The sequence below is a fragment of the Semicossyphus pulcher genome, unplaced genomic scaffold, assembly GCF_022749685.1.
Source record: "Semicossyphus pulcher isolate SPU_LCO1_2020_fin unplaced genomic scaffold, fSemPul1.0.p SCAF_2, whole genome shotgun sequence".
NCBI lineage: Eukaryota > Metazoa > Chordata > Actinopteri > Labriformes > Labridae > Semicossyphus > Semicossyphus pulcher.
In genome coordinates, this window is record NW_027211693.1 from 17,779,309 (window position 1) to 17,840,256 (window position 60,948).

At 41.8% G+C, this 60,948-nt stretch overlaps 6 protein-coding genes across 7 annotated transcripts; 4 read left to right on the plus strand and 2 right to left on the minus strand.

Moving 5' to 3' along the window:
- The first annotated feature begins 11,897 nt into the window (after positions 1-11,897).
- On the plus strand, positions 11,898-20,373 carry scyl1 (SCY1-like, kinase-like 1). Its single transcript, XM_069669869.1, has 18 exons — positions 11,898-12,040; positions 12,708-12,848; positions 13,699-13,821; positions 13,916-14,142; positions 14,335-14,425; positions 14,813-14,968; positions 15,149-15,307; positions 15,498-15,605; positions 15,750-15,863; positions 15,948-16,103; positions 16,188-16,376; positions 16,798-16,873; positions 17,103-17,300; positions 17,538-17,686; positions 17,812-17,901; positions 18,235-18,555; positions 18,690-18,768; positions 18,944-20,373. Exons 1-18 carry the CDS (start codon positions 11,933-11,935, stop codon positions 19,066-19,068), a joined length of 2,610 nt encoding a protein of 869 aa, XP_069525970.1. The 5' UTR covers positions 11,898-11,932; the 3' UTR covers positions 19,069-20,373.
- Positions 20,374-22,105: 1,732 nt separating this feature from the next.
- On the minus strand, positions 22,106-25,842 carry LOC138598147 (phospholipase A and acyltransferase 3-like). Its single transcript, XM_069669852.1, has 5 exons — positions 25,766-25,842; positions 25,100-25,176; positions 24,857-24,965; positions 24,367-24,635; positions 22,106-22,939 (listed from the first exon to the last, which is right to left on the minus strand). Exons 2-5 carry the CDS (start codon positions 25,112-25,114, stop codon positions 22,817-22,819), a joined length of 516 nt encoding a protein of 171 aa, XP_069525953.1. The 5' UTR covers positions 25,115-25,176; positions 25,766-25,842; the 3' UTR covers positions 22,106-22,816.
- A 1,250-nt stretch (positions 25,843-27,092) lies between these two features.
- On the plus strand, positions 27,093-32,099 carry ints5 (integrator complex subunit 5). The gene is made up of 4 exons (XM_069670230.1): positions 27,093-27,275; positions 28,148-28,400; positions 28,815-30,785; positions 30,997-32,099. Exons 1-4 carry the CDS (start codon positions 27,199-27,201, stop codon positions 31,714-31,716), a joined length of 3,021 nt encoding a protein of 1,006 aa, XP_069526331.1. The 5' UTR covers positions 27,093-27,198; the 3' UTR covers positions 31,717-32,099.
- A 2,398-nt stretch (positions 32,100-34,497) lies between these two features.
- ganabb (glucosidase II alpha subunit b) lies at positions 34,498-49,486 on the plus strand. Of its 2 annotated transcripts, XM_069669796.1 has the most exons (24): positions 34,498-34,598; positions 34,906-35,014; positions 35,130-35,257; positions 35,564-35,743; positions 35,908-35,973; positions 38,795-38,852; positions 38,979-39,060; positions 39,216-39,312; positions 39,413-39,593; positions 39,676-39,829; positions 40,054-40,289; positions 41,145-41,271; positions 41,423-41,502; positions 42,304-42,444; positions 42,719-42,815; positions 43,698-43,799; positions 44,549-44,792; positions 44,977-45,041; positions 45,363-45,439; positions 45,591-45,665; positions 45,757-45,870; positions 45,998-46,107; positions 46,385-46,485; positions 47,360-49,486. In XM_069669796.1, the coding sequence occupies exons 1-24, from the start codon at positions 34,498-34,500 to the stop codon at positions 47,467-47,469; spliced, it is 2,835 nt and encodes a 944-aa protein (XP_069525897.1). In that variant the 3' UTR covers positions 47,470-49,486. The 2 variants fall into 2 exon arrangements, with proteins under 2 accessions (XP_069525897.1, XP_069525898.1); XM_069669797.1 differs by lacking the exon at positions 35,908-35,973 and having other exon boundaries at positions 34,507-34,598.
- A 307-nt stretch (positions 49,487-49,793) lies between these two features.
- LOC138598318 (pre-mRNA-processing factor 39) lies at positions 49,794-56,276 on the plus strand. The gene is made up of 15 exons (XM_069670084.1): positions 49,794-49,884; positions 51,057-51,307; positions 51,481-51,606; positions 51,735-51,853; positions 52,014-52,181; positions 52,429-52,609; positions 52,715-52,819; positions 52,936-53,053; positions 53,147-53,301; positions 53,430-53,556; positions 53,695-53,966; positions 54,171-54,355; positions 54,445-54,519; positions 55,432-55,600; positions 55,749-56,276. The coding sequence occupies exons 1-15, from the start codon at positions 49,827-49,829 to the stop codon at positions 55,818-55,820; spliced, it is 2,181 nt and encodes a 726-aa protein (XP_069526185.1). The 5' UTR covers positions 49,794-49,826; the 3' UTR covers positions 55,821-56,276.
- Positions 56,277-56,506: 230 nt separating this feature from the next.
- Positions 56,507-60,292, minus strand: ubxn1 (UBX domain protein 1). Its single transcript, XM_069670085.1, has 10 exons — positions 60,255-60,292; positions 59,614-59,678; positions 59,441-59,494; positions 59,214-59,341; positions 58,685-58,772; positions 58,255-58,446; positions 57,776-57,827; positions 57,562-57,684; positions 57,213-57,396; positions 56,507-57,125 (listed from the first exon to the last, which is right to left on the minus strand). Exons 2-10 carry the CDS (start codon positions 59,670-59,672, stop codon positions 57,085-57,087), a joined length of 921 nt encoding a protein of 306 aa, XP_069526186.1. The 5' UTR covers positions 59,673-59,678; positions 60,255-60,292; the 3' UTR covers positions 56,507-57,084.
- Between the last annotated feature and the right edge of the window lie 656 nt (positions 60,293-60,948).

Here is a 60,948-nt window from a genome sequence, read left to right on the forward strand (position 1 = left end):
CTTCCCTGAAGCCTCTTCGCACGTCTGCGATGTTGGAGCAGGACAGGGAATGCTGTGGCTGCTCAGCGTGACGAAGAGAGAAGGGATCATTCGCACTCTCCTCGGTGTACCAGGAGGAAAAAGAGGAGGAAGAGTTGGAGGAGGAAAGGGAGGAGGAAGAGGCCCTGGAGATAGATACAGGGGTTTCTGAGTTGTAAAGTATCTCATCCTCTTCACTTTGGTGAAATTGCTGTGTGTGATGACGATGACGGCCATCATGATGAGGGCCATCGTGGAAATAGTGGCCATGCTGATGGCGACGGTATTGCCCTTGGCTGTCATCTGTATTTCTGTCTGTGTCATCAAACGTGTACCTTTAACACAGTGACACAGGAATATGACCAACTTCAGATACAACTTCATTTATACCAGAAGGGCAATTCAGTTTCACAGCCTCCAAGTCACAACAAATAAATCAAAAAATTAAACAAAACAAAAAACAGTATATAGTTATTATTCACGCTGTTGAAACTATGGATATACTCAGACGTTGACTGAAAAGAAACATCCTACCTGTGAGACTGAGGGTCTTGGTTATGGTGAAGATGATGATTGTGGTGGTGGTGCTTGCGCGGCTTGATTTCTCCCGGCCCAGAGGGGCCCTGGACAGGCTTGAAAAAATTCTCCATCACCTGTCTCTTCCCCTGTGGTAGACTGGAGGCTGTCCCGGTAGAGACAACTGAACAAGGGGCGCTGCTGGTGATCCTTGTTGGTACCCAGCTGTTCTCTATAAAACTACAACTCTTCTGTCTATGTCACCTGCAGAAATAATCTGTTCAGGTCGGACAGCAATCTACAGGAAAAAAAAGGCAGCAAAAATCAAATATATTCTAAACTAGCTAACAAGGATTTCAGTCTTCAAAAGGTTCGCAAAGTCCCTAGTGTGTTTCAGCAAAATATCCATGTGTTGTTGATAGTTAATAAGAATGAGATTGTCTCCCTCAGTGGCTGGCTGTGGAATAATGAAATCACCACTCGTGAGCAGCAAAGTTAAATTCCTCGATTGTGCGTTTGCATCCCGCCTGATGTAAAAGCTGGGCGCTCATTGAACCAGCTGAAAGTGCAAGACCTTTGTCCTAATACAGGAGACAATCGAACCCAGCCCTGGGGGATATAATAAGGTTCATTTAACCCACTGATATAACTCGCAAAAGCAGTTTGCCCACGTGTTTGTGCCGCCTCACACTTCGACCTCATATGCTGTAATCACATGTGACCTTTTTTGTCCAATTTTTGTTTCACTAATGTTATTAAAAAAACCAAAAAGGAGTAACGGGTATCAACTGAAGTTATTGAACTGTCCTCAGCTGCCTAATTGATTTTGTGAGGTTTCCTGTACCAATCTAGTTAAGGCAAACATAATTACATTTACTCTATGGGTTGAAAGAATTTCTGTCAGACAATAGACATGTAGGCTTATCATTTTTGACAGTTTTTTTTCTTTCTTTTTTTTTTTACTGTATTTACTTGTATTAAATAATTCTGGAGATTTTTTTCTATCTATGCAAGTCATTTATTGATAAAGTTTCTCAACTAATATTTTGGTTTCTTACACAAGTCACTCAATGCAAATTGAGACCTCTTTGAGTTCTTGATGAGACTAAAGCATGAAAGTCCCTGGTGTGGCATGGTCATCACATTAAAGGGAATACCTTTTGTAATGTGTGTGGCACTAACTTCATCCTGCCAATCAACCATGAAAGGATCAATTCATTTAGGATGGGAGGGGCTGAAACTCATTCAGAGGGCTGATCAATGTCATAGAGTTATAATTTGAAAAGTTACGCAAGGTAGGTTGCCCAGGCTTGTCCAGGGTGCTGTGATCAATGATGGAAACCAGTTCAGCAAATGGAAACCGAGGAAAATTTACAGTTCTCACTGCGCCCTCTGCTGGTGAGCAAAGGGACTTGCGTTTTGGCCTTTCAGTACTTGTAATTTTCCACCCTGTCACAGCGACAAATTTCCTCGCACTGGGTGTTTCTGGATATTTCTAGTTTTATCACGTACACTTTAAGCAAGCAAACACAAACTACCCAGTAATGTAGCTTGTGACTTGAGTTAGGTTGAATTGGACACGAAGGCCTGACTAACATAACGCAGGCCTGTACAACATGTCTATAACTACGTGACACCACATTATATATGTGATGAAATTACAGCAGGCATCAGCAGCTTCTGCGGCAACGAATGGGCAATCTAGCAATAAGAAAAACACGTTATTGGACATAGGCCATCCGATCCGAGTTAAAGGAGATGAGTTGGCTGTTTTCTATTGTTCGTTTACTTTAAACAGCATATCATTGCGGTAAAGGGGAAGTAGATCCGGTAATACAACCGTATTCCAGTTTGATCCGGTTTGTCGGGCCGTGTCACACACAAGAAAGGATTAATCCGCGTAGTCGTTCTGTGACGTCAGCTGTTTTGACCGACACCAATGTGCAATGTTAGAAGCCTGGCTTTTTAATTACAATTTACTCTCTGTTTTGTGTTTCACATGATTCCACAAAGTGAGTTCAACTGACGATACAAACACAATTACAGTATATCCATGCATCTTCCCACAGAGCTAGTAGGGAGAGGAGGACCACTATATCTGTAAGTAAAGAGTACTTAAGTGCCCTATTTGTAAATATTGTATTTTCCCACTTTAATTAATTCATTACATTTCAGTTTGAACTCAACGCTTAAGACCCTGTGAAGATTTGTAAGCATTTTTAGTGCAAAAGTGGGACTACGTTTTTATCGGAAGAACACCTTCTCTGGCTGTGGTCGAATCACCCACATAGTATAAATACAGCTAGTGACGCCATTTCAAATCACACTGCACTGATACGATTCCACCACGGCTCGGGGCGCGCAGGTTATGCCGATTTTGATTTTCTACCTTTTAATACTTTGAGATTCGATCATTCGAGCTGAATATATGTAGACTTCGTGTACATCGCTTTTAACTTTTATTTATTTTTTATTTAATGTGTTTTGATCGGGCAGTATGAGCGCAAGGCCTTCGCCTGCAAAGCAAATAGCTTCGACATCAAGATACGCAGTGCAACGTACCATTTAGTGTCTTAAGACTTAAAGCCGTTTTTTATCAAGCCTTTTTTATTGAATAACTCAAGTGTCATCGGGCAAATGTCCGTTAAAACTAGTCTACGAACCGTTTTTGTCAACTGTTGCGTACGTTTGTTAGCTATCGAGCTAAAGGCAGGGGCGAGCCAAATATAGACTTGCATTAATGCCAACGTTTTTGGAACGTTGTACGTTATTCTTTTGAGCCTGACGAGAGTCAAAATAACTAACTAGTAAGCTAGTAGCAACAAAACTGGTTTACGCGCTGTATCTTAAAATGAATCAAGTAGAAGTCGTTACTTTCCATTTTCTGGACAGTTGTTGGCCCAAGATGGGATCCGTGACGTAGCACTCTGAAAACGTCTGCCATTGGCTGGTTTGAAAAACGCATGACGTAGAAAGAGACGCAAGGGAGCGGCCATATCGGCCAAGCTCAGCTGAGCGACTGCGTGTACCTTATCTAGTTAATTTTTTTTAACTATTATTAATGGAAAGCTTCAATCAAAACGGGTACTTTAGCAAGCAGTATAATTTTTTAATATACAAGGCAGTCAAATGATACAATGAAAAGCTTAATGCGTGAGTCGATTCAAAGTAGCTCTAAAATAAGAAAGCAGAAAAGTAAAGAGCAGAAGTAAAGCTTACTATTATAGTCAACATGCTGAGATTCTTCCAGAGTGAAGTTAAGATATGACAAACAAGAGCGACAATATGAGGCACAAAAAGGCTGTATCATGTCTAATCAGTTTATAACCTCAATAGATCACCAGTCTGAGATCAAATGTAGCCCAAGAGGTAATTTATTTAAAAAAAAAAAAAAAAATGTAGTCAGATAGACGCACTAAATACGATCAGGATGACCTTTTCAAGAAAGGAGTTCAGTTTGTGTTGTTGAACCAAAGAAGCAACCAAGACAATCAATTTATTTTACTTTTTTGTTTAAAGCTGAGGCTTTGACTTCAATCTGTCCACTCTGCCATCGTTTGGCGAGCAGCTTGAAATGCAATGCACAGCTTTTTTTCGTTTTTTTCAAATGATGGTATTTGATTTGACCACAGAGGAAGATTTATAGCAGTTTTTACAGTAGCTTGAAAAAAAAAAATTCTTTATAGAGCTCTAGCTGTAGCTCAAGGAATCTCAGGCTCTGATGATTCCATTCGAGTTCTTTTTGTTTTCAGTTGTCACTTTTTTTTTATTGCTTAGAGAAGACAGAAGATTTTTTTTCCGGGGGAAAATGGACTGAGTTATCGAGGGGAGGAATGGACTTAGTTATTGTGAGGAGGAATGGACTTAGTTATTAGAGGAAGATCGCAGGACCAGCGCGGAGCGAGGCCGTGGGACACGGGGAGCACCAGAGTGGAGCCAGGCAGGACAGGACCGCAGGGCTTGGGAGGACCAGAGAGGAGCCAGGCAGTACAGGACCAGAGGGCATGGAGGGGAAAAGCAGAGAGCCCAAGAGAGCAGGAAGCAGCAGCTGTCATCAAGTGTACACCAGAGGGAGCCAGAGGCGCAGGGCAGGGTAGCAGCACAGAGAGGCCAACGCTGAAGCAGTGGCAGCAGTTCCAGAGCAAGCCAGCCAGCCAGCCAGTGATGAGAGGGTGGGGAAGGGCGCTCGAGTGTCTACTAGCTTCACAAGCGTAAAGCAGGCGTTGGTTTGTATATTGGGTAGAGGTATCTCTGTAACAGTTATTGAGTTTTTCAAATTTCTTTCTAGAAACTGTTTTGGAACACAATTTCTCGCACAGCTCTCTCTTCCTCTTTTCAGGCAAACCGTGTAAAGCGTTATGTACCGTGGTCACCTCTCCTGTTGTGCGCTGACATGAGTGTGGTGGTTTCTGCTGTGATGAATGCCTTGGTAGTGTGCTGACAAGAGGATCATCTTATCGGACTTCTCTTCCCCTGCGATCAGAAGTAGTTCCCCCAGCCGGAGGGAGAGGCAGTCCTCTTGTTGTTCGATAGGTCTTCCCCAAAGAAGTTTTCAGCATTGGAGTGTGAGAGTGGATGGTCTCCTGTGCGGCCAATTGATGTGTGTATGCAGCAACCCTTCAGTGCTTCAGCTGCGCTTCAATGGTACAGATCAGCTACTTCTACCTCTTAACCCAAGCAGTGAGTTAATGCATGTAATGTACATGTGGGTGTAACTATCCGGTACATTGGCTTAACAGTCCCTATTTTGTGTAGTACACAATGATGATTGTAATGTAAAAAATTGTATTGAAATGGTATTAGACTGGGACAAATATATAGATTTGTGGGTTAAGGGGAGGGGAGGGGGAATTTAAAACGTGTTTCGAGTTCTCTTTTTCACAGGCCCGGCCCCTAGATCTGATCATCGAAAGATCCCCCCTCTGCTAGCCGCTTGGTACAAGTCGGGCCCAACTTATTACTATAGTGCTATGGATCGGGATCATGTGCATCCACTGCGATTTAAAGAGATGTAGGAAGGTATTTGGTGTTTAATGAGTCCATTAGATATTCTTTCACTTGATACAATATTCACATTTTGGACCATGTCAATATTGGGTTTTGCACATATTTTGGGTGATGTTGGCGGGTGGGTTGTGGGGCGTTAATCAGTCTCTCCCTAGAATTTACAGCTCCGTGTTACCCAACGCAAAATGGCTTGAGTAGGCATCGTCCATCTGCACCCGACAAGATTCAAGTGGACACTTTGCCTCGCAGGATAGCAACTTCATAACTAGTCCCCCTGATGTAGCAAGACGCTCTGTCTTCCCAGGGAGTGTGGTAACAAGTCTCTTTATTAGAAGTAATTTGTAATACTGTACAGGCTTGGAGTTGTTGTGTTGGGTTGGGAGCGGGTTGTGTATTTGTGACTCTTGCAGATAGTTATCTGACCCACCCTTTGAAAAATCTACGGTCAAGTCCACGTCGACAGTTCATAAGGATGGAATCCCTCGCGCTCAGGCTTGCGGTATTTAAATACTACTTTTGGAAAATGGCATCAAACTTTGTAAAATGTATTGATAGTCAGAGTCCTTTCTAAGGCAGTATTGTAATTTCACAATTGTCCTGTAGTTGTGTACTGCTGTAGGGGTATTGTGGGGAGGCTTTTTCCTTTGCATTTTTCAGTGTGCTGTGTCCTGTGCGCTTTCCAATACCCGAGACCATCAGGAACACTCCTAACTCATTGTATGTTCAAGTTTCCTTGCGCATCGAGCATCACGTAAGGTCACTAAATGTGTCACTTCTTAACATTCATTGTCCGGCTAAAATGCCTCCATTGAAATTCCTTTGCAATTAGTTACTGTGCCTTGTATTGATAATACAATGAGTGAACTATCTGTAAAGGATTTTTATTATTGCATAATAAATGCATAGCTTGTTGTGATTGAATACAGTTTTGGTATGCATTTGTCCTTTTTGGGGGGCTTGTGTGGGGGAGCTTTTCTTGTGCTTTTTCAGGTTTGACTAAAGCTTGGAGCTTTGTAGAGCACGGATGTGACCTGGGCTCGAATGACATCCTTTTCAAAGTGGAAAATTGAAGGCAGATAAGTTGAATCAATCAAATATTGATGTTGGAGCAGAACATTCTCAACCCTTGAAGGGTCACTTATATCTTGAATGGGCAAAACTGTCCTGTTTATTGAAATGACAGCAACTTGCTATACTTGACTGTAGAAATAGCACTGCTGTGCTTTCTTAACAAGAGTCTTGTGATAACGGGAAGATTTGATGGACCTTCATTGATTCTGACGTTATCTGCAGTAAAGCATTTGGGTAAGGATAACAATAGTCAGTTCTACGATCCTGTGGGGGGGTTATAGGGGTGTTTCTTGTCTGCCTCTTTGATCTTTCAGAACAGTCCAAAGGAAGAATGCAGTCTCCCTAGGACAACACAGGAATCATCCTGCCCTTTGAAATCAACCAACACGCAGTTTGAACAAGTGGAGTCAGGTTGTCTTTGATAAGTTTACTGATTGGAACAATTAGCCCTCAGCTGCTAGCCCTTGTGCAACTGTGCAAGAGGCAGGTTGGTCACATAAATTTACTTGCAAACGCGCAACTGTGCGTAGATCTCAAACTTGAAGCAGCTGAGGAAAGCTGTGCATGGTACAGCTTTAATTTGGTCTTACAAGGCAGCGCAAATGTGTTGCTCTAGTCTATTATGCATTGGTTTGTTTTGGCGTATCCCTACACTTCTCTCTACAGAAATCAGAGTGCAAGACTGGTTCAAGCACGAGTGAAGGCCTCTAACCTGGAGCATGTAGTAAGATGTTGGCTTAACTTGTCAAAATAAACTTCTGCAATGTTGTAGTTGACAAAATGACATCTTGGAACTGGCTTTATGTTAACCTCAAATCATCAGTAACAATGCTTTACTAGCATATTCCTCTTTGGCCACGGGGCCTATTGCTTTGCATCTTAAACCATAAGATGAGTAGAACTCCAATCTTTGAGTATTGTGTGGTGGGTGTGTTGTGTAGATCACTCTTTGTTTCAGATCATTTTCGTCTGTCCGCTCCAATCTCGCCTGCCTCTGAATGCAAAGCCATCTGTGGAAGCTGTCAGCGAATATGAGTGTGACTCCTGAATGAAGTACCAACCCCTGTGCGCTTGAGCTTAAATCTGAACCCCCTCCGACGTCCTTCGCAGAAGCCCCGCTGTCTGTGTTTGTGTGTGCCTTTTTTTCTTTCCCCTTTGGTTTCTCAGGTCAAATTATCTAAACTTAATCTTTATTTGTCCTCTGGGATGGCCTAACCTGTGATGGAACACTGAGAATCCAGTCACGTTGAGATCAAGAGCTGCAAGCTTGTCTCGCTAATACTGCATCACTTCAGTCTCATGGGTGCTGAGTTAAGTAATTTCGGTTCCCTTGATTTTTCTTTAACATACCATGGCTTTAATGTGTAACATATTTGCATGCACATCAGCCTTGCATAACATTTTTTCGTAATACAAAACATAATCATGAAGTCGTTGTCAAACATTGCAGTAGTATTAGGCCGGGGTTTTTTGGGGGTGGGCAACACTTTTCTCTCTCCCTTTCAGATTTCTCGCTCCGCTTAACTTGATACTGATCCAGGCGACCTAATGCTCTGGAGAATCACGGGATCACTTGGTACAGCCACCCTGTGGGGTACAATCTTTGAATTGCTTTGAATTTGAGGAATTGCGCGTTGCGGTAAAAATGAACCACATTGGCATAATTTCTCATACTGGATGAGTTTTGGGATATGTGTGGGGTTTATGTGGGAGGGGGGTTGGGGAGGCTTAAATTGTCTGTCTCTTTCCATTACAGCTGTAAACTTGGCGAGCAATCCTTCACTGTCCGTTTTGACCCATGAGTCCTGCCGAATTGCAAAGGGAAAGCGGCTTTGAGTATCACCAGGGATTCTGGTATCTTGGCTTTGTAAATGTGGATTAAAGGATATCTTTGTATCAGTCATACACAAATGCCATGTCGTGAGGGGATGCTGGGGAATGGGGAAACCAGTTGTCTCTTTCTTCTAGTTCCAGGCTCGTGACCAGAAAAATCCCCACGTGTTGACATAGCAGCCAGGGTTGTCAGGGTTTTCTTTTCCTGGAGGAACAAACCTCTGGTCTTGTACCTCTGGTCTTGTACCTCTGGTCTTGTACCTCTGGTCTTGTTCCTCCAGGTTTTGCTTTTGCCCTTTATTACAGCAACATAAAAAAAAGCAAAAGACTCCGGTGGTGGCACTCCTGACTTGTCGGGACGGGGTTCAATTCCCTGCGGTGTCTTGCTTTTTAATTGTCTGCTTCGTGGGGGAAACTTCTCATTAGTCATTAGTAGATGTATAGAATAAAATGGTCAAAATAATGTGGTCAGTGAGCCTAAATCTCACGGTCCCCTACTAGTAAAGCACTGTCGAGCTAGCATGTGTACAACCTTTTCTGACACCTACTACACAACAACTTGACATGCATATCTCTCGCATCGTAAATTCTCTTTAAGAGTGTGGGTGCTTGAAAGGGTGCAAAAAGGACAAGTTTCTGAAATGTGTGTATACATAACAGAAATATGCCAACAATTCTATTTGTTAGTTTGAATGTTGTCTTTCTTTGAAATGTAAAAGAAAATATGAACATCTCAAAAGTGTTGAGGAATAAAACTCTTTTCTCTGTCAACAGTACAATATGATTTATCACTCGTACACTTTTGCTTCCAGGTGAAATGTGAGAAATCACAGGAGCTGTTTGTTCAAGGCAGCATACATGGAATAGAGAGATTTTTTGGCCATTTGTCTTTAAGAGTGCTGAAGTCTGTTCTCAATGTTCTTAACTTTTTTATTAATTTCATTGACAGGCTATTTTAATATTCATTCGATTGATCAATTTGATCACATTATTTTATCTGTTTACAGGAGCATTGTATAACTAAAGTTGGTGTTGTAATGCAATTTACTAAATAAATAGTTTGGCCTTATAATCTCTGTTGGGTTTTCCATCATTCTTTGACTGATATGACTGAAAATGTATTAAGTCACATTTGTGATATCAAAGGGGTCAAATGGTCTTTTCGTGAACACTGCCGTAACCCTAATACTTTTTTCTTTTTTTTTTAATCAGTTGTAATTTCTGTTCGCAAAAATGCAACCCAAATGTAATTGGTTTTAAAAGAGGGCTGCAGTTTGTTACCCAGTAGACTGTAGTGACAGTTGTAATGGAAACTGCTTATAAGGCTTAGCAGTTAATAACCTCACTGAACAAAATAAAGTTGCCACCATGACTCACCAAAACAGCTCCAATGCACACGGCAATCTTTTAAAAACACAGTGGTTTAATGTTAGCTGCACTGCTCAGTGCACCTGTATGGTAGTGCAACCAGTGGAACCCAGGATTGTTCTTGTGGTTGACCACCGTTTATTCTGATAAACGCTGAGTGAAACAGCACCTTCATTTTAATTTTACTGCCCACTCTAGATTCTTCATAAAGAAATAGATATCCATAACTTTAAGCTAGCAGCAATCACTCTTTAAACAACAACTTTGACAAGGTAATGACATCAACATATTGACCGATTAGAACATTGTGGGAATAAAATATGCTCAAAAGAGTATGATAAATATGGAGATATATTAAGGAGGTTAAAGAAATGACACCCACCTCTCCCAGAGGGGAGTTGTACAAAGGAGGAGAGGGGAGGGGGAGGAAATACCAGTATGTAGAGATTACCACAGAAGAAGAAATACAGGAGGAGGAGGAGGAGGAAGAAGAGGAGGAGGGGCTCTGAACTACATCATTAGAACACTATGATTAGAACACTAGATTTTAGAGGTCTTTCAAGTGACACATTTTTATTAAACAAAATGTTTTTTATGCTTGAAAATTACACACACACACACTAAAAAAACATGTTATTGTTTGCGTTTAACATTACCATTTAACATGAACATGAAACTAAAAAGAAGTCTCACAAGTACACAATCAGTTAAAGCATAAATCTTACACGCTATTCATAAACACTGAGCTCCCACAGTAGTAAATTTGATAAATTCACTTAATCTGCTCACTGCAGATTATACCAGGGCCCAGAAAGCTACAAGATACAGACATGTCTATTAAACAAAAAGAAGCTTTTTTGGCAAGATGATGTTTCTGTTGCAGTTTGTTGGTACATGCCAACATACATAGCAGACAACACTGATCATCAGGGTCATATTTTTCCTCAATTTAAGGTCCTGTTAGGTTTTGCTTTGTTCCACATAAACATTTGAGAGGTGCATGGCAGGGAAAAAAAGTTGGCCAGGTGAAGTCCCCGATACCTTTTCTTGGAAGTCGCCTTTTACGTTTTTGAAACATCTGTCATGCCATACTGATACCAAACAGGTCTACCAGGGGCCAAATTAAAAAGTTTTGGTTGAATTTTTTGTTGGAGAGTTGTGTTAAAAATCCCACTGAAAAAAAAAACTCTTTTCACCTGAGAGATTTCTAAACAAAGAGGACATCAAATAATGATCATAAGGATTGTGGTACAGTGGGGTTCCTAATGAAGGTTGAAGTCCTGCTTTGACATCTGCACCCTGCATGACTGCATTAAAACAATTAAGGGTGTTGAAACTGTTTTGGGGGCCCTATTGATCCCATGTTTGTGGTTCTTTAGGTGAACGCAAGTTTACCATTTAAATGTTGCTTTCTGCTGCTCTGGTCAGGTGATGATGCAGGACATGCCTCCTTTAAAGCTCTTTACGTCTCAGCAGCCTCCGCTCCTCACTGTGCAAACCTCATCTTTCCACCTCTGAACCAAGCACTGAACCTGGGACGACAGAGCTTTTTTTTCATAGTTTTTAATTGTTTGGTTTCCTCTTATTGTGTTTCTTTTGTTTTTATTGGGTTTATTTTGTTGTTTTAACATGTGATCATGTAAAGTGCCTTTGAGTATTATGAAAAGCACTATATACAGTCAATAAAATGTACTATTATTATTATTATATTACTTTTTTAGTGGTGAATATTTTACAACAAATTATATTATTCATCATATAACTACAAATCAACCAGAACCCCTTTGTTAGTTATGTTGGTGACCATTTCACAATGTCTAAATGTCATTCTTTGATATTGATATCCATAGGATGGACATTTTTTGTGTTACCTAAACAATTATAACAAATAATAAAAAGGCTTCCACAAACAATCCGATTGTGACTCACCTAGCCATACAGGGAAATAAAAATATTTATCGGTTAAATATTAATATTATAATTTTAATTTGTGGAACCAATGTGCAGAAACAAGGTTTACACGGAGCCATTTTCCATCCGTGCCTATTGCTAACCAGCCTCTTCTTGCAGTCTGATTAGTTCTTCGTGTCTGTTTGATGAGGTGTGGAGGAAAGAGGAGATGTGGTCCTTTTTTGCCAGGGATCCTGTCAAAGACTTTGCGTATGAAATTCTTCCAGACACCCAGGAGAAATCTGGAATATGGTCTCTCCATCGGGGGAAGCGAAAGGTAAAAGAGGCAGCCCGCTGCTGTTCCTCCGCTAACCGTTGTTAGCTAGCTCGCTTCGTTATAGAGGCCCGTCACTTAGCCGGCTAGCTAACGATTGCTTCTTTGATTTAGCCTTTAGAGACAATGTCCAGTGTTGTATTGACAACGTTACGTGGCATGTATGTCAGTGTGTTTCTCATCTTTCTCGCTGGTTTAGTGTCAGTGCCAATTTAACTTTCCTGCTTGCTCCATGTAATCGTTACTTTACGCTAACGAGTGAACCCAGGCTTTGTTTACTCCAGGGCAGACACGTATTTCTCGCCACGTCACCCCGCTTTAGCCGAGTTAAGAACTGTTATTGGCATCCTTTTCAAGCTTATGTTTTATCACATTCATAAAGGGTCCGTCCGTCGCCACTGTGATCACCCTACATCACTCACTGCCCCTTGTATTATTTAGCAGCTCTTACTGGACTGTCAGTGTCATCATCATCACTGTAGGGCCAGTTGATGACAAGCACCTGCTTCCTGTTTTCCTGTAAATAGGATCTAGTGATATGATAGGTCTGTTTGTGATTTTTCAACTTCTGTTTGATATGATTAAAAATATAAACGCTTGACATGTTAATGGTTAATTGACACATATCAAATATGTGAGTTATTCATTTCACTCCAACCTGTTTTCTCAGACAAATGGAGAGCCAGTGTCGGTGTTTGTGTACGAGGTAGCACAGGGGACAGAGCAGCAGACTCAGCTGGCCAAGGCTGCCTTCAAGCGCATGAAGACCCTGCGACACCCTAACATCCTGGCTTACGTCGATGGTTTGGAGGTATGTGTTTCACTTTGAGACCCATTTGTAGATCTCCACACACTGCCATTTCAAACATTTGGAGATAATTACACCCGGCGTGCTTAATGACAAAGTAGTGATTAACCTTGCTTTGTCTTTTATAACCTATGTACTTAGTGTCTCACCCCATCATTTGTTTTTCTCTGCATGTTAAGATTCAGATAGAGGTGAGTATGAATATGCTGCTGTAGGTGTTTAATATTAATGTAGAAAAGTGTTAGTGAGTAGTGTACAACAAAAAAAATAAATATTTTTACACAATTTTCTCCTTTTTTATGCTGAACAAGATTATAGAATACCCAATTAAAGGTCCCATTATGTTACATTATTATTACTACTGTAAACTTGACATTAGTGGTTGACTAGATACAGGGAATCAAGGTGCATTCAATGCCATCTCACTTGTTTTGTCGGTTGCATATTCATGATTCTGAAGACATGTTCCACTCATCATACTGCCTGACTTTGGGCTAAAACAGGAAGGACGTCATCTCCCTCTTAGCTTTGTTTGACTACAGTACATAAATCTCTGTTAAATAAAAGTGTTTACAAGGCTGTGCTGTTTCACTCCCTCTAGTTTTGTAGGTAGGGTACTAGTTCTTACAACTACAACAAACAATGCCGTTATGTAGTTAATAAACAGCAGAATATTTTTTTAAACTATAAACATATTATAAAATGTATGGAATTTGTATTATTTTTCTGAGGATGTTTCTGCCTTTTCATTCCGCCATTAAACTAAGGTTTGTTTTTTTTTGGAGTGAAGCTGTTAAAAAATTGTTTCAAACTCATGAATTTAACGTTGTCTTTACTTGTGGTTGTTTCACAGACAGAGAAGAGCTTGTACCTGGTCACAGAGCAGGTGACACCCCTAGCAGTCCACCTAAAGGCCCAGGCAGATAAGGGCGGAGCTGGGGAGCTGGAAGTCTCCTGGGGACTGCATCAGATAGTGGTAAGGAGTAAAGAATGCACCTTCTGATACTTATGAGCCGTCGCTCTGTCACCAGTCCTCTGTAAATGTAATCCGTTTCTGCCTTCTCTTACAGAAAGCTTCAAGTTTTTTGGTCAACGACTGCCACCTGCTCCACAACAACTTAGGTGTATGGTCTGTATTTGTGGATCGAGCCGGAGAGTGGAAACTCGGGGCCCTCGACCATGTGTCCCCTGAGCAGGGTGACCCAAGCGGGGTTTCCCTCCCTGCCCCCAAGGCTGTTTACCCCGACATGGAGAAATATGACCCACCAGAGATGCCCAATAGTAGTGGAGAGAAATGGTAAGAAAGGAGTGTAAAAGACACAAACTGGGAGGAGCAAATCACAATACTGATATGTAATACAGGAAGAAAATGGGAGCTGCAAATAAGATTACCTGGAGAAAGTGAGACCTGAGGGAAATGTTGATGAGATATTAAACTTGGTCCTTGTTACTCGCTAAACTTTAATATTGAACTGCATGTTTGTTGCAGGGCAGGGGAGGTGTGGCGGCTGGGCTGCCTGATCTGGGAGGTGTTCAACGGGCCGCTACCTCGCACGTCCTCCCTACGTTCTCTGGGAAAGGTACAACCCCCTAGTTCCTTTCTTAGTGCACCTTTGCTATTGATTTAATCTCATCTCATAATTCCACTTTGATATTCTAAACATACTTCAGGTTATTAGAAGTGATTACCGAATTTGTAAGGATGTCAGATAAACTACTAGTATTCTAGTTAAAAATAGAATACAAGAAATTAGAGACATTATACAGCTGTTTGTTTTGTATTAATAGCATTTAGCATTTTGAAAAGGTAAAACTTTGTCAAATTGAACTTCAGAAGAGATGGCAGGGACTGTGAATGACACAGTGAATTTGGTCTATGTTCATGACAGCCAAAAGAAGTCTTATTGTGATGTGGTGTTTGTTGACAGAGTTGTTCTCTCTCTCCTGTGTCGTCTTTGTGCCCACAGATCCCCAAGGCCCTGGTCCCTCATTACTGTGAGCTGGTGGGAGCTAACCCCCGAGCTCGACCAAACCCAGCCCGCTTTCTTCAGAACTCTAGAGCCCCGGGGGGATTCCTCAACAACAGCTTTGTGGAGAGCAACCTTTTCCTGGAGGAGATACAGGTCCAAAGACTTGCATAAAGACGCACCTAATCGTGTATAATGTGTTGTTTGTATTACTACAACCAAACCTCACCATCAAGTTGTCTTGGATCTTGTGGGGCACTCTGTTTGATTTGATGAAGCAGTTACATTTGTTGGGTTATAATAAAAGTAGATCATAAAAACTGTTTCTCTCTCCAGATCAAGGAGCCAGCTGAGAAGCAGCAGTTCTTCCAGGATCTGAGTGACAATCTGGACTCCTTCCCTGAAGACTTTTGTAAACACAAGGTCCTGCCTCAGCTGCTCACCGCCTTTGAGTTTGGCAATGCAGGCGCTGTAGTCCTCACGCCTCTCTTCAAGGTATACCCTTATCTTCAATGGTAACTTTCACACCTTATAGAATACCAGATGGTTTACCACACACCCCCTAATCAAAGCATCTCTCATCATTTTCAAAGTTTAAAAAAAAGTATCTTAGTACACATTGATTTCAGGCTCCTTATACCCAACTCTTTTCAACTGATTTTATCCCCTCCTGTCTGTCTAACAGGTGGGAAAGTTCCTGTCAGCAGAAGAGTACCAACAGAAGATCATCCCTGTTATTGTAAAGATGTTTTCCTCCACAGACAGAGCTATGAGGATACGACTGCTGCAGCAGGTATCTAAGTCCGATTTAATTATCCACTGAGACACTCAGTGATTTTATTTGTTATATACAATTCAAGAAACACATTTAAAGTGAGGTGTGTTAAAGCTTAATAACACTTATTTGCCCTCATCCTGTTTTTTCCCTCTGTCTCAGATGGAGCAGTTCATTCAGTATCTGAACGAGGCCGCTGTCAACTCCCAGATTTTCCCTCACGTTGTTCACGGCTTCACAGACACAAACCCTGCCATCAGAGAACAGACTGTTAAGGTAGTTTTGCACACAACCACAAATCCGGAGACCTTATTTAATGTTGCTTTTATACTGGATGTCTTCTCTTCCTTCTCCCTCCAGTCTATGTTGCTGCTGGCACCCAAGCTGAATGAGACCAACCTGAACCAGGAACTGATGCGTCACTTTGCCCGGCTGCAGGCCAGAGATGAACAAGGCCCAATCCGGTGCAACACCACTGTCTGCCTGGGCAAGATAGCTTCCTACCTCAACGCTGGGGTAAATGACATCCATCCGGTTGTGCAACACTTATTTAATTTAATGCTAAAAGCACTTAGTAAAGAATCTGTTCTCTCTCCACAGACTCGTCAACGCGTTCTGATTTCTGCCTTCTCACGAGCCACTAAAGACCCTTTCCCGGCTTCGCGGTCTGCAGGAGTACTGGGCTTCGCTGCAACACACAACTTCTACAGCATAACAGAGATCGCAGCCCGCATCCTGCCCACACTCTGTGCCATCACTGTTGACCCGGATAGGAGTGTTAGGGACCAGGTACACATGACTTATGGAGTTTTGTGAACACATGGAAAACAGTTTGTTTCTGCCTTATGACATATTTAATCAATATCATATAAAGACGGGGATAGATTCAAGCTTGTTGTTTATTACAAGTGCAGAAGATTGTACAAGAGCCCGGTAGGATCAAATAAAAGTAATGTCATAGGAGTACTCCCATGTAGTTACCCCAGAGACGTTTACACCGGTGGAACACATTTGCCATCAAGTTTGTCAGGCCAGAATGTTTCAGTGACATTCAGAGAGCAATCTTTATTGATTCTTCTAGAGGATATGAAAGATGCAGCTGCAGCAGACGCAAGGGAGCATGCTGGCTCACAGTGTTTTTGTTTTTCTCTTCAGTGTGCTGATGTATTTCTGCTCAGGATGTTCACTCCTGCCTTTCTCTCTTCACCAGGCATTTAAAGCCATCAAGAGTTTTCTTTCCAAGCTGGAGACTGTGTCAGAAGACCCCTCTAAACTGGCTGATATAGGTGTGTAAAACACTGTGAGGAGCTGCCAAGTCCTCACTCGTCTCATTCAGCCATTCATTCAGTTATTGCACAGTTATATATATTTTTTGCCTCGCTCAGTTTACAGCGGAAAAGGAAACAAATCCTTCTGATACTGACTGAAATATTTAGAGCCGAATGAGTAGACATTTCTTTTAATTATATTTCTTACATTTCCAAAACCAAATCCTCTCTCCTCTCCGTCCTGCAGAAAAGGATGTGGCGTCGTGTGCTCAGCCTGCAGGAGCCTCTTCCGGCTGGGCCGGCTGGGCTGTCACTGGCATGTCCTCCTTAACTTCCAAGCTGATCCGCAACGCTCCAGGGACGGAGGGGGGCGCAGCAGCTGAGGGCAGCGGGGCTGCAAACGCCACTGACCCTGCCAGTGACACTGATGGAGCAGCTGCAGCTGGTAGGGTTATCGCATCTGATTTGTTGAATCATACAAGATCGTTTCACTCTAAATGGACAGTTTTAAAAGGAGGATTGGTCCTGTTTTATGTAAACCTGCATTACCCACAATGCAACTTGACTGCTATGATTTGGAGCCACACATTTTTCTTAAAATGCAGTAGTTTCTCTCTTTGTTGTTGAGTTTTCCTTTAAGAAATCCCAAATAAGCCTCCTGAAACCTTTTCCCTTTACACAGGTTCTGAAGACAAAACTCCACAAGCCTCTGAGACTCACCATGCTGCCTCTAGTCGTGCCAACGAATCACAGACCCTTGAAGTAACGGGCAATGATGAGGAGCCAACAGGAGAGCGCTGGGACGAGGAGGAGGACTGGGGAAGTCTGGAGGTAGGATTTTACTCCTGTTTTCACCAAAAGAGGAAACAACACGTTGTTGTTGTTGTTGTTTAGACACCTGTGTGTATATTTCATGCATGAAATTTGTCATAAATTGTTTACTCTTCCCTTTATAGGCGCCAGAGAAAGCTCAAAATGAGACGGATGACTGGAACTCTGACTGGTCAGGAATGTCATCATCTAAAAAGAAGGCCGGTGACAGAGGGGTATGAGCACTTTAATTTGGGTCCATTATCCAACACTACCCTAGCACTAATGCTTCTATTAGTAATATCACCACTGATAATACACCTTTATTAATCTGCTAAGACTTCATGTTTGGGTCCAATGCTGTTCACAAATAAATTGAGAACAGAGGATCATCAGTGTTCAGGATATTTTGGTTCTTTAACAGAGTTTGTGATCCGATCGATGCTCTTATCAGTAAGATCCAATGGCGGGCAACACCTTGTTGTCACTGTTCTCTGTAAGGATGAGCTTGTTAAATAACTTTCATCTATTTTCTCATTTCAACCTTTCATCATCTCTCCAATGTCTAGGTGGGCCAGTCGGCATCCTCCATGGCAATGAAAAAGCAGAGCTCTGACTGGAGCAGCTCAGGCTGGGATGCCGATGACAGCTGGTCTAACGAGAAGGAAGGGCAGGGTCAGAGCTCTGCGGGCGAGGAGGGCTGGGGCAATGACTGGGGAGAGGAGGACACGGACACAACCTTGACCAGTACGGCGCTCCCCCTGCCTGATGGGGTGCGGTTAGCCAGCGATTACAACTGGGACAGCAGCAGCGCAGCCAAGGGGGCCGGACAGAACGATCTGTTCGCCAGCGTGTCACAGAGAAGCTCAGCCAACACTGCTGCCCCCACGGTGAGTGTGAGGGAAGGCAGAGAGACAGGAAAGCAGCTGATCGACAGATTAGTGTTGATCAGATTTGAAATATAGAGATCAGGAGGAAACATGAAGATGAAAGTTACATGTGTGTTGTGTTTACTCCTTGTCAGACTGGAGATGGTTGGAGTGCAGAGGCAACAGGAGACTGGGGAACTGAGGAGAGCTGGGAGTCAGTGGATGGGAACCAAGGTAAGTCCCCTCATCAGAAACATGAAGCTTCAACCTCCTGTGCATGTGTCTTTAATGGCCACTTTTCACTTATATGCCAATAAAAACATCACATGTGCATCACTAAGGCTCAAATATTCTTGATAAATGACCATTGTGCATAATTGTGCATTGAACTGCCCGTTTTTATCGTCAGGTCTCAGCAAGGCTGAGCTGTCCAAGAAGAAACGGGAGGAGAGGAGGAAAGAGCTGGAAGCAAAAAGGGCAGAGCGCAAAGCTGCTAAAGGTCCACTCAAACTGGGCGCTCGCAAACTGGACTGATTGGGGACACAAATAAAGACTTGCGGGTGAGAATGGAGAGGGGAGACCTTGGACCGCAGTGACCCGGGACCCAGAGTGTTGACATTCCTCAGAGAACAAGAAAGAAGTGTTAGCAGTGGACAAATACTGTGAACAGCGTTGGTTGCTGGTGGTACTGTTGGCTTGATGACTCTGACAGAAAATCCGGAGCTTTTTAATGCATTAATGTGGATGTCAGAGCTGAAACTAAAGCAGAGAGAGATGCGGCAGCACAGAGCAGCACTCCTCGCACCAGAAGCTCGACTTGCTCGCAGAAAGTACCCCTGTTTTTTTTTTTGTTTTTAAATACATAACTCAAACATCTGCAGTTGTAAAGTAAATGTATATAAATGGTGCATCATTTCTGAAATGTCATGAAGAAATCACACTTTTTTAGAGAAAAAAGAGAAATATATATATAACAACCTAAAAACAAAATGTGTATTATTACAAGAATGTTAAACACACACAGTGAACATGAAAGTCTCAGTTCAGCTGTCGCTACAGATTTAGAGTTCAAATCAACCCACGCATGCACTTGTGTATTTGTGTGTTCTTATCAAAAAGTTTCATGGAGAAAATTACAACTGTTGAGTTTACTTTGCACATACAACACTGTATTTTACTGTACTTAACTAGCGTGACAGGTGACGCATTTGACTGGTATCAGATCTGTAAATGTGCAACGTGCGGTGCAGACACATGATGAGCACATGATGGTAATAAGTAGTTAAAACTGAGGCGACATTGTTTAAAAAGGAAAATCAATGTGTTTACATGTCTTTTCCTTTATATCCTATGCTGGGACGCGAGGTGGTGGAGGGTTCATGAAATCAAAGCAGTTTTATTTTGATATCTGTGGAAGGTTCTGATGCATCTACACTTGTATAATCCTGCAGATCTCCTCATGAAGTTAGTTTTACCAATCAGTCATTTTAACATTGTGGGCGTGGCCGGGGTAAGAGAGACTGTAAATTGCTTTCACTCGTATTGTGCCTTTAAATAATTGCACATCCAAATGTCTCCAACGCCAAACTGTGTTTTCATTGAAGCTTTTCATCAAAGTGTGACTCCATATCTCCTGTCTGTTAGATGTGTTATTGTTGGGTTTGGTGTAACTCACAGTACAATACGCTCTCTCTCTCTATATAAGACCCAGCTGGCAAAATCAACAGCCAGCACCCCCTGGAGTTAATGACATGGGGTGATCAGGGGAGGTAGGAAACTGAGTTGTGTTGGTGGAATAAGGGATGCAAAATTTTACAGAAAATCCAAATAATGTAGCATGTGAGCTATTAGAAATAAATATTATGAAAATAAACATGTTTCTTCTTTAGATCCTCTGTTAGGAGTTTTAACTGCTTATAAACCAGTCTCAAATTAATGGTGAGGACTCTACATAACCTAGAAAAGACCAGACCATCATCTTAGAGAATACTATTTATATATAGGTATTCCAAATGCCAGACACCCCTATCATCAGGTCGGACTTGGAAGAAACGGTACACCGCACGCAGACCCACAGAGCCTTTGTTTACATTTCTTTCTGACAAAGAGAGAAGATTAATTTCCAACTGCATCTACGTTACCAAAATGTAAAACTCTGATGATTTTAAAACTATAATATATAACATATATATATGTATTAAGGAGGATAGAGCACTTTCCCAGTACATCAAAGACAATCCATTCACACCTGGGTTTGATTCCAGCCTCTGCCAAACCATCAATCAATTTCCCCAAATTCCCCATTCCAGTACGTATATTTTCCCTTGCTTTACACGACAATAATGCCAAATTCTGATCATTTCAAAACTCTAAACATCCCTTTTAAAGTGGGTGACTAAGTTGGCTCAGCAGACAGATTACTCACCCTTTATATCAAAGACAAGCCATTCACAGCAGGGTCCAATTCAAGCCTCTGCCAGAACATCAGGCAATTTGCCCAAATTCCTCATTCCAACTTTTTATGCATTTACATTACAATATTGCAAAACCCTAAATCATCAAACACTCTTAAAGACCCATATAAAGTGGGTCACTCACTTGGCTCAACAGCATGAGTATTCATCACATGTATCAGAGTTCTTCACTGATGCCAGGCCATCTCACAAATCTGGATTTCAGCAGACACATTTTTCTGTTTACATCATTGATGTTACATAACTTCAAAGTGAGCCCCATTCAAGAACATTTCTATCACATTAAAGCATTAACATTGCAGTATTTCAAAACTGTGGTAAATCACATTATCCCTAAATTATCCCATAAAAGCAGCATTCAGCTTTTTCATGTCTTTGTGGCAAAGGTTAAATTACAACCTCTGCAGGGCGATAACTCAAATTGCACACATTTCTTATGGCAGCACACTTACTGCTATTACATTTTATTTAATACATCAGATACACACAGGAGTGAATATAACAAACCCCTGGCATCATCAAGCTGATTAACATTGAAGAATAACTCATTATTAGACTCACTTGACAGGCATACGAGAGCACAGGTCTGGTTGTTGTCAAGGCAAACTGAACAATGGGTTCTCCTTTTTAAAAGGCCGCTGACTGAGGGAGTTCAAAGGGGTCATACAGACATGGAGGATTTTTAACAATGTATTTCAAACACTGTAGTCCAGTGTGTTTTTGAGAACGGGGACGATATATTCTAATCAGAAACAGTGTTTCAGTTTGATGTAGCAGGTAAGAGAAAAACATCTCTCTGAACACGAGAGCTGAACACAAAACTCTACAATGGTTTTATGAGGAGATCGTCTATGATTTTGTACAGGTTGTATAAAGAGCAGGACATCAGACATATTTAAGTAATTTAAACATAAACAAGAGTTCAGACAGAGTATTAAGGAATAAAATGATCTGTCTTGTTTCGTGACCATGTAAGAAGCTAAAACCAAGACTGACTGACAGGCTCAGATCAGAGCCCACTTGGTGTCAATAACTAAAGCGCTTTGTGAGGGGACACCGTGTATCAGAAACCACAGCCAACATCCAGAATCATAATCAATTCTTCTTTATTCAAAACAATTACAAACCATTAAAAGTAAGATACACAAAGGTGTTATAAATTCCAGGTAAACTGTGAACTTGTTAGAGATTACATTTCATAAGAAAACTGCAGATGTGCATAATTAGTTCAATTAAATATCTCCCAGGACTAACAATTCGTTAAAGGTACAATAAATAGTAGGTACTAGTGCATCTGACAGTACATGGCCTATCTGTGACAAGCAACCACCAAATATATATTACTTTTTTAACATGTTGTATATATTTGGTGGAATGCAGGTTAGGTTTTGACCTACAAGACCTCAGAAACATTTCAATTTGATTGATCAATATAAAAAGACCCGACACTGTGACTCTCACACGTTCTACAAACCAAAAAAATATCTTTGTTATCTTCAAAGTCTTCATTATCTATATATTAAAACATTTAAACATGTTTCATCTTGGCACCGTAATTAGTGGAAATACTACGTTTGGTGCTGTGTTTGGAAATCTTAAAAAGGCTGAAAAATAAGTTGATCTAAACCCAACCATTCTGAAGTGTTATTCAGACTGAAGACAGGATGAGGGACAGATGGAGGTAAAGGAAGGTTGATGATACAAACACACTGAAATTAGGGCGTTTTTTCTGTTTCTTAGGATAAGGACCAGTTAGGCTCCGCTGGTGATCTGTTAATAAAGCCCCTCATCAGGCATCGATACTTGAATCACTGTGTGTTCTTGCTTTCTTTTTTGCTGCCTCCTAACCAAGCTGCGGCCAGAGCCAAGACACCAAAACCCACTGCTGCAGCCACGCCTGCAACCATGACTGTTTCTCCTGCCTTACGAACCTGCAGGGGGAAAGGGACAGCTTTTAGTAAGTTTTAGTAAGTTAGCGGACATGCATCCATAGATTTTATTTACTCAGTTTTCCCGTGATAACGAGTTATTTCTGGTCGAGATCTCGACTTATTTGTGACATTATCACGAGATAACGACGCAGCATGACGTCAGATGATCATATCCCCAGAGCTGTAAAAGCACAAAACAAATATAGAACCAGGCTTAACTTAGATCATTAGAGTGGGCAATAGCAGCATGGCATGTCCTGGTCTGTAATATCACAGTGACCAGCCTGTTGTTTTGTTTTCTAGATTGCCGGAAAAAAATTATCCGGTTATCTCGAGAAAACCAGCTTTGTTATCTCAAGATAACAAGAAAAGTCAGTCGAGATCTCGAGGAAACGACCAGAAATAACTTGTTGTGTATGGATGCATGTCCGCTAAGGGCTTCCGTAGTGCAGGGATGTTATGAGTATTTACATTCAAAACTCCATTCAAATTTAACACAACTCTAGAGATGACATATCAGGACAATTGTACCACTTAGATTCTCTTTTCTATTATTATGTAATGGAGAGGATGAATGTGGATCATGCTATCAAATAATCGACTTTCCTAATTTTGTACATTAGTTAACATTTGTCTTGCATTTTGCAGAAAGAATAATAGTGATTGGTTGTTGATATAATTCCATGTTTAAGTGCTTTCAGTTCTTATTTTTAATATTTCTGAAGTCGCACACAGAATCCAAATCTCCATCTTGATTAATGGTTGATGGGCTTTGAAAAACGCCTGTAAAGCGATCATAATCCATCCAGAACGTTGTCATCTATGTTGATGTCTGATATGCTATGTTGTCAGTAAACAGATTACAGAATGAAGAAAACATCACACAACTCTTCTTCAGTACGTCATGTTTTGCTCAACTAACTTTTTGAAAAGAAAGTAGAAGGAGAAGTCTATCATATGTTATCATATGTGCACAGGCCACACATGCAGGAGAGATAACTGCCCGCTTTGGACCACCCAGTATAAACAAAGCTTTGATGAATGAAACTAAAAGTGGTCTGGACCTCGCTGTTAGTGTGGATTTGCAGTAAGGGGGGCAGAACACAAACTGCAGAACACTTAAGATTTTGGGTGCAGTAATAGTGAAGTATAAGAGCACCAGGGTACAATTTGGACTCACCTCAACTTTTGCCTCAAGCCCCTTAAAACTTAAGTAGTCCCAAGTTGCTACGGTCCTCTGGGAGTGATTCTCTCTTACATTCGGTTTCTTTCTGAACTTTGGCACTCTTATATGTTTTTATCACAAACTGAAACAGACTCCACGCACTACATCCTGTTTAACATTGGTATCACTTTTCTTTTCTGTTCACTGCAGCCCCCCAAAAACATAGGCTTGCATGTAAAAGACTAACATTAGCTGCACTTACCTGCCGGGACTCTGCTTTTCCATAGCGCAGCTCAGTTGCGAAGTGCTCGCAGTTCCCCCTGAAGACGCAGTACGGCAGCTCAGCTCCCACCAGGTCACGGGCCTCCCTCACAATGACATGAATCGGGCGGGGCTTGTACTTTTCATCGAGGCTGTTGTTAATTTTCCACTGGTTGGTTCCCACCACGTCCCACAGTTCCCCTCTCTTCACGATGGCCTTCTCTGTTAGGACAGACATCATGCTGCTGGCACCGGCACCAGGGACCTCAGCTGTAAAAGAAAAAGTAATGACAAAACAGAAACAGGCATATTTTTTTACAGAGATTATGCAGAAACACTGCAACATATTTGTTTTTTGTAGTAGGTTTTGAATTATTGATTAGATCAGCCAAACAGTGAGCTGTCATAATAAGCTGCCTTTCTTGAAGTCAAGGATGGGTAAATGATTTTGGGAGTAGCAGTCCAGACAGCTGTGTCTGTAGGGGACTCACAGGGGGGTGCCAAGTGAACAACAAAGCCATCGCCAATGTACACAGCCCAGTGCTGATAGGAGCCACGGAAGATCTCAATCAAGTCCCCAATCTCTGGTTTCTCATCGTACTTGGATGAGAAAAAACAAAAATTGTTTTAACGACACATGCTACAAAGATGTTAAATGCACATAATTGCAAAAACTATACAACCACCAAAAACACTTTATTCTAATGTTCTGTATTCTAGTATAATTTCCTTACCAGGGTTGGGGCCATGTCAGCGTTTGTTTTGTCTATAAACCTATGACTGGTTTAACTTGCAAGAGGACTTCCAGCGCCTGCAGGAAAAAAGACAAAAAATGTATTAGAGCAAATATTAGCACACAACATAAGCAGAGTAAAAGATTCAGAAAAGTAAAAAATAGTTCACTTTACCTTTGTGATAAAGTATCTGTGTTTAGTTTTGCATGTTTGCTCTTGAATTGCTTGTTTATTACGCATTTTTTACTGCTGTGTGTGCTAATGTTTTCATGATTTGTACAGCCCTTTGAGGCATGCTTTGTGACATTGGGCTATAATTAACTTTGACTTGACTTGAATTATTTGTAAGATCAAAAAAAAAAAGAGATTATATGAAAGTACAAAGGTTACTGTCGAGGCTCTTACATGATATAAAGTTGAATCAACAGGGCATTTGTGATAATTTTAGCAGACAATACGACGACGAAACACCACAGAAACAGAAACAGAAACACAGTGGTTAGCTTAAACTGGTCTGTGTTTACATCATCCAAATTCCTTTTTTAAGCTAACGCTACATCAGCTACAAATTACTGTAGCATCATAAAAACCCTCACTATAATGTGATAGGGTTAATAAATGGTAAATAAATAAATGATAAAGGGTTTGACAGTCCATCTTTCTTACCTTTTAACGATGATTTCCACAAGTCTGTTTGATATCAATGACGCCACCAAGGCTCAGCTGTGAGAGATCAGCTGATGTTGCTACTTTTAGCCGATGCCTGTGACTTTCAAAATAAAAGCCTCCTCAGTAGTGGTAGTGGTTCATCTACATGAACACTATTTAATACATAATAAAATACCATTAATCCACGGTTCCCCTTCTGTTAAAAAATAATCATGTCAGTGTTTTACCATCATTATCATAATAATATATAATATAATTGTTTCTTAATGTTTTTGCCTCTTTATTATGAATGTTGCAATTACTGCAGTAGTTATTTAAACTTGCGCTAATCGAACTACTTTTTCTATTCTACTGTTTGGCTGTTTAATTTACTGTAATCTACGGTCAAATATAAGATCAGTATTTATTTGATGCGTAACTTTCCTGTGAGAAACCATGTATCTCCAAAAAGTAAACTTTTAATGAGCTCAGGAAAACAGCCAGGTTATCATCGGGGTGACATTTTACCCCCCAAAAATTGTAATTAAATTACTTTACAGTTCTTCTGCAACATATTGCTTTATCACAGTATTTAACCTTAAATTCAAAGGCATGTACAGTAATTCTATGACAATATAGGCCTTCTGCTTAATTGCTGAGTATTTTATTATTTTGAGTAATTTAGTTGTTATTTTATTGTAAAATTGCAGTTCAATACAGTAATTCTGTAGCAATACCCTGCTGGATCTCAGTAACATGGTTTGTTATTTATGTAACATTATAATTCAATGCAATAGCCTAATTCTGTAGCAACATACTGCTACTTAAAAGTACTGAAAAAAAGTTTGATTTGACATTATGGGGGAAACACCCCGGGGTTTGAGTAATGGGTTTATGAACTACCCAGCAGTTGGTAGCTTACTATTTCTGATTATTCTGATTATTAAAAATAAAGAGTGCTTCTATGTGGGCTAGACCTTCTTAAGTATTAACGATACAATCTGATATCACATTTTTAAAAACTTAAGTAATGATGAAATAAGGACAGGCACAAAACAAATTTATAATAATTCAATGTTTATTTTTCTTTAAATCAAATAATTGATTCCTTGTACAGTCAGAATAAAGAAACACAATTGTTTATTGTCAAAATAAATCAAATCCTATTTTTATTGATATTTGTTTTACATTGAGTTTATTTCTTTTATCTTTTGAGGAGCGATAACGTTTTATCCACTAGATGTCACCAGTGGCGTCAGCTGTCCGTGACAGTTTGCCTCTTAGTGAAGACGAAGAAGTCCTAACATCCGGCTTTGAAGCGCCCTTTCGGTGTATTTTTGTTCTGAAATTGGACAGAGATAATAACAAAAAGCTGTCACATTCGCTCACGTCGAAGCCCGAAAACCGAGAGGTGGATTTGATGTGACGCTTTCACGTTCAAAGACCAAGCGATGTCGGTGGTGTTTGACGGGAGTCCGCTGAAAGCGATGCAGAGCTCACTCACTCTCACCCCGCAGACTGCCCTGAGGTGAGTGGTAGCGGAGAGGAAGCGGCTCCTCTGACAGAACAAGCAGCCTACGTTTAGACTCATGTCAGTTAGGCAGAGGTTTTTAATCTTGTTTTAAAGTTAACTTTACAAAGATAGATATGCCAGTGTTACTGCACTTGTCTCTAGAGCCTGCTCAGTTGTTAAAAGTTACTATATTAACAATAGACGCCAGGGAAACATTTAGTACTTTCAGCATATCCGTAATTCAGATCCTATTTTGACGGAAGAAAATGACATACATCGCAAGTAGTTTGAGCCCTAAATGTTGCTTCACAGTCGTCTTTCCTGAGCGCCACATAAAAACTCTATTTAACATTTTTCTAATTTCTAATTCCAACTTCTATATGATGAGGTTTGCCGTTTTTCATTTTCTCTACTAACTAAACTAATCACCAAAAAGACATCTGCTTGGAAGAAGTGATTAATTGCAAAGGAAATTAATTTTCATTATTGTCATGTGCTACCCTTACTGTACTGTCTTATATTTATTATTTTGATCAACCAAACGGTCCTTTAAAAGGTGCTAGAAAATGGTTGAAAAAGTGAAGTTCTTAAATTGATTAAAACATTTTCAGTTCATAAAGATATAAAACAGAGAAGCAGTAGATTCTGATATCACAAGACAGAATGTCTTCTGCCGTTTTTGCTGATTTAAACAATCAATCAGTTACCAAATTGTTGAAAATTAAACTTCTTCAGTTGGACTAATTTATTTATCATCTGGTATAATTGGTTTCAGCTGCTCATTTATGATCGAATTTGGTGCTGAACTTTGCATATGTGATACTTAATAATACTTATTAAACTTCACACCATGGCCATCATTTCATCTTGTCCACCTTCCCCTCCAGCGCTCAGGAACTGTCCCAGGAGATCAAGTCCTTCATCAGTGGCATTGACAGTGTTCAGGGCCGGAAGCTCAGTGTCAGGGAACACGCCCGCTGTGCTGTGCGCCTGCTGCGCTCGGTCCCTGCCTGCCGAGGGGCTGTCCTGGAGCATCTGAGGGGGGTTTACGATGAGCACGTCTCCGCCTTCCTGCACAACCTGGAGACAGACGGTGATGCTAACTCTGGGGTCAGCTCCAACCTGGAGGACATCATACAGGTGCATGAAACATACATAGAACATTAAACTAGTACCTTATCTTGAGAGTTTATTAAAGATATTAACATCACATGTCATTTTCATTATTCCTTGGGGATTACCCTCACTTCCAGGTCCTTAGTAGTAAAATGGTGTTGCTTTTCTTTGGCTCATGTGATAATAAATCTGAATATTTTGGGGGGTTTAAAGAAAGTAATCAGAAGTTTAATTAGCACATTTTGTATTTCTGTAATTCAGATACTCTCATCAAGGTAAAGAAACAAATGTCAGGGTTTAAATGCTCCACAAGAGTAACAGAGCTGGACCCTGCCCAATCTTGATAACCATAATGTCTTCTTGCTTCCATAAAAATATAATAATTGTCTTAAAACTGACACTGGCACAAAGGTACTAATTATTTCTGTTTGTCTGCAGGAGGTTCATGGTGTGCTTTCAGAGTTCATCCGACTCAACCCCCGGGCCTGGGCCCCTCTGGTATCCGCCTGGGCTGTGGACTTGTTAGGCCAGCTGAGCAGCAAGCATGCCGGCCGCAGGGTGGCCCCCCACTCCTCCAGCCTCAACGAGCTGCTCCAGCTCTGGATGTCCTGCGCTGCCACCCGGTCCCTCATGGAGGCCTACTCCCAGTGTCTGGCCGCCATGCTGGCCTGGTGCCCTGATGCCTGTGTGGATGCGCTGTTAGACACCTCAGTTCAGCACTCTCCGCATTTTGACTGGGTGGTGGCTCATATTGGCTCGGCCTTCCCGGGTACTATCATCAGCCGAGTGTTGGCATGTGGACTCAAGGACTTCTGCTCTCATGGTGCTAAGGACCAAGGGCTAATGGTAATGGGAGTGGATAAAGGCAGCAGAGTGCCAAAGATTGGCTCAGTAGTGGGAATCCTTGGACACCTTGCAGCGCATCATTCAGACAGCATCAGGAAGGAGCTGCTCAGGATGTTTCAGGAAAGCCTGAGTCCCTCAAGCCCTCTATCTCCCACTTCATCATCAACATCTTGGGAGAGTTCACCTCAACTCCGTCGAGCTGCTGTACCATTTCTGCTGCAGCTTGCTGCCATGTCCCCAAACCTCTTTGGTGCAGTGTCTGCAGAGCTGGTAGAGCTGCTACGCCCTCCTGTCCTGCTCCAGCTGCAGGCCTTGCTGCAGGGACTCCCCAGAGAGGAGCTTGATAACATGCTGGGGCTGGCTGTCCACCTCATCAGTCAGAGTCCATCAGGAGGGGCCAGGGTCCTCCGTTTTCTAGCTGACACAGCTACCCCTGCCTCGGTTATAATCTCTGGCCCTACACCCTCCCCTCATGAAGGAGTCAGAGAAGGTTGTGATCGCCTCCTCCAGATGCTGCTCCTGCACCTCCACAAATTGGTTTTCAACCGCTCAGATGGAAGCGAAGTCAACCCCCATCACTCTGGTCCCTCTCAGCCCGGGAGGGTTATCCCCTTCCTGGAGGAGCTGCAGTCTCACATAGGTGAGCTCTGTGCCGAGACACTGCGCCTGGAGAGGAAGCGTCACCTCTGGCTGCACCAGCTGTTGTGTCTGCTGTCGGTGTATGGCGGTCCCAGCGTGGCCACTGAGGCTCTCTGCCAGCTACTCACCCAGGCCCGCAACCCAGAGGAGCTAGCTCTGGCCTGGCAGCTCCACACCACGCTCTCTGCTTGCATGGTGGGACTCATTCCTGCTGCTGTGGCTCGATGTGTGGCCCAGATACATACACACACTCTGGGACCCCGTCAGCTGAGGCAGCTGCTGCTAAACCTGGCCGCAGCCATCCAGAGTCAGGATGAGGAGAGAAGAGGAGCAGCTGCAAGTGTTCAGTCCTCCATGGCCATCCAGGTGGGCTCAGCGGTCTCAGGAAACCTCCATGATTTTGGCCCTCTCCTTCTCCACGGTGACCCAGCTGTGTCCCATGCTGCAGTGCGCCTCCTGTCCTGTAGCCCACTCCCACGCACCTCCTCCCCAGCACAACTTCTCCTGCTGTCCCGGGCGTCTGTCAACTATTTCTTTCTGGCACTGCGGAGAAGAGGAGAAGTGGGGAGAGACGGGGGACAAGCAGGCGAGGCAGTGAACTGTTCAGTCCTGCTCCTGTCCCGTTTTGCAGCGTATTCCCCGCTCACTCTCAAAGCGGTACTTCAGCAGCTGGTTGAGGGAGCGCTACATAAAGGCAACGCTGACCTGTTTGGAGGGCAGACCACCGACATGTCTGGTGCCCCTGTTACTGCCCCATCTGTGTCCCCTGACCTCGGAGCCTCTTTGCTGGATATCAACTGTCGATTCGGAACCACTGTCAATTTTTCTGGCAGTGTGTGGTCCGTGTTTCACGCTGGAGTGATTGGCAAGGGGCTGAAGGTCCGCACTGCCCGACATTTGCCTGACCCATCTGGGGTCATCCAGGTGAGTTGCACAATTACTGTACATACATATTATATTATGTACTCTGTAATCTTTTGAAACTACTTCTTCATGGGAACATTTTATAGGAAAATAAATAAGAAATAATTCTGTCCTATTGGGTTGATATAGACCCATGTGGGCTGGTTATGTGTTGCAGAAAAAAAGACTGAAACAGGGTCAATGTGTCACCACTATTTTCTCCTCTCTTTAGAACATCCAGACCCTTCTGTCTGTCGTCGTACAGTGTTGCAGCTCCTCTGGTCTCAACGGCTCTATCAATGGCTCACGGCCGCCGTCTGACCCTGACGAGCCGCTGCCAATCAATGCAGAGGCAGCCAAGGTTGTAGCAGTCACATTGGTGGAAAACGTTTGTCCGGATGTTGCGAACGGTGAGCTGTCCTGGCCCCCAGAAGAGCACGCCCGCACCACAGTGGAGCGAGACATACACATTCGGCGTTGCTTTGAGGCCCACCCAGTCCTCTTCCCTCTGCTTCAGGTGGTGGCAGCTGGACGCCCGGCTCTTTGCTACTGCTCAGCAGTGCTAAGAGGCCTCCTGGCCACTCTGCTGGCCCACTGGGAGTCTTCCCGTGAGGTGTTGTCCACAGACTCCCCATGGCACCTCCAGGCCTCCTGCCTTCTAGTGTCCTGCATGGGAGAGGGCCAGCTCCTGCCTCCTGTGCTGGCCAACGTCCATGAAGCCTTCCCGCACATCACTCCCTTCGAGGTGAGGCTTCTCCTCCTGGCTGTGTGGGAGTATGTGAGGGGCAATGGGCCCATGCCTCAGAAGTTTGTCTTCAGCTCAGAGAGGGGCCTGTTCTGCAGGGATTTCTCACGGGACGGTGACGTGGCAAGATATGTGGCGCCGATTCACAGCGTCCTACATAAAAACATCGATAGATTGGGACACCTGTGCTGGCGGTTCCAGCTCTAAACGGCAGTGAGGAGGGAACTGTGAGCAGGTGACAGTGAATAAAATGAGACTGTGTTACATTGTTCAAGGAGTGGACTGCAAAGATTCCATCACTGTACATCAGTTTAATTCAAGTATAGCTGTGTTCATGTGTGTATGTAAACCTTTTGTACCATATTTTTAGACTTGATACGTTTCTGAATAGTTGTTTCTGTAAGACAGACAAGGGGACGAGAGCAGTGGCACACATGTATTCTATGTTAATACACGATTTGCTCCGGACAAAGAATCGCCTCAATGTGTCATTTTGGTAAAAAAATATAACTCAACCCTGCTAAATCATTTATACATTTGTTTTGTATCATTTTCTAAACTGTGGCTACAAACAAACATTTTTTCTTTCATGTGCAAACTTTTGTTTCAACCACTTTACAAAATAAATCTTTTGTTTTGTCCTAGAAAGTGTCTTGAATTGAGCATTGTTGTTGATCCTAAGATGTGTCATCACAGAATCAGAATCAACTTTATTGGCAAAGTTTTTTTGTTGCTCTTTATGTACTTACACAAAAGGTATGTGCTGCTTAAACAGGACTCTCAACGATGAAAGTGATCATGAAGTAACGCTGTTCCTAACAGCCTAAAAATCCTCTAAGCTAGTGGTTTTCAACCTTTTTTTTTATCCCTCACTAAGATGCACCGCATTGCAGGGAAGCAAATGAATTTAATCGAATCATTTTAAAACACAACGTTGCATTATGTTTTTGAAATATAAGTTTTAAACCCTTCATCATATAGACACTTAGATCAACAGTATTTAAAGTTAGATTTGAGAAAGATTAAATAAAACAGTATAAGCAGTTATTTATATACATGTGCTTTTACGTGTATAAACCCAGAGAGTAATACTCTTGTAGGGCTTCTTTCAAATTTGTGATAATGAGATGAGTGTCTACCTGTAACAGCATATTTCAAGTTATAACTTGAGCTAACTATAACTATATCTCTTTAGTACCCTGACGTTAAGGTCAGATAATTTTCCTGATCAAAATGTTTATTAATTATGATTTGTCCTGTACATGTTTAAGTGGTGTTTTTTAACAAAAAAAATCTCGTCCTGCTTTCTTTAACAGTCATATGTATCACTCACTTTAAGTTTTTGCCCTGGAAAATGTAAACAAAGGCAGCGTGCGCTTCGTATCATCTACCCCCAGCCAGGAGTTTCAGGCATTAAAAATAACTATAGAGAAGTAATCAATCTTGTTGGTCTGGTTTGCCTTTGGTCATATAGAGTAATCAGAATTAATTCCAGTCTGTTTCATAACCACCAGAAAACTCCTCACAAGTGCATTTCAGGTTTAATGCAAAGCCATTGTGTTGGATTGATTTAACTGTACACGTGGTTCTACCACTTTAAGGTTACATTGGCTGAAAATCAATCCCCTGCAAGCAGTGTGTAACAAATCCAGAACAAATGTGTACTTCACTGACTGGAGCTTGGGGATGACGTGTCCTGCCTCAGAGGATGAATATTCATACATTCTCCCCTTATCAACAATCTGATTTAAAAAAAAAAGACAACACTGTGATTAAGTCAACAAAAACTCCAAAATGCATATGTCGTAATCTTGATCATTTAATTCATAATATGTTGTCCTAAAGAAATAAATGTTTGAGTCAGTTGTTGAGACTCTTACTTTTTAACGATCTTTGTTGCGGAGTGAAATGGGCGGAGTCAAGCTCAAGCATAATCAAGATGGCCACCTTCACTGAAAGGTAAGACAAAGCAGGTCCGCTGTTTCATCGTGAATTTATAATTTATTTGATACACTATCTGTGAGCTGGAGGCTAGAGATTGTCGCCGTGGTCATACATCTAGAAAGCGTCGTAGGGAAACATCCTGTTTCTAGGTTTAACAGTCACCACGGAGACTCATACTGGATAAGTCGAGATCCCCATCAATTGAATTAGCGGCTTGACAGGCTGCCTTCACCAGCAAGGTTAGCACCTTATCCTGATCCACAGGGGTGATTTACGATGACACTGCTGTCGGACAAGCACGCGTTCGATCGCCTGTTCAAGACTAAATCATTGAAGTTTTGAAAGTGGTCATTTGTGCCTATTTTCTTATGTATCATTTCACATTTCCGATTGAATGCTAGCTAAATGTAGCCCGCATTACCCGAAACGTTAGCTAACTAATGCTATCTCTTGGCATCAGTTCAAGCACATCACATCATCACCCGGCTTTGACAGGCAAATGAAGACTGGAAATATGTCTTGAGATGTGGTATCGGAGTCCAGCATTAAAAACTAGGCTCTGGATAGTGTTTTAAAAGTGAGTAAACGCAAACTGTGTAGCTGCAGCAGGATGTGAAAACAGGAAATCATGTAGCTGCTGTGACATTTTCTGGCGGTGCCTCACAATCTGGGACACATTTACCACTACACAGAGATCAAAGTCCGGGGCTGTGTGTAGTTTGTACATGTTTAACTTCTGTATGTGTGTTGTAGATTGACTGGGGTCCTCTTGGGTATTTGATTTTGAGTTATTTAAAAAAGGGACAGGGTCGAATGCATCATGTAAATAGGCCAGATTTAATCATGGTTTCCCAGGTTAAGAACTCATATCTGGTTAAAATGTTACAATGATGGTATGACTTTGACTTTTTATCCAATGTTTTCAAGGCCTGCTTGTGAAGTGTTTGTACTTTATTTAGGCATTGCTCAACAGAACTCGTATTGGTGAAGTGACTGGTATTAGCATTATCTATCCTTAACTTGTTTCCTTGGTTGCTTTACAGGATGGCAACTGTCTTGGTGTTCTGGCTGGCCGTGTGCCTCAGTGGGACATGGGCTGTGGACAAAGGCAACTTTAAGACCTGTGAACAGAGTGCCTTCTGCAAGTAAGTGAAAGATAGATTAGAAAACACACATTTGAATACTTAAATGTAGCGCTGGGCGATATGGCAAAAAGCCAATATCACGATATATGATTTTTTTCGTATCTTGATAACGATATCACGATATATCATGTTTTCTGGTAATTAAACAAATGATTAGTCTATATGAAATAACCACATGATAAAGCCTATTTTTGGGTAATCCTGTGTAAATGTTTGTCATATTGCCCAGCCCTATTTAAATGTAATGTTGCCAAAGAAAAGCACACAGTTACCAATGTGCCACTCGTGTCCACTCAACTTTAACCAGGCGTCAGCGAGCGATGAAGCCTGGTGAGTCTCCCTATCGAGCCCTGCTGGAGACCATGGAGCTGACCAACACTAGACTCACCCTGCAGCTCATTAATGACAACAATAAGGTAAATCACACAAACTCAAGCAGTTCAGAATGGGGGAACAACAGGGACTAACTGCTTAACAACAGATCTTGTAGGTTTACTTTAAATTACCTCGGCTTACCTTTGTCTGTCACAGGTGCGTCTGCTGCTCGAGCTCTATCGCCTCCAGGGAAACATGACAAGGGTGAAGATTAACGAGCTGAAGCCGCTGAAGCCTCGGTATGAGGTCCCAGACGTGCTCATCAGGGAGCCACCTACTGAGCCGTAAGTTTACAAATGGTGTTTTTGACTGCGTGGAAAATACCATTGATTTATGGCTGGGTGAAGATTTACATTTGGCAAAGCAGTTTGAAAAGGCAACTCAAATTGTTTGTGTAATTCTGCCAGTTTGATTTATTTGAGTTTCAATTTCACAAGTTTAGCCTGAAATTACAAATAGATTATGCTACTCATTTCACAGGAAGAAAATATATTATGAAAATATATTAACAACAGAGTTCTTCAGTCTTTTTCTTCACTTTCTCTTTACCAAATCTTTAATTTCCTCTTCCCCTCCTCTCTCTGCCTCAGCCTTTCACTCTTGTCTCAGGATGAGAACGGGGTGGTGCTGTCCCTGGGCGCCGAGTCTCAGAGGGTCATCGTCAGCGCCAGGCCCTTCAGGTTGGACATCATGGAAGGCCGAGAAGTGCTTATGTCGCTGAACTCACGCGGCCTGCTCGCCTTTGAGCACCTGAGGATGCGCAAGGACACGTGAGAAACCACGCATGCACACACATTTAAAAATGCCAGCCCTCTCTTTTTAATCGACATCCTCACTCAGTGGATGATTTTCTGTTTTTGTTCCCATGAAATGGTTTGTTTTTTGAGTATTGTCTCTGACTCGTTGTTCTGTCCTCTTCTCCCTATCATCCTAGTTTCTCCTATAAAGTAACTAGCACAGTGGCTAGCCTGTGGGATAATATCAAGAGGGTATTCACTAGGTAAAGACCCTTAAGATTTGTAAGTGTGTATTCTGTTCCTTGTGCTAATGCTGCCAATAGTGACAAAAATGTAGGGACTCCCATCACACCGAGTAAAGTCTTTACCCTGGAGTACATGCGAGTGTGAGAGAAGGATGTGGGTGAGTGTCTGCATGTGTTGGTGTTTAATTCCGTCCAGATTGAAGGGGTCAGTCCGGCCCCCTGCTATCATCCTCATGCTGTTGAAGGATTGTTTGAGCAGTAATTGCCTCTTGTGTGTTGATTTCTGGTCTTATTTCATGAAACAAAGAAAAAAATCATCCTGATCATAAAAACAAAAACACTTTCACCTGAATGATGTCGGGACAGCTGTCCCTACCAGTGATTTAAGTGTTCCCCACTGTCTGGTCAGATCGGTGCACTATTAACTAAAAATCATGCACCTACATAGACTGTCACTCCAGCAGATCTAACACTGCACCTGCATGACTGACTGTTGATAGTAGAAGCTAACTGCTATATAGAGAAATAACACTGGTGGCAGCAGGTGTGGGCCAGTTAGAGGGAAGATAAAGGAAAGCTTTTCGATATTAACACACATGTCTGTGTCTCACCTAATGGTTTGTGTCTTATCTACTGGTAGTTAATGCAGTGCAGTTCTAAATCTGAGCAGCAATCTCTCTCTTTGTGGTTATTCTTCGCTTTGCATTCAAGTTTTATTCGTAAAATGTCTTTATATTTTGACATTTTCTTTGAGCTGTAAAGCCATACTCTCATTACTGCGGAAAAACAGCTTTTGTAGATGTCTCCCACATTCCTGTCTGTGGAGTATTGTAGAGCCCTGTGCTGATGTTTACGGTGGATAAATAGAGTTGCGTTACTCAGTGGAAATGTCCATTTTTAAACATGTTGAAAACTTTTTGCAGGACAGAATATGAGCCTTCATTATTTGTTACTAGCCATGTTCAGGGTTGTACTACTGTATATATAAAAAACAATGACTGTATATATAGATGGACGACGCATCTCCATCTGCTCTCATTGTACGAAAGTGATGCCAAAATAGCCCCAGTGATAGGTGCTGCCATCTTGCCATGGTGACGTCGGAGCCAGGAGCCGTATTGTTTAACAGAGCTGTCAATCATCATTTTTACAGCATCAAATAACTTATTAAAAATAAACTTGACAGGCGCTCGAAATGTTTTGGCTTAACATTTAGGGAGCTGTCATGTCGTCCGTCTTTTTATGAACATAGCACTAGCTGTTTTGGATTCCAGAGGGAGTTGCGCCTCACATGATGTAATTTGACTCGGTGTCGGTGTGCGGTTGACGACTGTAAGTTTAAAAATGAAAAACATAAGAGCCAAGCGAGCTTACCTGATCTCTTAAAGCTGGGTCCTCATCTCCTTATCCTCCTCGAGGCTAGTGGTTTAAAGCAGAACAAATCTGCGGCCCAATCCCAATCTCCACCCGAACGCCTCAGCACCGAACCCTCACGGACTTTAATGACGTCAGGCGTGCAGTGCGTCAGAGAGGGTTTGAGAACTGCTTATAAATGAACAACGGGACACACTATCATGGCATCACAAGTTGCCTGGAAACCAGATGCACCATTAAATCTAATAAGAAAAAAAGCCGACCTCCAGCATGTATTTGTGCGTCTTACAGTGTTCACATATTTTAACAAGCTATCCAAAGTCACAAAGGCCTTTTTGTTGTCACTTACAGATACACGATTTGCGGTTCTGTCACTGTCCATGCTTACGTTGTTTACATTTAGTTTTTTTTGGTTCAAACTTTATTGAATACTTCTTCAATGTACAGACATTTGTTAACGTTTAGTGGGGGGCTGGACAATCGCGTTTGTATACGTCACCAAATTCGCTTTGAACTCTGGGTAAGTCCCACAGGAAAGTCTGCACTCGCAGACTCGCAGAAAGTCCGTAATTTGGCGTTGAAAACTCCACTTCAGAGAACTCGCACACTTACCGGGAACGCGCCTCAAAGTCCATGAGAACGTGAGTGTGGAGATTGGGATTGGGCCGGATACTGAAATGGTGGCAGTCGAGTTGCATTGTGGGTAATGTAGCCACCCAGTTTTGACAAGTAAGAAGCAGAAGAACATGTGGACTTAACCTCGGGTTGTGCTTCATTTTTTATCCTTGTTTTTTAAACCATCTATAACAGTATACAGTGCTTCATCGGGGGAGTACTTTGATTTACTGTTTGCCCTGTAGTTCGTTGTACAGACCAACTCCCCCCGGCAATACTGTGCAGAGAAAAAAACAGCCCATAACACAGGAGCCTTGTTTTTCTGCTGAAATGTGAATGTGACATAACATGTGGCTTTCAAAATTCAATTTGGCACCACTGCCTCTGTCATGTCGGCGGCTGCAGATCACCCCACAGCTTTGTGACTGTTAAATCGTAGTAGTTCACATTGAAGTGGATTTCAAGGCCCTGATTACACCGTGCATATGGGGAATCCGCTGAGTGCCAGTTGGTTCTGCAAGGAGCCTTGTGGGTGTTACATGCCGCGGCCTCTAGAGCTCCTGTCCCATAATGCCTAGCTTGAAATAGCCACAAGGTTGGGAGTTGCTCAGTCTCCTTTGTCATTAGAGTTGAAGACCATTTAGAGCATTTGTTAGTTATCATTGTGTAGCCAGGGGGCATTCACCAACCTCCCCATTCGTATGTCCTTTTCCTTTTATCATAGTTTAATTATACTTCCATATTTGGTCACCTGTCCCAAATTGGCATGACTCTGTGAAAGTGACACACATTTTCCTTCTCTCATATTCCAATCCTCACCTCTTCCTCCGTTCTTTGTGCCATGGAGCAGTCAGGCCGAGCCAGAGGGAGAGACGAAAGAGGAGGCGGACCCGGCGAACCAGGCTGAGGTACTTCAGCATAAAATATACTTTCTTTTCCTCCTTCTCCCTTTCTTTTTAACACGCCACGTCTACGATCAGCCTGTCTGAAATGGGATCATATTCAGTTTGCTGTTCTCCTGATTTGCCTCTCAGACAGCAAAAGAAGAGGAAGAGAAAGTCGAGGACGGTATGTGGGAGGAAACATTTAAATCGCACTCGGACAGCAAACCTAGTGGTGAGTCCTACTTCTGTTTTAAGCTATGGTTAATTTGAGCTTAAACAGCAGCTCCGCAGTAGTATACTGTCAATGTGACTGTTATTTGATTAATATAAAAACACATTGGTTAATGACTTCTTCATGAATTCTAATTAATGTCTCTCACCTAACAGGTCCATCTGCTATTAGTTTAGACTTCTCATGGCCTGGGGTGGAGCATGTCTATGGCATTCCTGAACACGCAGACACCCTCAGGCTCAAAACAACAGAGTGAGTGTCAAAAATAAGTCATATCTCACATACATGGATTTTCTGTTACACATTGCATTAAACATCTTGCATCGGATTAAGTCAAGTTTTTCTGTTTCAGGAATGGAGATCCTTATCGGCTCTACAACCTTGATGTGTTCCAGTACGAGCTGTACAACCCTATGGCCCTTTACGGCGCTGTCCCTGTCATGTTGGCCCACAACCCCCAGCGGACCACGGGTATCTTCTGGCTCAATGCTGCTGAGACCTGGGTGGATATCAGCTCCAACACAGCAGGAAAGGTATGTCCTTTTTCTTTTTCCTTTGTGTTTCCTGGGACTGTTTTAATGCTTCACCAGCTAACTCACTTTTGTCTCTCTCCAGACTGTATTTGGGAAAATGCTGGATTACGTGCAGGGCTCCAGTGAGACCCCACAGACAGATGTGCGTTGGATCTCTGAAAGTGGCATCATCGATGTCTTTATTATGCTCGGACCGACACCCAAAGATGTCTTCTCTCAGTATGCCTCCCTCACAGGTAGGACGAGGGATGATGGGCTATTCTCATTACCCACTTCATGATTTATTTCCTGTGTTCTCCCAGAACTCGGAGAGTGAAATGTACTCATATTTTATTACAAAGAGCCACGTTGTTTAAACACTAAAAATACAGGTTCAGTTCTAGTGTAAGTCTATTTTTATACTTCACTGTGCACCACAGCTTGACTTACCCACTAATTTTCTCCTTACGTTGTCCTTCAGGCACCCAGTCCTTCCCTCCGCTGTCTGCTCTGGGCTACCATCAGTGCCGCTGGAACTACAATGACCAGGAAGATGTGCAGGCCGTGGATGAGGGCTTCGATGAGCACGACATCCCCTATGATTTTATCTGGCTTGACATCGAGCACACAGACGGCAAGCGCTACTTCACCTGGGATCCACACAAGTTTGCAACACCAAAGGAGATGCTGCAGGGTCTTGTGGACAAGAAACGCAAGGTACAGATGACAAACAATCTACTATTTTGTAATCTCTCTTAAGCTGGGTACACACTACAAGATAATCGGGCCGATTTTGGGCCCAATTCCCCCCTTCCGATAATCGTAAACAAAGCCACGATTTTTGGGTGGTTCTAAAGATGATCTCTCCAGATGTTCCCGTGGTGTGAGGTCTGTTAAGAGTGATTTTACTTCCCCCGATCTGCTCGGAAGGCCGTCGCGGCCGCACCGATTTCAAATCGTAAATATTAAATGTTCAATATTTACGATCCGTTATTCTGTTGTGTGGGGGGGAACCTCGAGGACACCCGAGCACGCAGTCTGTGGATAATCACGTGGAACGTAGAAGGAAGCACAACCACCATCACCATGGCGACAAAAGCAAACTTGAAGCATAAAGTAACATGTACAGCCCATGTTCACGCCGTCTTCACCACTTCATCCACAGTTTGTTCTTTTTTTCTTTCTGAATTTTCAGTAAAAAATCCAAAAACTTTCATCACCAATTCCTTCCCGTCGTCCGCCATGTTTGTTTACGCTAAAGTCTCGTTTGACCGCAAGAGTTTTGCAGGATTTCCAGTTTTGAGAGTCGGACTCTGGTTGTTGCTGAATTAATCTGTTAGTGTGTGGTGTGCTGTTTTGGCTTAATTGTTGCTCTCCACACACTACAGGAGCAAAACTGTTAAATCCATGATTATATATTGTTATGTCTGGCGTCTCTCACATTTTCAACATCTGTTAAGATTTGAAAAATGTGCATTACTTGTGTAAATGTGCATTACTTGTGTACAAATTACTTGTGTTTGTTTGTTGTTAGACTTCCTGCTTAATTTTCTCTCATTTTTTTTTTTATAGATGGTGGCCATTGTGGACCCTCATATTAAGGTAGACAGCAACTACAAGATCCATAATGACATCAAATCGCGGGGTTTCTATATTAAGAACAAAGATGGAGGAGACTACGAGGGCTGGTGCTGGCCTGGTAAGAGGCTGACAACTCAACTCATCAATCAATTAATATATAAATACTCTTGATGAACAGGATTAATCGTGTTTCTCACTGTGTTCTTGATGATTTCTCACATTCCTTTCTGTCCTTCCTTTTTCTTCTTGGGATGGATGATATCCTTTAGGTAGTGCCGGCTATCCGGACTTTACTCGTGAAGACATGAGAGCCTGGTGGGCCGCTCAGTTTGCTTACGATCAGTATGAGGTGAGACTCGAGGACAGTAACTATATAGTTACACACTCAGATTTAGCGTGTTGCTGTTGCTGTGTGCCAGTTTGCAAGTAGAAAGGACAATGTTTGCTAGGATGGGAAATATCTGTCATTAACTGCAGTCTCACTGCAGGAACTTTCCTCAGGGACTATGACCCTTTGAAGGAGTTAGGTGTGTTTCCTCCATAGGGCCCAGGGTCGACATGAACTCACTTGGACATTATTTCAACCCTCAAAAAGTCCCTACTCGGGATGGGAGGAGTACTTTTCCAAAACCACTGAAAAATCAGAGATTGGGCTTTCAGCATATGATAGGTCCTGATGTCTCAGCTTTTTATACCACTCCATTTTTTTAAATATGTTTTCTTTTTTTTCCTCCTTCTTTGACATATCACGGGATTTAAAGAGTATATGAGCGTTGGACTGACACAGTTTGACACTGTAGTATGGTTCAGTGCAAAAATATCTTGTAGAAACAGCCATTGCATTTGCACACAGACTAATTTAGCTCATCCTCTCAGGTTTTTAGACTGTGGTGGAAACTCTGACAACAGGAATCTTTCAGTTCCTTGGGAAATAGTTCCTGGGACTAAACGTTTTGGATCCTTTAGTTGTAGTTATCTCTCACAAGAGAATAAACAAATAAAAGTCACATCTCCTCCCACAGTGTTCTGCTTTTAGCCACTGACTGAATTGTTATGCGTGTGAAAAACAATATAATATGATATAGAATGGTGCTTTTGCATTATATGTTTGGTCTGGCCTTCAAAGTTACAATCTCTGTCCACCATCCAGGGTTCTATGGAGAACCTTTATACATGGAACGACATGAATGAGCCGTCGGTCTTCAATGGGCCGGAGGTCACCATGCATAAAGACGCGATGCATGGAGCCTGGGAGCACCGTGACGTGCACAACATATATGGTTTCTATGTGGTGAGTGAACACAATTTGTCTGTGGCTTTGTGTAAAGAAGTGAGCCTTCCTGTTAAACAGTTGAAGAAAATTTTGTCTTTGCATTTCATCCTCTTAATTCTTAATTCTGGTTAAGTAGTTATACATGATTATAGATATGATTAAAGGCCTCCTCTATAGTGTGTAGTGTAGAAAACAGTACAACATGTTACGAGAATCAAAATATGCTCTGAAATTATTATATGTGTTAAAATGTTTCCTCTGCTCCACTAATTATCCTGTGAACAACCGACAGCAAATGGCCACAGCGGAGGGTCTGATCCAGAGGTCAGGAGGAGTTGAGCGACCGTTTGTCCTGACCAGAGGCTTCTTTGCTGGGTCACAGCGCTACGGTGAGACCTTTACTGTTTTTGATTTTTTAAACACTGTTGTGTGATGTGCTTTAAACCTTTTGTGTACAGCTATTTAAACACTGAAACTTGAGGCTGTAACCATTTACTATTTAGTATGCTCAATAAAAGCGCAGTGTGCAAAGAAGAACGGGGGGTCCTCCTACATCTGCTTGCATTTTCTCAGTATGAAGACCGCATGTGTTTTTGGTCATTCTGACCCTCAGCCCTCTAAGCAGCAGAAGATGCATCTCTTTAAATGGTGTTTTGTATCTTCAAGGCAACCTTTTTTACAAAAAACAATACTCAAATTTTGTACTACTGACTACACCAGATGTATTAGAACAAGACTAGATCAAAACCTAGTATGTGGCTGACCGCATCAGGTCAATGTGCGCTTTGTGGGCAATGTGTTACAAGGACTGTCCTTATGAGGCCGATGACAACGTGTTTGAAAGCAGGTGCGCGCTGCGGACGTTGGTGAGGACTGCGGAGGAGTAGCCCCACCTACTCCCTGAACAAAGTATCCAGAGCCGTATAGACAGAGTCGCGTCAGTGGAGGTCCAATATGCTCCGTGATCCGCCATTGCGATGTCGCAACTCTCTCTCTCTGTGGCTCTGAAAGTACCGTCACTCACTCATTCAGTCAGTCAGTCACATACAGACCCATGTGTAGGGCTGACCCCGGTGGACAGCGAAAAAGGGTCAAAGCTTAAGGTGCATTTTAGATTAAAGTAGTATGTCCCAATTGAATTCACACTTCGAAAAGAAACAAAGTACATATTTTGTTACGGCAGCTGCAGTACGAACTCTAGACGAAGGAGAAAGTATGCGGAGAGTATTTGGACCTCAGGCTGATAACAGTGTATTTGTTTGTGTCTGTAGGTGCTGTCTGGACAGGAGATAATGCTGCTGAGTGGGATCACCTGAAGATCTCTATCCCCATGTGTCTGAGCCTGGGCCTGGTTGGAATCTCTTTCTGTGGTGGTGAGTGTTATCAAGCTTCAGTCTGCTGATACACCAGGACTTTGTCTCTCTGGTTAACATCAATAACCAACTGCTGAAAAGTTTTGTGGCTGAATTTTAAACTGGTTTTGTTTTCAAGCGCTGGTTTTTGAATATATTTTTCAGAAGTTAATACAGAAGCTCTGCAGCACCTTGTCTTAATAGCAACAAAATGCTTCTAGTATTTATTAGGTCAAGAGTCGGCTCTCTCTTTGGACAGTTTCAGCTGGTTTTATAGTTTAGCAGATCTTTGCTTTAAATGCCTTTTTCTACCCTTTCTAGAGCTTAAATGTAACTCTCATGAAAGGGTTAATAATATGCATTATTATTCACACTAACATGTAACAGTGACGCAGGATTGTGATTCTAAAACAGGTTTTCGAATAGAAGAAATTCATTGCTTAAATCAGAAGACTAAAGATTATTTGACTCGGACACCCCCCAGAGCGTTTGATCAAACTGCACGAGGTGTTACCATGGTGAGCACACAGGTTGCCAGGGTAATCTTGGTGCAGTTAAATGTAACATGTATGAGTATGAAGCTCGTATTCATGATCAGATCAGTTGTATGTCAAAGCATGCATTAGTTCCCCTCCACTCTCGGCCACAAGCTCTAAAATCAGACGCTCTACAGAGATCGTTCTGTCTGGCTGTGTTTTTTCTCCATGATATTTTATTTATATCAGGCCGACCTGACACTGACCCTGACCCTGACCCCATCTGTCTCATAGCTGACGTCGGTGGTTTCTTCAAGTCTCCAAGCACTGAGCTGCTGGTGCGTTGGTACCAGACGGGGGCTTACCAGCCGTTCTTCAGGGCTCACGCCCACCTGGACACACCCCGCCGTGAGCCCTGGCTGTTTGGCCCAGAAAACACTGCGCTGATCCGCGAGGCCGTGCGCCAACGCTACACGCTTCTGCCCTACTGGTACCAGCAGTTCTACAACACGCATCAGACCGGAGAGCCTGTCATGAGGTGAGGACTGGACTGAGTGATTTTACCTCAAGTTACAGTATAACCAAAAAAACAGCTTATCCCAGTGCACAAAATACATTTTGTTTTTGCTTTTAATTCTCTGCAGATTTCAGTTATATGTTTTAATGCACATATTGTTAAATCATGTTACTCAGCTCTGCTCACATGTACATATTTGTCGCAGACCGCTGTGGGTGGAGTATCCTCAGGATCCTGCTACTTTTGCTCTGGATGACGAGTTCTTGATCGGTGAGACACAAAACACAATTTTTTTCCCTGAATTTTGTTGGTAATTTACTTAAAGTTTTACTTAAAAAACATCAATGTTTGATGGCAAAAGTTGACGCTAACCATTGATTGAATTAAAAGCAGAATCTCTGCAGCTCAGTTGTCTAAATCTCTGCAGATGACTGTAAATTGTTGTGACAAAATGGTGGGATGTGTTCTGTGAAGTGTGGGAACAGCTGAAAGGGCAAACTAGAAGGACAGCTTTAAATCACTCATTACAGTATGTCAGACGTGATTGAAAAAGATAATCTGATCCACTGATGTTGCTCAACTCTGCCGCAGGGAGAGACTTGTTGGTGCACCCAGTTACTGAGGAGGGATCCAGGGGAGTCACCGCCTACCTGCCTGGCAAAGATGAGGTAAGAGGACGCAGCTCAGAGGCTTGAACACATCTCACTGTTGTGTTCCTTCTGGTGTTGGTTCTGCAAAGAAAAGTGCTGCTATAAAATATGTTGACAGGAACATGGCTGCAGACTCAGGTGACCTCTTTAACCTTTGTGTGTTCTTCAGGTTTGGTTTGACGTCCACACCTTCCAGAAGCACAACGGGGCCCAGAACCTGTACATCCCTGTCACCATGAGCTCTGTAAGATACACTGGCGACAATCAGCCTTAACTGTTATTGTTTGTCCTCTTTTCCCCTAGATTTAATATCCAACACACTGTCGTCTTTTCAGATCCCGGTGTTCCAGCGCGGCGGCTCCATTATTCCCAGGAAGCTTCGAGTTCGCAGGTCCTCCACCTGCATGGAGAATGATCCCTACACTTTACATGTGGCTCTTAACCTCCAGGTAACTCAAGTGTAAAATCTCCAATGACGGCTGCAAGACAAAAATGTCATCCACTGCTTTGTTGACATGTTTGCATTTGTCATTTTGCATGTTTTCCAACTAATAGCTTTGGCCTTTTGTTTGTCAGAGAGCTGCAGTGGGTGATCTCTACATAGATGATGGCCACACCTTCAACTATGACAAGAAGGAGTTCATCCACAGACGGCTGTCGTTCACCAACAACATCCTCTCTTCTGTGTGAGTGATGAATGTTCCGTTTTTATATAGAAAGCCTGCTTTTATTTAGCTAAATATCTGCCTGCTTTATAAAGCAGATCTTTCTGGTGTCACGTGCAGACAATAATAAAGTGAAACCACAATAGAAACACAGTAAAACAGGTGAATAAATTAAAGCTGCTGAAACAATACAAGCAAAATGGAAAAAAAACGGCATCACAAAGAACAGGGTTAAGATGAGGTTTAGGTGTTACAAATCCACTTGCATATTAAATCCATGTTTTTGCTCTGCCCACAGTAACTTGGCTCCAGATGCCCAATTTTCCACCCGCTCCTGGATTGAACGCATTGTCATACTGGGAGCCAGTAAGCCCAGCAAGGTTACCCTGAAGACTCCTGGTGAGTGCCATGCACAGCATTTCTGACATGTTCCCTCTTACAGATTGATCCATCAAAAGTTACAGACTTAATGCTCTGTTGAAATGGCCTCTAGCTATTTCACAAGAAATTTAACAAGCTAGTTCAGCAGGTTTTGTACCGTTTTTTTCCGAACAGTTTCATGGTCAATACAACGGTTCAGAGGTTGAATGGATGTGAAGTAGATTGTAACTTGCTCTAATAACTAAGGCATTTATTTTTAGCTGTTCATGTGTGACTTAATACCAGATGTTTTTGCTCAACCTTAAAGCTAAAACACACTTTGTGTCCACTTGAACTTCTTCAGTTTGGGGAAGTTAAAGTACGAAAGTATGTCAGAAAACAGCTTTGAAAGGTTTGCTGTGGTCACACTTCAAAATGGCTTAGAGTGTGAGGGTTTTCAACTTGGGTGCTGTTTCCTTGAGGTGGTTGTTCTCTGGCTTCAACTTGCCCTTAAAACTGCACCCTCAGGAATACAAATATATTATCTGTTAAACCGTAATGTGGTAAATCTTTTTAATATGGTTCCATTTACACTTTGATAAATAGAAAAAATAAACTTGAAAGAGAGAGAGAACAATAAACTCAGTTGTTCTTACAAATCTGACGTCAGAGAACATCTTGGTACAGCTTGCACACATGGACTGCCTTCAGAGCCTTGATGAGTCATGCCACATGGGAGGAGGCACACTCATTCCTTAGCAGTCTGAGGAGTCTTGAACATAGCAAGGTCCCACCTTATTATTATTACTACCACAGACTGAGATAATCATCTCAAATCATGTAAACTCCTTCACTTACTTTTTCTCCCCTTTCTAGGACAATGTTTAATACTGTCTATCTTTGTGTTTTGCAGATGGCCAGGAGAGCCAGGTAGAGTTTGATTTTGATGCCTCCATGTCAGTGTTGACGCTCCGCAAGCCTGGCATGAATGCAGGAGTGGACTGGACCGTGACGCTTCAGTAACCATTGGGAGACAGAGGAGCAGGAAGAGGAGAAAATGACTGAACATGACTGAGCAGGAGGAGAGAGAAGATACAAGGCGCTGATACTGACAACTAACAAAAAGCAAGGCGACAGGATAGCGAACATGGATTATAAAGAACATAAATACATATTAGTCACAGTTTTCATCCTTGCAAACAAACACATAAACCCATGTAGACCTGTTAGTTGAACTGAAACATGTAACGTCTCGGCCAGGTCCCTCTTGTGTTCAGGCACACTGTAATATCTAACAAAAAGGGTTACTGCTAGATAGATAATTATGTTTGTCACATTTTGATAGATGACAACCAAGCAACTCAAGTCATTGTAATGAATCTTTGGGCTTTAGAAAGAAAACATTCAGTCTTTTTTTGTTATCATTCACTTTGTTGTCTGCTGCAGAAAAAAAAATTAGTTTCAAATGAAGGTTCACATTCAAAGCACACGCTCCACCTGCTGGTGATTCCCTATATATGTCTCTGACTTGATGCTCTTCTAAAATTCATTCCATTTGTCTTTCAAGTCAAGCACTTCAATCAGCTTAGAGCTCAACTCTCTTTTGCTCGTGCCACATTTCATATATTTGTGGAGTGCTTGCCAACAATCAGCTGTGTGGCTTTACAAAATTCCTACTTGAATCGTCCTGATGCCACCAAATGGAAAGGAATCATCATCTATCATACCATTCTTCGCCAGTTCATTCTTGTTCAGCCTCTCCCTGAATTTGTCAGTAATGAATTTGTGTGCATGGAAATGTTTCATCATCATCGCTTCACTGTGGAAGTAATCAGGCTGTTAAACTGCTAAAAAGAGAGGGCTGTTTAAGCTGCTGTTTTGGGCAAACTTGGCAATGGGAATCGCTTCAGGGGAACTGAACCACTGATGTTTGTGGATCATTCTGATTTAGCTGTGCTTTCTTTGTTTTATTAAATTCTTTTCCCAGCATTGTTTACTAGATTATTTTTAATGCACTTGAGAAAGATAGAGTACTTAAACGTTGTTTAGATTTTCATGTGTTACTTTATATCAGAAAAGTGCAGGATTTCCATTTAGTCATTTGGATCTTATAGAAGAAGGTCACATCTAATCATTGAACGGTGTATTCACGAGCAAAGATAATTTTCTCCTACAAATAAATATACGCTTGATGACCGCTGATCAGTCATAAATGTTTAAATGATTCTCTGGAGACCCTGCATTGTGTCCTGACTAGTCAAATCACCTGACCTTTTTAGGGGTTATGTTTTTCTAAGAGTTTGTCTCCTTGATTGTTTTTATGATTATAAATGTACGTGTTGCTACAGTTTTGTTGGTGATGGCTTGAATTGGTGGAAACGAAAGTGAAGGAACAGACTTCAACTGTCAATCCAAATTGCCAGATGTACTCAAAAAGATGAGACCAAGTGAAAATAAAGTTGACCAAATGTAAAAGAAGTCCCTGGTTTTGTTTCAGATGAGTTGAGACATTTCTTTCCTCTTTCCTAACTACATCTCTTATTGCGACATCAGTCATATTTTGATAATCCTGTTTGGGTCTGTTCAGATTTTTCTAAAAGCAAATCTGGTTTCAAAAAGAGATTTTGGGTGGAAAAATACTTTAAAGCAACCTCTTTCTCTTATTTTCTTATTTAACTTTAGAACAAAAAGCATTTCATAGTGCTGCATGCATGGGCATAATAATAAGCAGTTAAATTAAGTGCTGTAAAAGACTGACTTAGTAAAGTACTCATCAAAAATTAATGTGGGGCAATGGTCAACCTGTTGCGTCCAAAAACTGAGATATATCGAGAAGAATCAATACTGGATCTGGTTAAATACGAAGACATATTATGCATTGCAGAAAAGCTATAAAGAGTCACAAAGAAATCTTGGGTTATCATGTTGATGAGTCTTTTACTAATTAAGTAAATTAGTTGTTTAACAAATTATGGTTTTAATAGCTTTCTAAAAATGTGTCTATACATTGACAAAGCATAAGCACCTAAATATGTGTACAAATATTACAGTAAATTAGGAAGTAGTACAAAAACTACTGGTTGAGGTTGATCAAACTAACATATTGTAATATGTGATGTAAACATTGTTCATTTAAAGTTAAGAATAAAGATGTAAAATTGAAGTATTTTAAATGTTTTCTTATTTACTTTATTCGCAGTGAAAAAACAATTGGTTGTTACTAGTATTATAGTAAGTATTAGTAAATTAAAAAGTTTCTTTAAAAAAGTTGTATTCGTATACTGTAGAAATATTTTTATTTCTAACGTTTTGTGTTTATTTTGAAAACGTAGAGCATTGTCTCGTCGCCCTTGGATGACGTCAGCAAAACGTTTTCCATCATGGCGGCGGAAGGCTGTGAGGAGATGAGCGGCAACGGGGAGCTTACAGAGTCCTCAGGTAATTTTATTACCGTAAATGAATTGAAAATACACCATTTCGTTGTTTAAAAGATACTGCTGGGCTTTTGTTTCATGTGCAAGTATATGAAATAAAGGCTCCGACCTTACCTGTTTTTACGGCAACCATGATAGGCTAGGCTAGGCTAACGTGACATCAATGCACCACGACTCAGTAGAGTGGTGTCTTTACTAACTTTTACTAACTTGTATTCCTATGTTTAACAATGTACAGTGCGACTGTTTATAGACTTTAGTCATAAATCAGTTTTATTATGTTCACAACAACTTGATGGCACTAGAGTCAGTCTATTGAGTCTCAGTGCAATGAGCTTTTTATGAATGAAAGAAACACACCTGCATGTGTAGAGCAAAGGTGTTTCAACATTAAACGCATTAAATTCCCTTTTTTGTTTTTGTTATGAATGATGTTTAAGTCTCGTATGGACTACAAAAAAAGGGCTGTTGTCTTTTTACTTTCATGTTTTGCCCCAAAACTGGTTTCAGATTTTTATATATTTATTTGACACCTAATATAATTTTTAGAGATTTGGGTTACGACAAATCACTCACACAACACTGTTTGGATTTGAGCTGCATCTCAAAAATGAGAGCACTGCTTTAAGCCTGTTTGATTGGTTTACTTCTAGTTTTTCAAAAAACATTGGTAGAAAGTGGGTTTTTCACACTATGAAAGACAGAAAGTTTGTAAATGTTATTACACAGCATTTCCTATGGAGGTTGTTTGCATTTTTCCAAATGCCTTTGACCTACTGAAAAAAGCCTCAATGCCACAAATCCTCAAGTGCTTCTCCCAAATATAAAAAACATTGAGTATGTATAGTGCTACAGTTTTGTTGTGGTTGTTGTTTATCATTTACAAAGTGATAGAACAAAAATGTAAAACAGAAGTTCTCAAGTGTCTGTGTTTCCTTTGTGAGCATTCCTCAAGATCATTAAGTTCAAGACTTTCATGTGAAGTAAGGATTATGACTGGGTAAGGCTCCAAAGATTTAAAAAAATCAATATATTTTCAGGTAGGTTAATAAGAATGCCAAAAGTTCTGTTGAGAAGTTGTTGGAACAAGGGCATATCTGTATATTGGATATCAATTATGTTGTGTTTTATATATAAATTGGACTGTTATTTACCCTTTATCTACTCTGTCCTCAGCCATGGAGGCTTCTGAGGTTCCTGTGCCGCCTCCGATTGAGATGGAAGAAATGTCAGAGGAAAATGGCAGTGCAGCTGAGGCACCTGAGGCCCCTGTAGGCCCCGACCTGGCTTCCTTCACTATGCCCCAAGCTGCAGAAGACGAGGAGGGAGAACTGCCCGCTGACTTTGAGCGACTGTGGAAGGCCGCACATGACAATCCTCAAGACTTCACCAGCTGGACAGACCTTCTACAGTACTGCGAGCAAGAGGTGTGTGTTTGCTATTTTTACTTGAGAGACTGAGTAGAAATACAAAGGAAACATTCCCACCTTAAACTTCAAAATGTTGCCCTTTAGCATCCACATAAGGCCATCTTTGGTGTGTTGGCTTGCTGTAGCCTCATGTAACATTTGGACTTTATTTTTCTCTCTCATCTTCTCAGAGTCACATCACAGCATCACGCAGAGCACTAGAGGCCTTCCTCACTGGCTATCCTCTGTGTTATGGCTACTGGAAGAAATTTGCAGATCTGGAGCGACGTGCCGGGTACAACAACAAAGCAGAGGAGGTACGTAAGATCTACAATTGTGGGATTCTTCTCTCGCACACCATAACAAATGCTTTTAAGTGTAATAAGGAAGTATCTTTCACTGGTTTTTATGAGCTAATATTCATGTTTTTTGTGTGTTGTGTCAGGTTTGTATACAGGGTCTCCAGGCAATCCCTCTTAGTGTCGATCTCTGGATCCACTACATCAATCTGCTTCTGGGTACACTTGACATGAACCTGCCTGAGTCGCCTGTACGGATTCGCAGGTAGAAGAACACCCTCACTAGTGTTTTATGTCATGCACAGGACACATAATGAAGTTACATATTTAACTGGTATTTAACAAAATACCAGGAAAACCCCAAAACTTTTGTGTTTGTGAAAGCCATAGTCATGTCTTAATTATTTTCCAATCCCAACCCCAAGTGTGTTTGAGGATGCGGTGGTAGCAGCGGGTCTGGACTTCCACTCAGACCGGCTTTGGGATCTTTACATTGAGTGGGAGAAGGAGCAGGGGAACATGAGGAACGCAACAGCCGTCCTGGACAGAGTCCTTAAAGTCCCCACTCAGCTCTACAACACCCACTACGACAAGTAAGACCAGGCACGCACGCATGGGGCATCAAGGTTTCTTGAAATGAATAATATTCTAAGCCAAAATTAAGACTGAAATGCAAATGTTATTTAATAGTTCTGAGGGAAACATTAAATCAACTTTGGTCCTTTGTGTATCCTCCTTTTACTCCAACACCTCCTCTCTATTTTTCCCACTTTTGCTCTTTTCCTCTCACAATAATCTCATCTTGTGTCCCCCTCCATATTACCTTCTGCCCTCTGTCAGGTTCAAGGAACACCTGAACGGCCATGAGCCCAAAGAGGTGCTCACCCAGGAGGAGTACGAGGAGCTGAGGACATCTTGCCGTCAGAGTCAGAAGGCAGAGCGCGCTGAACAGGCTCAGGAAGAGGAGGAGGAGAGACCGCCAGGTGAGGAGGAGCCTGCAACACCAGAAGGAACAGACACAGTAAGTAAACATCCGGCTGCCTCACACTCGGTTTAAAAGTTTAATGATGTATTTACACAACACAAATTAAAGTGACATCAAAGTGATAATTATCTCCGTGTACAGGAGGAATTGATGCAGAAGATCAGAGAACAAGTGCTGGTTTGCAGGGACAAAGTGTACCAGGATAATGAGGGAGAAGTCCGCAAGAGATGGAACTTTGAAGACGCTGTGAGTTTTCTCTCTTTCTACTCTCCTCTGTTGTTTAAAGAATCAAATATTATTATTGATACTCAACCTCATTAGCTGCCTCTCCAGAAACTGATTTCCTTTTCTTCGGCCTACAGATCAAACGTCCATACTTCCACGTGAAGCCACTTGACCGTCTGCAGCTGCGGGCCTGGCACTCCTATCTGGACTGGGAGATCGCTCAGCTGAACAAGGACACAAAAGACCCCTCCCCAGGTGACCAAATAAGAGTCAGCTGTATCGTACATTCTCAAAAATCCTTCAAACATATGAAAGAATCCTCAGTTTTCCAACATTGTCTTCTTCTAGATCCAAACGAGGCAGCTACAGAGGGGTCAGAGGTCGAAGCCCAGCCACAAGAGGCATCAGAGGATGCTGCAGTCGCCCATGACGACCATAGGGTTCGCATCCTCTTTGAGCGTTGCCTGATCGCCTGCGCCCTGTATGAGGAGTTCTGGATCAGGGTAAGGAGATAAGTGTGTTTGTGTGTGTGTGTGAGACCAACATTAAGAGAAAGCACAATAAAAACAATATTACAATTTTTAATGCATATTAATGTTCACTGTGCATGTATCTTGAATTTGTCGATCAGTACACCCAGTACCTGGAGACACAGAGCGTGGACCAGGCGCGGGCTATTTTCAAACGAGCCTGTGAGGTCCACCTGACGTACAAACCCAACATCCACATGCAGTGGGCCACCTTCGAGGAGAGACACGGTATGACACCATGAAAACACACACTATTCTTTTCCCTTTTCTTTGATATGTTAATTGTCTTGACATGAGCAGCTACACCTAATTATAAACTCATCTGAAATGAAGAACTTGTATCTAACTCTTACACTTCTCTACCAGGTGACCTAACCGAGGCTCGGCGAGTACTAGAGGCTCTGGAGAAAACGCTGCCGGGGTTGGCAGTCGTTCGGCTTCGCAGGGCGGCTTTAGAGAGACGAGCGGGCCAGCTGGACCAATCAGAGGCTTTGCTTCAGGAGGCGGTGGCCGAGTCCAAGGAGAAGCCCACGTTACACGCTTTCTACTCCATCAAGCTGGCTCGTCTGCTGCTGAAAGTGGGCAGAAACCCCAGCAGAGCGCGCAGAGTTTTACAGGAGGCGCTGGAGATCAGTCCGGTGAGATCATTAACCGACATATACAACATCACGTCAAGAAATGATTAATACACTTACCTCTTAGTCATTGATTTTCTGAATATATGTTATTTATACTGTTATTTACATCTCACACAAACACAGATATTACACCAAAACTGCAGATTAGTTAAAAGCTATGATTTAAGATGCATATTAACTCTAGTTTTCCTCCCTCTCCATCAGGACAATGATAAACTGCACCTGAACCTGTTGGAGCTGGAGGTATCTGGGGACCCCTGGGCCTCAGCTGAGGCGGTGCAGGAGTGTGTGACGCGGGCCCTGGCAGCTCCCCTGGCTCCACACACCAAGATCCTCCTGTCACAGAGAGGCCTGCAGTTTGCAGAGGACTACAGCAACTCTATCCAGAGGTCAGAAGTCATCCACTGGTCATGTTAACTCCAATGGTACCTAACAAACCATTCATCATCTCTTGTTCTTTGTCTAATGTCCTCTGCAGTGTGCTGTCTGTGTATGAAGAGCACCAGAAACTTCTGAAGGAGCTGGGTGGAACAAAGAGAGGAGCAGAGAACGGGTGAGAGGAGAAACTGACTCAAAAATGTATCAATTTAGTTCAGAGGAAACATTTTTCAGCTGGCAGTGTTTAAATTGATTGTTTGCCTATTTTGAACTTCACATCTACCGTTTCAAGTCAAGTATACAGTACGAGAAACACCTGCAGTTGTTGCAGATGTTCTGTGTGTCTGCTGGCTGCAGCAGCAACATGTTTTTCTTACCACCAGCGGTCATTTGATGTAATTTGTGGCCCTGAAGAACTTAGTTTAGATTTCTAGTTTCCGTCTTTACTTGTATTGCAAACTAGTTGCCAAAGCCATCCTAAATTATGAAAGGATTATGAATGTTATGAACGAGAACCAATTTGATAGTCTTTTGGCTGACTCGGATATCCAGCTGTATTTGAGTCGACGATATGGCTGAAGAAATAAAGCAGAGCCAGGCTTGTAACGGCTTGTGTGCAATGCATCCTGGTACATGTAGGCACTGCTGTCACAGCTCTGCAACCGACAGAACTCAGCTTTCTCTTTAATCTATCACACAGTTGCTTCAATTAAAACCATTTACCATCAATACCAATTGTATGTCCTTATAGAACATGGCAAAATCTGTTTATTAATCCCTTTTAAACAGGCAGTGTTTAACCTAAAGGCATGCACTTGGAGTGTCATCAGTACAATTTTGTTTTATCCTCGTTTAATGTTCATGTACAGGGCATTAAATAATTATAATCTTACAGAGACATTTTGTCTATTATTGAGTGCAAGAATAAAATAGGTTCTAAAACAACTCTGCAAGCAGTGTAAAATAAAGTTTTTACCTCACCAAACTGGGACAACTGTTTCAGATAAAATAAGGCTTGAAGTCTGCTGTTTAAAAAACATTTACATTTATTCCTGGAAAGATAATTTCTACTATTTTGATTTTTTAGAGACGAGGACCCAGAGAAGCTGAGCAAAAGTGATGACGGCTCTGCTGGTGCCGTGTCTGAAGTCCCAGCTACCATGCCACACGTCCCCATCACCACACCTCCCCCTCCTGTGATAGGCTCCGACATGAGCACACAGTCCGGCTACGGGGGATACAGCAGCTGGTACCAGGTACAGTTTCAAATTTTAACATAGACTGTAAAATATAAAAAAAATACAAGATGATTGTTTCTATCCAGCTGCAATATAATGGGAAATAAACAGACTCTTTATTAGACTGGGGGTTGGTATAATAAGTTATATTTGTGTTCTTTTCCAGCAACCACAGTACGGCAGCTACGGCTACCAGAACACCTGGAATTACAATCAAGGCTACTATCCTCCCAGCTAAAATAGTTGACATAGACTTTGACACCAAAAAGGCCACAGGAAGCTGTTTGACCCAGGAAGACTTCTCAGCTGAACAACAAACTGAACTTTCCTGTACTGTGGGCCCACCTGCTCAAAAATTCAGTCCCAGCATCCTCTCCTCTCCGTCCTTCCTCTGAGTTACCTCACTGTCCTGGATTTGTTTCAATGAGGGGCATCTGGAGTGGAGCTCTTTTAACGTTGTGTCATTTCAGTGTTGATTCTGAGGGACGGGTGGAAAGCTCAGCACATCTGTGTCTCCATTTTAACCAGAAATATTTTTGTATTTGTTTGCAACTGCTTTGTCCATGTTTTAAATTGATCCTGTTATCCAACTTGACAGCTGATGTATGATTGACATTTTGTACCATTCCAGAGTAGGATATTTGTTGTTTTTTCTAATGTATATAAAGTTGTTTTATAGTGTGTCACAAAAGAACTCTCGTGTGCGGTGTGTTTGCTTACACTTTTGCCAAAACCCTAAGAGGCAAGTACATCTTCTAGGTCTGTCTGAGTGGTTTTCTATTATTTGTGTATGAATTAATAAGAGGAAAAAATGCCCAGATTAGTTAAGTTCTTATAAAATCAGTTTTTTCCCACCTGTTTTCACTGAAAATGCAAAAGATTTAATTATGTATGACTTGTAGAAAATGCAGTCCACCATTATAATTCTCAGAGTAAACTTTATTTTAAGTAGATTTGTGGTGATTAGGCAGACATCATTGTCAATATATTTTAACTTATAAAAAAACTTGCAAAGAATATCACAAAATCAGGAAGATCAGAACCAGTCGGGTGTGTCGTTCGGTACTTTTTAAGGATCAGGATAAAATTGAATTCTTTTGTTCTGTATGATTTTTTATAAATGTGTTGTTGAAACCATGAAGTAGTATCTGTCTAAAGCCAGCTATCTTCACATCGCTCATAAAAAAGTAAAAGCCACTCTCCATCTCACTGCACACAAACCAATCTATATCGAGCATCAGTCGCCCAGGCCAGAATGTCTAAAGGCATCATTCAGTGAGTTAACCAATTAGTTTTTCATTGTCACAAAACTAAGTTCTAAAAGAGTAGTTAAACACCGTCTGAGCGCAGCCTGAAACTGCAGCTCTCTGCTTCTGTTCAGTTAGCTGGCTTATTGAGTGATACTACAGGGTGGTGAGTCTGCTCCTGGATCAGTCTGTGTCTGGTGTCTCGTGTGGATGTGGAGGGGGTGAGGTAGGCTCACAGAGCAGGTCCTCCTGTTCTCACTTTTTGGTAACAACCAGCACAGCTGAAGGCACCAAACCTAAAACGACAGAATGGAAAGTCTTAAAATAGAGGTCAGGTACAGAGTGTCTTTAGGTCCATACAGAAGATAAAACACATAGCTCACCCAGTTCTTTGAGGGGCTTCTCCATGTCCAGTTCGGTGTAGACATGACGGGGGTAGGGCGACAGCAGCGTGAAATCCTGACCCTCGGGTGTGTTACTGTTCATTTGAATGTAGACGCGCACCGCTGCAAGAGGCTCCTGGGCCTTAAAGACTGTCGTGATGGTCGAGCCGTCCAGCAGGCGTACCTTAACAGTAAAGAGGTAAAACAAAGTCTAAACTAGTGCTGGGATTTGTAGTTTCAAAAGGAATGAAATACATCTTTTCAAATAAGTGATATTCATTATGCTACTTTGAAGTATTGGTGACCATAAAAAAGTTGTGTAGTCGTGTAAATGAATTGAAGTTTGTACCTGTATCCTGGACTCGTCATACTCCTTCTTAGTGGGTGGAGGGCCGTGACTAGTGGGTGATGAAGGGCTGGGCTCGGGAGGTTGGGACGACGCAGCTGTGCTCGGGGGTCCACCGCCGCCAAACTAAACAAGGTAAAAACAATGTGTCATGTTAATTGTTGTTTCTTCAAATGGAAGTGGTAAAAAGAAATGTGGAGTGAAGGGGGAAAAGGACCTTTTGCGCTCTCTCCTCTCTGTCTCGTGCAATCTTTTCTTTAACCCTTTGCCTGGAGAAACAGAAAAATATCAACATAGTGAGAGTCATGAAAAACAACCGCTTGGAAAAGGATTTATACATTTCAACAAAGATTCCCTGGCGAACTTTCCCCGATTGTAATAATTCCACCCAATTCATATTTTATGGATAAACAGGACTGCAGTCAACCAAGTAGCTGCATTTTGTGTTTATATTTATAAAGCCACCATTCATTTTCATTTGTATTTTCTGATCTGCTACCCAGGGTTCACACATTACTTTTTGAAACCTTCCTCCTAAAGATCTTGTTGGCAATAAGAGAAAAGCTCATATCTTTTAGAACAGTTGACCCACTCCATACTACTCCAAGAAGAACTGAAGAGAACTATAGTCTAGTGGTCTACGAAAGTGCAGTTAGATATCAAACATCGTCTGATGTGTTTTAATCAATACTCTACCTTGCCAGTTTGTCCTCCATCTTCTCTCTCCTGCGCTGCTCAGCGAGTTTTTTCATGTCATCATCCTGTATCTTTTGGCGAATCTGCTGCAGCTCTTGGCCCTGTCTCCTCCGCTGCTTCTCCCTGTCCAACTCTTCTGCCCGCTCTCGCTCTCTTCTCTCCGCCTGCTTCACCCGCATCAATTCCTCTAGCCTAAAAAAACAGACACCAACACAGGCTTCAGTTTACTTATAAGGAAAGAGGCATTTGCAATGTCTTTAGCTGTTTCACACATTAAAGTTGTTCAATCTCTCTAAGAGGAAGAGAAGTAATAAACGTAAAATTTACTAAATTATGTTTTCAGTGATATATAAGTGCAGTTAAGCAACACTACTATGAAGGGAGAAGAGAAGCACAATAGTGATGGTGTCTATGGTGTGTGCACTCTGACCTTCTAACTTGCTCTAGCCGTTCCTCCTCCGTCATTGGCCTCTTTACACCATCCTCGGTTTCAATGAGGTTGTCTCCATCTGCGATCCCTGAAGCAATAACAAACACACACGAGAAAGAATAAGAAACAGAGGTTGAGATACATTTTATGTGGTATACTCTCCACCACAAATCAAAGCAATAGTTTCATGTTGACATAACAGACTTACTAAACCTACGCAATAACACCTCAAACTCTCGGTGCAGTCAAAGAAAACCACTACAAGGGAAACATACTAAGCAACCATCTGAACCTCATTGGTTGATGAAAGGATAATGAGAAGAGAAAGTGATACACAGAAGGAAACAAACAGAGAAACTAACCAATTGTTATTATATCATAGTGTAAATTAGCAGTAACTGCCACTTAATTTACTAAATCTTCCTGTTTATAGAATCAAGCTATTGTGTGTGTGCCTCCACTATCAGACTATCGCTGTCGCACTATCAGAGCCCTTCTGATAGTGCCCAAAAGCACAACACGCCCTGACCTTCAGCTGTGTCTGCTAGTGTTGGCTGATCTGTGGTAGACTGGCTGTCTGCTGCTCCTCCCAGGACGTCCCCCACAGGTGGCACATAGGGCTCATCGATGTCTGGGTCGTTCTCATGTTCCATTAACCTGAGGGAAAGCAAATCACACAGGAAACATGAGGGTTGCAAAATTGCTTTGCACACTTTGTACTAACATGATCATCTAGGCAGTTCAACACAGACTCACCAGTCCATGGCTTGTTCTATTCCCTGGTTCCCTGTGTTGGCCACCGCCTTCTCACTAAAAGCACGAGATAGCGGAAGGAAATGTTAATCAGTTTTACTTTCATTTCTCTGGAAGTAGTCTCAAATATAGGAACTATAAACATCAGGATAGTTTTTGGATTTAATGTGACTCACGCTCTGTTCCTGTCAAAGCCCATCTCCAGCAGGCTCTCTAGTGTTGTTAGCTCAGCCATTTTGACCTGATACAGAAAATATATAAACGAGCAATTCATCAACTTTTGACATATTTTATATCACTTAAGCTGTAAATATAAGGTAAGCCACAATACTATGCCCAGTATGCTTCTAACCCAATTGTTTTAAACTGTAATTAACGTAAGCTACTAACATTATTTCAAGTCAGCCAACAGCTAATATTTCTAGCTCATTCGTGTGTGAAGAAGCTACATTACCATTGAAGACAGAACATAGGACTATGTGAAGAAATAATTCATTTTCCTTTACTAGCAGACAAACATAATACTTGTCTATCTCCGCTCGATATTTGTAGCGATATAATATCATAACTATCGTTATGCTGAGTGCTAAAATTAGCATTAATGTGGCTAGCGTTCAAATTAGCTCCAACTAGCTGGGAAGCCTCGTTGCCTGGGACGATTACAGACGACCAGGGACTCTCATAAGCTCTCCATCACTTTGGTTATAAATGTTTGTTTGTATGTCACATGTAAATGTACACACATGTGTCATTTTATTTCTATTCGAGGTTATATCAGCTAATGTACACATGAAGACAACGTTAGTTAGCTACTCACACATCAGTCAACACCGCTTCAGCAGTACGGAAACCCACATGGGTCAAAGAGGAAAACACGAGAATAGCGATTTTTTCCCCAAAAAATTTGTGGCGATTGGTATAACTTCGTATTTAATATTATTAGATTAATACTCACACAGTCACAATATGGTTTTATTTCCTATTGGATTGCTAAACCTGCAAAAAGGTACATTAAAAACAATTATGAAGTACTATGAACAAAAGGCTATTTACTTCTTTAATGTAGAGAGTATATAAGTATAAAGCATCAAAAAATAGATATACCCTGGTGAAGCATAAATGTCTTCAACATGTAAGTAAGTAGCCTACATTACTTGAGTAACTTTCCTCCAGTGCTCTTTATTCACTGTTTAAAAACAAACAGCTGCTACATGCCTTATATATAATTTTGTCAGTCAATGTTTAGATTTAGATTTTTTTTTCAATGTGTTCGTGTGTTTGTGTGTGTGTGTGTGTGTGTTCGAGATACTTCCTTAACCTGGGCAATATTCATTTATATGAAACTTACTAAAGATTGGTGAAAGTTTTTTGAAAGCCAAGGTAGCTGACAAAGAAAAGAGAAAACTGTATAGGATCTTCTTCAAAGTCTATATTAGTTTAAGAGTGTGATTATTATCTGTATCTACATGTGTGTACAATAATTACGACAAATGCAACCAGAATATTAAAAA

Coding starts and splice junctions, on each gene's coding strand:
- scyl1 (XM_069669869.1), top strand. CDS start 11,933: ATGTGGTCCTTTTTTGCCAGGGATCCTGTCAAAGACTTTGCGTATGAA. Junction 14,969..15,148: donor TTTTCCTGGAGGAGATACAG/GTCCAAAGACTT, acceptor TTCTCTCTCCAG/ATCAAGGAGCCAGCTGAGAA. Junction 16,377..16,797: donor ATAGGAGTGTTAGGGACCAG/GTACACATGACT, acceptor TCTCTTCACCAG/GCATTTAAAGCCATCAAGAG.
- LOC138598147 (XM_069669852.1), bottom strand. Junction 24,636..24,856: donor TGTTCACTTGGCACCCCCCT/GTGAGTCCCCTA, acceptor TTTCTTTTACAG/CTGAGGTCCCTGGTGCCGGT. Junction 22,940..24,366: donor GAAAAGCAGAGTCCCGGCAG/GTAAGTGCAGCT, acceptor TTCCCCCTGCAG/GTTCGTAAGGCAGGAGAAAC.
- ubxn1 (XM_069670085.1), bottom strand. CDS start 59,672: ATGGCTGAGCTAACAACACTAGAGAGCCTGCTGGAGATGGGCTTTGAC. Junction 57,828..58,254: donor ATGGAGGACAAACTGGCAAG/GTAGAGTATTGA, acceptor CTGTTTCTCCAG/GCAAAGGGTTAAAGAAAAGA. Junction 57,685..57,775: donor GAGAGGAGAGAGCGCAAAAG/GTCCTTTTCCCC, acceptor TACCTTGTTTAG/TTTGGCGGCGGTGGACCCCC.
- LOC138598318 (XM_069670084.1), top strand. CDS start 49,827: ATGGCGGCGGAAGGCTGTGAGGAGATGAGCGGCAACGGGGAGCTTACA. Junction 54,356..54,444: donor TACAGCAACTCTATCCAGAG/GTCAGAAGTCAT, acceptor TGTCCTCTGCAG/TGTGCTGTCTGTGTATGAAG. Junction 54,520..55,431: donor AAGAGAGGAGCAGAGAACGG/GTGAGAGGAGAA, acceptor TTGATTTTTTAG/AGACGAGGACCCAGAGAAGC.
- ints5 (XM_069670230.1), top strand. CDS start 27,199: ATGTCGGTGGTGTTTGACGGGAGTCCGCTGAAAGCGATGCAGAGCTCA. Junction 27,276..28,147: donor ACCCCGCAGACTGCCCTGAG/GTGAGTGGTAGC, acceptor CTTCCCCTCCAG/CGCTCAGGAACTGTCCCAGG. Junction 30,786..30,996: donor ACCCATCTGGGGTCATCCAG/GTGAGTTGCACA, acceptor TCCTCTCTTTAG/AACATCCAGACCCTTCTGTC.
- ganabb (XM_069669796.1), top strand. CDS start 34,498: ATGGCAACTGTCTTGGTGTTCTGGCTGGCCGTGTGCCTCAGTGGGACA. Junction 38,853..38,978: donor ACCCGGCGAACCAGGCTGAG/GTACTTCAGCAT, acceptor TTTGCCTCTCAG/ACAGCAAAAGAAGAGGAAGA. Junction 45,042..45,362: donor GGATGACGAGTTCTTGATCG/GTGAGACACAAA, acceptor ACTCTGCCGCAG/GGAGAGACTTGTTGGTGCAC.